General features: G+C 52.7%; 1 protein-coding gene across 1 annotated transcript; it reads right to left on the bottom strand.

Annotated features, from left to right (window-relative positions):
- Positions 1-21,329: 21,329 nt before the first annotated feature.
- Positions 21,330-52,431, bottom strand: CABP7 (calcium binding protein 7). Its single transcript, XM_027862036.1, has 5 exons — positions 52,323-52,431; positions 27,393-27,536; positions 22,457-22,569; positions 21,706-21,859; positions 21,330-21,457 (listed from the first exon to the last, which is right to left on the bottom strand). Exons 1-5 carry the CDS (start codon positions 52,429-52,431, stop codon positions 21,330-21,332), a joined length of 648 nt encoding a protein of 215 aa, XP_027717837.1.
- Positions 52,432-62,145: the final 9,714 nt, after the last annotated feature.

Below are 62,145 nucleotides of genomic sequence, written 5' to 3'. Positions count from 1 at the left end.
CCCCTACTCCTTCCCTCCAGCCTCCTAGGGGCCCCACTCCCTCCTGGGGCCCCCCCTTTTCCCCCTCCTGCCTCCTAGGGGACCCCTACTACCCCTCTTTAGCCTCCTGGAGACCCGTTCCCTCATTCCCTCCCCCTTCTCCAGCCTCCTGGGGGGCCCTACTCCCTCCATCCTTCCCTCCCTAAGGGGCCCGCCTGGTTCTCCTCATGTGCTGTAGGTCAGTGTGACTTTGATTCCAACTGTCGATTCTCGCACATGACATCGGGGGACCTGGAGCAGCTGGCGGCCCAAGTGCACGGTGAGTTTTCTGGGGAGGGAGGCCTGCTGTGTGTGAGCAGAACAGTCCTGCTTTAGGAGCACTTCAGGACTTAATGGGGGCTTCCCTCACCGTCACCCTGAGAAGGAAAGAGCAGCAGTGTTATCATGCCCATTTTATAGATGGGAAACTGAGGCTAAGGGTGGAGAAGTGATGTACACAGCCTCACCCAGGCTGTGAAGCTTGGGAGGCTGGACTTGAACCCAGGTCCGTGGCAGAGGGTGTGACACAGCCCATGGTCCCCAGGCCGCTTGGGTCCATGCTGCCTGTTGTCCTACCTAGCTAAGGGAAATGGGAGAAGGGAAGGGCTTCTTCCCTACTGGGAGTCAGCAGTGGCTCTGGGAGCAGTGACCAGGAGGGGAGAAACAGTGAAGGATCATAGCACACCGGCCCTGTGCCTCCAACCCCCAGGCAGGCTCCTGTCTGTCGCCCTTCTTCCCGTCCATCCCCTCTGCCCTGGGGAGTGACCAGGATTCTGAAACAAGCCTTCATGTTTACAAAGTGCTTCTGATACATTTGTTTCTCCTGCCAACCATGTAAGGTAGGAAATGTCAGTGGTATTATCCCTATTTTATGGATCAGGAAACTGAGGCACAGAGAACTTTATGTGCTCAGCCACATAGTAACAAATCTTGGCTACGTTGAATCGTGACTTTCCCACTGGCTCACAGCTCTAAGTAGCAAAGGGGGTGGGGGATGACTGTTCAGCCTGGGGGCCAGGAGGGCCACCCCCTAGAAGGGCAGGAGCCCTGGACCCAAGTGGATTCCCTATTCCTGCCCATCCCTGTGTCTTCCCTAGGGCTCTCTGGGGCTGGAGGCCAGCAGCCCTGGGGAGGTCAGTGTGACAGCTCCCCCTGCTGGCCAAAACTGGCCAGCTCTGGGCCTCACTTCTAGGGGATCCTGGGACTCGTCCGCTTGGATGGAGTCTGTGGAGGAGGGGATGTGACAGTGGGGAGGGAGACCCCAGGCGGCTGGAAGGAGGAAGACTCGAGTGCTTTGTATTTTGGGGCTGGGGGGCTGGGGCCCCCACGGGACCTCATCTCCGCTGGTCACCAGGGGCCCCCCAGCCCTGTTCTGCAGTGGCTGGCTGTAGGCTTCCCAAGCAAAAGATGGACAACCTCTGGGAGGGCCTGGTGCCCAGGGCCCTCTGGTTCAGGGGTGGGTGGGACCCGCTGGCCTTGGAGACAGATCCCTTCTCTGAAAGTCTGTGACTCCTATCTCCACCCCCCCATCACCCCAAAAGATCTGGGGGCAAGTAAACCATGCCTCCTATGAATATTCATGAGCCCTGTGGCAGAGACTCCCTCCCCCCCATAGCTAGTATGGGGGGGTCCACCCTTGGCTGGGGCCAGCTTTTGCAGGGCCCCTCGGCCTCCACCCTCCTGATCTAGAAAATGGGGCCATACTGGGCATATGGTGATCTCAGAGGCCCGCTGAAAGTGCCACCTTTCCAGGACTGTCTCTCCCTTTCGTAGCCAGATGGTGTTTAGCCCAGCAGTAGGGTAGGAGGCAGGGTGGTGCTTCTGGCTCCTTCCCCAGAGCTGCTCATGTGTGCCTGCCAGCCTCCTGTGGGAGCCGAGTCTGGAGGCACTCCCCTCCCCCTCCCCATCCTTCTCCTTCCCTTCCCCTTCCCTCTCCCTCTCCTCTGCCAGGCCCTGATGCCCCTGGCCCAGACCTCTGGTGCCCAGTACCACACAGACTACAGGCTTTCAGCAGCCATCCCCTCATGCCCTTCTCACCTCCCAAGTTTTCTCTTCTCCGGGATCTTGTCCCCTTCCTCTGGACATTCTCCAACCTGTAGCCCTCTTGTTCACCCAAAGTAATCGGACTGAACGCAGTCCTGGCCTGAGCTCTGATGACAGGGCCTCTCACCTTCCTGAGTCCACACCTTCTTTCCTGTAGCCCAAGATTAGCTCTTGTGGCAGCCCCAATGTGCAGGTGACTCATGGAGCTTATGGTCCACTCAGACCTCCGGATCTTTGTCAGACAAACTGCTGTCCAGCCCTGCCTCCTCTGCCCTGCACTTGTGGAGTTAGCTGATTTTCTGGCCTGCGGCAGCTCTTTGGATCCTGACTCTCTCCTCCCCTGTGCTGACTTTCCCACTCACCTTGGTGTCTTCTGCATGTGAGAGGAGCACGCCGTCTGTGCCTTTATCCAAATCATTGATCAGCCTGGTCAGTGTGGCAGGGCCAAGCACAGATCCCCAGGGCACTCCACCAGAGACCTGTTTCCAAACTGACATCAGACCTCTCGTGGCTCCTCTTCAGGTCAAACCATTCAGCCAGTTTCTGAGTCCAACCAACCACACTGTCCTTCAGCCTCTCCTCTTTCAGTCTTCTAGGGGAGAGAACTGGGGAGTGACTTACCCACCATCTCCTCTCTGGAGCCTTGTGTCAGCCTCTCAAGGGCCACAAAACAGGCTGGAGAGGTGGCTTGGGACGGGGAATAGGCTTACTGGACCCAGAGTCCGAAAGGGCTGGACGTCAGCCCCGCCACCGACGAGACCTAGCTGTGTGACCTTGGGCAAGTCACTGTACCACTGTCTGCCTCAGTTTCCTCTCCCATAAGATGAGGAGGCTCCAAGGTGCCTTCCAGCTCTCAGTCCAGGACTCTGGGCCTTCCTCAGATGACCTCTCCTTGTGGCTGGGCAGGGGGATTCTTTCCCACGAGTCATAAGGAGTGGGGGCGGGGGAGGCCGGCTGCCCATCTTAGTGCCCGAGCCAACCTCCTGGCAAGTGTCTGGCCTCCTTCCCCAGCAGTGCGGCTGATGTGCTGGCCCTTGTGCCAGGGCTGTGTTGCAGAGCTGACCGCACAGGTGGCTGGGAGTGAGCTGAAGAGCCCCCAAGGAGTTGTCACCGGCTCTCGGAGAAAGGCCAGGGACTTCATGGGGTGGAAAGATGACTGGGCCGGGCCAAGGACGGGCCTCTGCTCACCTCGTCTTCTCTCTTCCCCCCGGCCTAGAGGAAAGACTGTCCAGAGATCAGGAGACCGTGGAGGTGCCAGAGGGGGGCATCGAAGACTGGCTGGAGAAGTGGGCCAAGCGGCGGAGCTCTGCCCAGAGCAGCAGGTACCCATCCCGGGGCAGGGCGACTCTCCCCCCTCCCCAAGGGCAGAAGGGACCTACCCTGGGGCAAGGGGTCCCTCCTCACTCACCTTAAGGGCAGCTGGTACCCACCCTGGGGCAGAGGGACCCTCCCCTCCTCCCCTTAAGGGCAGCTGGTACCTACCCCGGGGCAGAGGGACCCTCCCTTCCTCCCCTTAAGGGCAGCTGGTACCTACCCCAGGGCAGAGGAACCCTCCCCTCCTCCCCTTAAGGGCAGCTGGTACCCATCTCGGGGCAGAGGGACCCTCCCCTCCTCCCCTTAAGGGCAGCTGGGACCCACCCTGGGGCAAGGGGACCCTCCTCACTCACCTTAAGGGCAGCTGGTACCCACCCTGGGGCAGAGGGACCCTCCCTCCTCCCCTTAAGAACATCCCCTGGCTCCCAGCTCAGCAGCTGTGGCTCAAGCAGGACTCGAGCCCCTGGTGCGGGCCGGCCTAGGCTGGCTTTGCCCTCTTGTATCAGCGGCCAGGCCTTTTTGGGTCAGGCTCACCTTGTATCCTGGGCTCGCCTTGCGTCCCGGGGCTTCCTGTGTGTACTTTTCAAACCAGCCCCAAGGAGACCTGAATTCTTTACGATGGGGCCCCCGCTGCAGATGGCTGTCTGTGCACAGGGCCGTGCCACATTGGGGGGGCTGATCAATGGAGGCTGAAGTGAATTATGGGCAGTGGGACGCAGAGCTGGGAAGCCAGGAGTGCTGGTCTCCAGCCCAGGAGCCCTGCCTGTCAGAAAGCCATGGGCAGCAGGTCTGTGCCCTTGGGTGGAGGCAGCCTCAGGGTTGCTCCCAGCCCTGGCTCTCACCTGGGTGAATCACAGTACCCACCCCTGCTGTGGATGATGCCTTCTCCTGGCCTCTGTCCCTGCCACTCGAGGCCTTGGGACCCTCACAAAAGAGTGAGGATCATGGGTTCAGATTTAATAGTTAGTATTGACCAAAGTGCTTTGGTCCTCATAACGACCCAGGGTGGGGGGTGTTATGAGTATCCCCATTTTACTGATGAAGAAACTGAGACAGACAGAAGTTAAGGGGATTGTCTTAGGGCCACACAGCTCCAAGGCTAGCACTCTGTCCCCTGGGACACCTAGATTTAGAGAGGGAAGTGACGAATGAATGAATGAATGAATGAATGAATGAATGAATGAATGAAGCATTTATTAAATGCTTACTGTGTACAAGGCACTGAACTGAGGGGTTGGGCATATACATAGGAAGGTGACAAGGCCCCTGGGTCCAGGAGCTCATGGGGGAGATAACCCATATGAAGGTCCCAGCCACGAGTCAGAGGGAAAGGTCCCATGGTCCTTGGGGGACCACTGACAAGGGGCCCAGGTCGTTTAGTCTAGCCTTCTGTTCTGCGGTGGGGGATGCAGACTCTAGGATAAAATGTACTAGGGTACTAAGTCATGGAGCTGAGATTAGAACCCGGACCCTCGGCCTCCAAATCCAGGATTCATTTCTGTGAGTGGGGCCCAGTCCAGGAGTGGATGATTCACTGTTCTTAAAGGGACAGGTGTGAGCCATGGGGAGGGGACGAGGCGATTCCCCTAGGCTGTGGCCTAGCTCTCCCATACGTAAAGGCCGGGCATTGAGAGCACCATGGAGGTGATTCTATAGGCCAGAGGAGCGGGAGGTTCCTGGCTGTTGAGAGCTCTTGACCTGAGGAGTGATTAGGAAAGGTCCCAAGTGCCTGGGGATCCGGGCTTCATCCGGGTCCCAGTACAAAGATCCTGACTGAATGGAGGGGCTGGCAGTCCAGATTTAAGACCTGCCTGTCTGGAGCAAGGCCAGGCCCCTACCCCGACAGTCCCCTTTATGTCGCCAGGCTCCGAGAATGCAGGGCTCCTCTGGTCCCCTCCCTGGGCAGCCCCCAGTCTTGGGGAGAGAGCACTGAGGATGGGTGTCCTAACGGGAGGGACTCCTACCCAGAAGTTACCAGGGACCCGGGCAGTCTTTTCATAGAGGCAGCCGCTTCTCTTGTCCTGAGCACCTGGGACTGGCCACGCGGCCTGTGACAGCCACTGGTGGTGCCCGGGGCTGAGCAGTGGAGGCCTTGGAGGGGACGGGACGTGGCATCACGGAATCGTAGACTCCTTGGGGCTGGAAGGGACCCTAAGGATGGTCCAGGCAGTGAGTTCCCTGCGTAACATCTAGAAGCGGGCTTCTGCTCAGACACCTGCGGTGACCCAAAGCTGCTTATTCAATTGCCGCGTCCTGTTTAGCTGGTCTGCCCTCCCGTAACCACTGGCCACTGGTCCTGAGACAGAATAAACAAATCCTCTCCCAGGATGTGGCCCTTCCCGTAGCTGAGGGAGGCCACTGTTTCTCCCTTGTTTTTTCCTTCCCAGGCTAAACATCTATAATTCCCTCAGCTCCTCATGCTACTTATTGAGGATCAATCCCTGGGCCTGTCAACTCCTGCTGAAATATGGCCTCAACAGGGAGGAAAGGAATCAGCTGAGTCAAAAGCCCTGGGTTCGAATCCTGACTTTGTCACTTCTAACTAGTATGACCTTGGGCAATGCCCTTCACCTCCGTGGCCTTGTACAATGTGGGCTTTGGGCTAGCTGACCTCTGAGGTCCCTTCCAACTCTAAGGTGTGTGATCTTACACAAGATGACCTCCGAGGTGTCTTTCAGCCTGTCAATCTGGAATCCGATGATCGGTCCCGTTTTTCTTTTCTCCAGGATGGCTTGCTGCTGAGAGCGGCCTCTGGGTGTGGAGAGTGCTTGGGTTTCTTGTCCAGCCCTTCAGGCCTCCTGACCTTGAGCGATCGGGGTATTTTTGCCCTGGGTGCCCCATTTTCTCAGCTGCCAGTGGCAGCCACCAGCACTTCCCTTGCCTGCTTCCCCAGGGGGCTGGAAGCCAGAATTAATTCCTGTTTTTAAAGGTCTGTTCCATCTTAGAAAACTGGACCACTGAGTGGGAAGCAATTACTTTGATGATGATAGCGATGGTGATGGGGAGGGTTGGCCCCTTGCCAGCCAGTGTTCTCCGGTGGGGGCTCATTCTCATGATAGATGCCATGTGTGTCTTTGGAGCCTTAGCCATTTTTGCTCCTCATTCTCTCCCAAACACAGCCCTGCCTGCAGTTTCATTAATGATGCAGGCTGTGTTTTCAGGGAGTGGCAAGGCTCCCTTGTCCCCAAGAAAGGGTTGTGTTAACTTGATCCAGAGAACTCTGGCCCTGCCTCCTGGTCCTAGCAGCAACTAACCACACTGACCTGCAGCTGCTTCTCATATGGGTTGGGCAGTCTTCTCCATCAGTGTGGTGATGGAGGTGGTGGGAGGGTTGGAGTGGTGTGTGTGTGTGTGTGTGTGTGTGTGTGTGTGTGTAAGTAACCCCAGAAGGTATATCTAGGTCCTTGACCTCAGAGCACTTAGCATAGGAAGAAGGCTCAGGGGCCCTGTCACTAACTAGCGGTGTGACTTTATACGAGTTACTTGACCTTTCTGAGCCTCACTTTCCTCTCCTCTAAAATGGGGAATGGGTCCCATCTGACCACCTCCCTGAGGTGTTGTACTGATGGCACAGTGCTGCACCTGCCCTGAGGGGAGGGTTGGCAGTGGTGCTCCAGATATGAGTGGCTCCAGCCCCAGCCTATCTTGGGGTATAGAGCACAGGTGAGTTTTAAGCCTGTTTGTCAGCACCAGAATGGGCGTAGAAGAGGAGGAGTTCACAAGCCTCGACTCAGCCCCAGGATGATTAAAGTTCAACACTGAGTCCTCTCCCTTGGCCTATCTCCCTGCTATCCCCTCTCCCCCAGCCCCTAAACACACACCAAATGGGAGCATGGTCAGTATTTTTCTTTCTTTTTTTTTGGCTAGGCAGTGGGGTTAAGTGTCTTACCTAGGGTCACACAGCTAGTGAGTGTTTATGTGTCTGAGGCTGGATTTGAACTCAGGTCCTCCCGATTCCAGGGCTGGTGTTCTATCCACTGTGCCGCTTAGCTGCCCCTGGTCAATATTTTTCTAACGAACACACAGGAGCACTGGCAGAGCTGACATGCCCTGTGACGTGGCCAAGCTCCCATTCACCCTGATGCAGTTGGTCCTTCAGATTTCTTCTTTATCCCTCCTAATCTCCCTCTTCTTTTCTGCCAAAGTTGACGTTCCCTTCTGTTGGCGTCACTTGGGCTGGATTTCCATCTGATCAGGGAGTGGTTCTCCCCTGACAATCTCTTGTTCTGTTTCTCCCCCATTTCTGCCCTCCTGGTCTCAGATCTGAAGGCTGGGGAGTTGGAGGTGGCCAGGGGAAAGGTGAAGGGGCATTTGGGAGGTTCAGAGAAGACAGTTCTGTGCAAGTTCAGAGTTCTAGGCCCAGGAGAGACTTTAGAACATGTGAGAGAATGATGCAGCTGGAGTAGACTTGAGAGGGAAGCTGTAGGCCAATCCCCCATTTCACAGGTGAGAAAACCAAGTCTCGTAGGGGGATGATGCCCACACTGGCAGAGCTGGGCTCCCCACTCCCCCAGCCTCCCGCTCCACTTCTGACTCCTGGACTGGCCACACTGGTCCTCTCTGACCCTCCTGACCTTGAAAATGACCCCGCTTCAGCCCTTCTTCCTCGGAAACCAGCACTCGTTGTCCATGTCTCACCCCTCCTTGCCCGAATGTTCCCTGCTCTCCCCCTGCCCCGCCTTATCCGGACATCTGGCTTTAGCGCCCACCTGCTCTTCCCTCCACCCCAGGCTTGATTAACAGCCCCAGCGCCACCATTAGCCAGAGAGCTGAATTCTGCTTTCCGCAGCGGTCTGCCTTGGATCTGATCCAAGCGGGGTTGAGGGACCGAATTACGGAGAAGCCTCACTCATTGTGAGGTGGCCTCCCCTAGATGGCGATTCCATCCCTGGCCCAGCAAGGAGCGTTTTGGAGGCATTTGGAATATGGGCAGAGGAGCTCGGAGGGGCTTGGGGGCTGTTTAAATGCCTGCTGGGTCTTGGCTGTGGGCACTGAGCCAGCACCTGGCTGGACGCTGCCAACTCCATCGCAAAGGAAGAGAAAGACAGATCGAACCCTTGCATTCTGCAGACGAGCCAGCTGTCTCCGGGGGTGGAGGAAGCTTCCCTTTCTCCCTTCCCCAGGCTCCCATCTCTTCGCATCTCAAGGTGTCTGGGGGCTCAGCAGACACCCTTCTTTCCCAGGCTGGGCAGCCAGCCCCATCTTCTGCGCTGTGGTCAGAGAGGCCCTGGGGAAGCTTCCTTCCTCAGGAGCCCCTGCTCCCCAGGCGCACAGCCTAGGAAGCCTCTTCAGTGGCGTAAATCATGTCCATAAACCACTTTACAGCCTAATGCTGGATTGGCAGAATCCCCGCATCGTTCAGCCTGAATTGCAGCAGTAAGAGCTTGGAGGGGAGGCGGGGAGAGGAGCAGGCATGAAGGGGGTGCAGCAGGGAGAAGCCAGGCCCTGGCAGAGCTGGACAGATATCCAGGGACTTGGAGGCCTTCAGAGATCAGGCAGTCCACCCGCCTCATTTACACATGGGGAAACTGAGGCAGGGGAGTGGAGGGAGAACTGGACTTGTAGTTAGATGCCCCAAATATAAATCTTCCCTCCTAGACTTATTAGCTGTGTGACCCTGGGGCAGGGGCCTCCCCTCTCTGAGCTCAGTTTCCTGGGTTGTAAAATAAGGAATAAGAGATTTTCACTCCCTGTGTATCTCCCAAGGTTGCCATAAAGAAAGTGCTCTGCAAACCTTAAGGCCCGGGGCAAAGGGGAGCTGCTAATATACTCATCTGTGAAATGGGAACAATGGTGCGTCGGTTCCCCACCTCCTGGGGCTGTGATGGTGTTGTAGCCTTAAAGTGCTGAGGACATGGGGACCATCCATGCTCTTTGCGGCCCAGCTTCCGACCTTTTACGACCTTTTACCTAGAGCCTCGCGGAGCTGAGCTGGGGGCCGCCCCCGTCCTCCAGCCTTCCCAGGGGAAAGAGCTTTCAGCAGATGGCTTAGGGGTCCCCACCCAAGCTCGTGCCTCAAGAAGCCAGAGCTAGCTGGGGCCAGCAAGTATCTCCGGCCTCCCCAGCCAGGCCAACCTTCCCCGGGGATCAGACCCAAAGAGGACACCAGCTGGACCTTCTGGGCACCCTCCTCCTCGCCTCTTATTTCGGTTACTTCAGCTGCAGAGGGGAGGAGAGCTGAGCAGACAAAGCGTTTGGGGGGTGGGGGAGACACAAAGGAAATCTGCAGGGCAGCCCCTGCCCTCAAGGGGCTTGCCCTCGAGTTGGGTGGATAAGAGGAGCCCAGCATGGTCTGATTGGGCATTTCAATGTGGGTGTGTAAAATGGGCAATGGAAGGCCATCGGACGGAGGGGCTGGTCTGTCTGACTCCGTCCAGGGGCCGGTGGAAGTGGGGAAGGCTGTGTGGGGGCGGGGGAAGGACTCCCAGGACGGGGACTCCGAGTAGCCTGGGTGTCTGCAGTGACGGAGGAAACGCAGGGTCCAAGTGTCCGGGCTGATTCTTCGCTCCTTTCTCCTAGCACGCTGTCATCCAAACCCGTGGTCTTCCAGTACCCACCCGGGTGGCCGCCCATCCAGGACCTGCCGCCATCCCTGCGGGCCCCGCCTCCTGGGGGGTGGCCCCAGCAGCCCAGCGCCCAGTGGGGCTGAGAAGAAGGCTCCCCCATCCCTGCCACGGAAGCTCTTCTAGACGTCTCATGGGGGACGGGGGTGGGGGGGGATCCACCCTGTTTCCTAGATTGCAATAAAAGATGCCAGCCTGGCAAGGAGATGTGTCAGGCCTCGGGTCGTGCTGTCATTCGCGGGCATCCGCAACAGTTAAATGACCCCTCTTTCGCCCTCCTGAGGCCTTCCTGAGCTTGGGTTCAGCGCCTACTCATCATTCAGAGCAGAAGGAACACTGGACGGGGAGTCAGGGGGTCTGCGTTCTAATCCCAGCCTGCTGTTCCCTTAGCCGGGGGCAGCTCGGGCAGGTGACCAAAAGGGGGGCTCTCAGGATCTCGGTTGGACCAGAAGGTCGCTGCTATGCCCCCTTTCAGCTCTGAGTCTATAATCACAAAAGCCTCTGTGGGCAAAGCACATCTGTTGGAGGACGTGTGTGTCCCACATGCCCTGGGCACCTCCCGGAGGAGGGGAAGATGCCATCTTTGCCCTTGAGAGTCAGTCACTGCTGAGGCAAGCTTCTCATACGTGAACCAGTTAAAGATGAAAGGCCAGTTGTGTTTGATCTGGTGCTCAAGTGAGTGGTACAGTCAGCAAGTGCTGTGGGCAGTCTGAGCAGGGAGAGACAGAGGGGACACCCCCCTGCTGCGAAGCCAGCTTTGAGCTAGGAAGCCCAAGGGGGCACCCTTTGGGGGCGGGGCCTTGTTCAGCTGTTGCCTGCCTCTGCCGCCGGTGGTCCCGGGTGAGGGGCAGGAGCAGTGTGTCCTGGGGCCAACGATAAAAGAAAGTGTGACTTACCTGCAGCCCAGCAGAACCTGAAAAGGAGTGGAGGTGAGAGAGGACCCCTCACTCTCCCCACCAACCCCCAGTTCAAGACTAAACAGTCTGGGGTCTCTTCAACTCAAAAGAAAACTCTGATTCTTTTCTGTCTCCTTGTCTCCTTTCACAATCCTGGGATAATGATCCTGGGACATTTCCCACGTACAGCAGTGGGGGCCCGATGGGAGCCTAGCTAACCTGGCAAGGATCTCATCCCTCCAGTGCTGGGGATAGAGGGCTTGTACACAATGAACTGGGCAAGAGTCAATCTCTGCAGTGCTGCAGCTGAGGGTCTCATTCTCATACATAGCAGAGATCCCCATACCTGCAGGGCTGGGGTTGAGGGCTCTCACTCATGCACAGCAGGGACCCCCAGCCCTTCAGGAGCAGGGCTGAGGGCTCTCACTTATACAGAGCAGGGACCCCCCGCCTTGCAGGGTTGGGGCTGAGGGCTCTCTCATATCCACAGCAGGGACTCTATCCCTGTGGTTCTGAAACCAAGGACACACACAAACACACAAACTAGGCCAGGTCCTCATCTCCCCTTTCTCCACTCTTCTCCCCAGAACCATCAGCTGGAACAACCTTAATCAAAGTTCTACTCATTCCTGGTTTCAGAGAAAAGAAATAAAATCCATTCACGTTCCGCTCCTGCTGTCCCCAGCTCTCACTAGCAAGGCCCAGCAGAGGGGACAGGAGGTGGGGGATGGGGGCTGCTGGGGCCCTGGGAAGGAAGAGAGGGAAGGCAAAGGATGGGATGGCCTCCAAAACCCTCTCTCCTCTGACAGCTTCAGTGCTCATGAGTCCTCATCTGCCTGGCATCCCTGCTGGTGGGCAATTGGGAACAGGGGGAAAAAAAAGACAGAAAAAAAAAGCCTTGAATCACATAGCTCCATACAGGTTAGACTGGCTCTCAGTCAGATTATGAAGGCTTCAGGGTTTGTCTTTGTCTTTCCATCAAAAGGGGTAACTAGCAATTTTTGTGCCTGTACTGGGGTGGGGCTCACCTAGAGCTGCACCCCTCCTTAGTGGGAGTGTAGGGCAGGAGAGAAAGCTCATCACAAATGGACTGATCTCTTAAGTTTTCTCCCCATGGTCCAAGAAAGAGAGGAAGTGAGGAGGGGGTAGCCCCCCAAAAGTTTGTGTCCTTGGACAAAACCCTCGTGGCCCCACCCTAGGTACTGCTCCATGCAGATCAACTTGCTCTTTGGACCTCTTTCAGCCCTCCCTCCTTAGGTGCTCAGGGCTCTCTCAGAGACAGTGGTACAGTGGATAGGACCTTCCTGGGTTCGAATCCTTGTGGCACTATTTCTGACTCACTAGGCACGTTATTTCCTCACCTCGGGATGGCTAAGGGCCCTTCCAGCTCTAACACTTGTGAACTCCCGTGACTCCCCCCTGAGGTTTTAAACTTGGCCTTACAGAAGCAACTGCAGGCGTCCTTGCTCCCAAGGGTGTTTGTGTTTGCAGAGAAGATCTGAGAGAGGGTAAGACTTCCCCAAGGGTTAGAATTTCAGCGATCATGTTTGGGGGATTTGCTAGCCTTTTCTGTCCAGCCCTAGGTGGGAAGATCCTGGGATTTCTATAGCTTTGCATGCAGGATCTCAGCCGGGCCTCATAACAGCCCAGTGAGGAGGGGGGAGCTCTTATTATCCCTATCCCTGTTTTACAGGGGAGGAAACTGAGGCTTAGTGTCGAAGGTAGAATTAGAACCCAAGTCCTCCACACTTCCTCCAAATCAAGCCTTCCATCCATTACGCCATTCTGAACAGAGCAGAGCACCAGCCAGGGCCTTCAGTGCAGGGGGATGATGGGCAGCAGGGCCCCCAACTCTCAGCCTCCTTCTGCCTCCTGAGCTGCCAGGGCATGCTGAGAGAACCAGCCATGCTTGTCTGCTGAGTGATTAGCGTTCAGACGACGTCTCCCTCTGCGCCCTGCAAGCGTCCCTACCGGGGAGCTTTGGGCTGTGGATCCTTTGGCCAGCTCTAGGAAGCATCTCTTCGGAGGGCCTGGGTATGGGAGGGGGCCAGAAAGGGGAAGCTAAAGACACATCCGTCATTCCTTGGGCCAAAGAATGCCTCGCTCTTCAGAAGAGGGGGGCTGCAGCAGGATTTCCTTCAAGAGTTTCTATCTTAACGGACTTGAGTCTTACGCTTCATGCTTGCTGAATTCTGCTGTCCTGGCCCGTTTCCTGCCTCAATTCACCTCCCTAGGATAGATGCTCTTTTTCTTAATGCGAGCTCTCGTAGGCAGGTAGGAGGTGCCACCGTGAATGGACCACTGGGCCTGGAGTCAGGAACACCTGAGTTCAAATCTAGCCCCCCACACTTGCCAGCTGTGTGGCAAGTCCCTTCACCTCTCTGCCTCAGTTTCCCTCATCTGTAAAATGGAGATAATAACAGCACCTACCTCCCGAGGTTGTTGAGCATCAAGTGAGTAATATTTGTAAAGTGCTTAGAAGACTAAAGAAACGCCAGCTCTTATCTTAATGCTGCCGGAGATTGGTTAGCTTGGGGTGGCTGCCCCAGATGACTCCCTGGGAGTCTAAGGACATGTTGAAGACATGGAAAACCCCAGATCCTTTTCAGACAAACTCCTAGGGAGTAGCCCTCTACCATGTTCTAATGATTTTTTGTTGTTAAGTTGTCACGACTCTTTATGACTCCATTTGGGGTTTGCTTGGAGTGTCTTGCCGTCTCCTTCTCCAGCTCATTTTGCAGATGAGGAAACTGAGGCACACAGGGTGAAGGGACTTGCCCAGGGTCAAACAGCTAGAGTCTGAAGCCGGATTTGAACTCATGAATATGAGTCCAGGCCCAGAGCTCTATCCTAGCTGCCCCTTCTAAGTGATTAGTGACTTTTTAAAAATCCAAGTATGAGAAAACGTTTATCTCTATTGGATTTCATCTCATTAGATGCGGCCCAATGTTCTGTTGAGTTCTTCTCCAGTACATTGGTGATCTGTCTCAGCTCCTCCACCTCAAATTTGTTCAGCATGCCATCAGCAGGTTACTGATTAAACAGCATATGGCCAAGGACAGATTCCTAGGGCCCTTCACCAGAGACCTTCAAAATCGACATCCTATGATTAATGCTATCCTCAGTGCCTAGCACAGTGCCTGGCGTAGTAGGTGCTTCATAAATGCTTGTCAACTGATTGATTTGGGTTCAGCCATTCAATGAATCCCAAAATCTATGTCACTCTACTGGCCCACATCCCTCCTTTTTGTCTGCAAGAATATTAGGAGAAATAGCGTCAAGTTCTTTGCTCAAATCAAGGCACACGGACTAGGGCTATAGCATTCTCCTGATCTCGTCTAGTCAGAAAAGGCAATGAGGTTGGCCTGGACGAAGCCCTGCTGACTCTTTGTGCTAACTGCTGCCTCTTTTCTGAATGTTCGCTAACCATCCCTTTACTATTGTGGTCGAAAGTGTTGGCAGAAATTGAAGTCAAGTTGTCTGGGCTATGTCGCTGTCAGACTCCACTCCATTCCCTTTTTTGAAAACCAGGACAGCATTGTCATCCTGTTAGCTCACATTTTGCCCAGACCTAAAGCCCTGCCTGGACTGGGAGACAGCCTGGCTTCAGGCCTCGTTTTACCTCTGCTTTGCTGGGTGAGGGGTCCTTTGTCCTTTCTGGGCCTCGTTCTCCCAGTTTGAGGGCTGAGATCAGTGTTGCCTTCCCCCGCCCTCAGGAAAGCCCGGTTGGTGTGGCAGGTGGGGAGGGCTGTTACAGGGAGGGAAGTCTCAGTTCCGGGGGGATGAGTGCTGACCGTTTGTGCCAGCTTGATGCAGCAGCTGAGTGAACTTGTTTGTCACTGCGGACATCCTGAGCTGGCACGCGTCGGCTCCTGCCCTGCTTTTCAAGGAGAGCTGGGCCTGGGGGCAGCTCCTTGGATGGTCCCCACTTCAAAATTCCAGAAGTGAGAACAGGAGCCTCTGGGTCAAGCCCCTTCCTGGCTCCCCGCTTTCCCCCACCAGCCTTCCTTTTTAGCTCCTCTCTCCTCTTCCTCCCTTTCTCTTTCCCCTCATTCTTGCTCCTTCTTTCCCACTCCTGCCCACCATTCCTCTTCTTCCCCACTCATCTCTCTCTGCCCCTTTCCCTCCCTCCTGCCCTCTTTCCTCTCCTTATCCCTTCTTCCTTCTCTCTCCCCTGCTCTGTCTTTCTCTCTCTTTGCCTTCTCTTTCTCCCTCTCCCACCCACCCTCCTTCCCTCCCTCTCTCCTGCCTTCTTCTCCTCTGCCCTCTCTCCCTTTTCCTTCCTTCCCCACCTCTGCAGGCTTTCCTTCTCTCTTTCTCTCCCCCCTCCCCCTCTTGCTCTCCAGCTCTCATCCTTGTCTCCAGTGACAGGGTTTGATTTACTCCATGCTTGTTCTTCCCTGGCACTGACAGAATGGGCCAGGTGCCAAGGGTTTCCATCTCTGCTTTCCTGGTGTCTGGGCTCCCACTGGCCCCAAAGGCTGGGGGAATCCTGGTCACAGGTCTCTACGGAAGAATGAGTGTGTGTGTGTGTGTGTGTGTGTGAGTGTGAGTGTGAGTGTGTGAGAGTGTGAGTGTGAGCATGTGTGTGAGTGTGAGTGTGTGTGAGTGAGTGTGTGTGTGTGTGTGAGTGAGAGTGTGTGTGAGTGTGTGTGAGTGTGTAAGTGTGAGTGAGTGTGTGTATGTGTGTGTGAGTGTGAGTGTGTGTGTGTGAGTGTGTGAGTGTGTGTGAGTGTGTGGGAGGATAGGTGGAACCGGCTCCCTCTCCAGCCTGAAGGGGAGCTCCTGGGCCCAAGAACTCTCTCCCTGCTCCCTCCCCAGGGGGTACCAGCCTACACAATTTTAACTGCCTCTCTTCCTTTCACCTGGGCGCATTCTCCTTATGAGACTCAGCCTAGGTGCCCCTCCCCCCTTTTGGCTCGCCTGAGAAGCCCTGCTCTGACTTCTGCATGCCTGAAACTCCCTCAGCCTCACCTGGCCTCTCCTGCTTCATGTGTGTGCTCTGGGCCCCAGCCAGAGTAGCAGCTCCCTGAGGGTCCAGGATCATCTCTTCCTCCTGCCTCAGGAAGCCCCCAAAGCCCCTCTCTCTGACTGCCAGATTCTGGGGAGAGGTAGTATTGGCATTCAATGCCCAGCAGAGCAGAATCCATGAGCAGGCTGGCTGCAGAGGGCCTTTGGTGACCATGGCACCTTCTCCCCTCCTAAGGTTGCCCTACCTTTCCCCAGTGCAAGTGACTACCCAGGCTTTAGGAGGAGCATCTCCTGGGCTTCCTGAAGATATTTCTGGGCGATTGTGAAGAGACCTTAGAAAGGGGCATTTGAGATACTATTTCACTTAAACACTTTCATTTTACAAAGAAGGAAACTGAGATTCAGAAAGGTGCACATTGATGTAGTGAGAAGGCAGATTTCTTAACTCTCCTTTTAGGACACCTTCCATTACACCGGGTCTCTTTCTGTCTACACTACTCGAGTGGCACAGCTATATTACCAAAGTTAATTGTTATTCTTTTGTGGATTTGATCCTTAGCCCCTTACTTGACTATGAGCGTCCTGAGAGCAGAGACCTGGCTCTCCTAGATTTCTCTTTCTCTCCCATAGGAAACCTCAGTAAATGCCCGTGGCAGGCCCTGACAGTGCATGGGTATGAGTTAGCTGGGAGGATGGCCCATTAGAACCAGCGTGCCTGGGTCTCACAAGCTGCTGGCACTGAGCAGGGCCAGCCAGGGCGGGCCATAGCAGAGGGTGGGGGTGGACTGAGGGGTCTCTGCTGGGAGCAGGTGCAGTGGCAAGTCTGACCACTTGGGTTTTAGGGTCACTTCAGTCCCTCACAGAATGGACGTCCAGTAGACATCTTAAACTCAGTATATCCAAAACAGAACTCATCAGCTTCCTCCCTAAATCCTCCCCCGCCCCGCTTCCTGTTACTGTTGAGGGCACCATCCTCCCAGTCCCTCAGTCTCCCAACTTAAGAGTCATCTTGGACTCCTCGCTGTCTCTCACCTCCCAGATCCAATATGGCGCCAAGGCCTGTTGATTTCACCCTCCCTTCTCTCTCCTGACACTGCCACCACTCCAGTCAGGCCCTCTTCACCTCATGCCTTAAGTCTTTTATTTATTTATTTGTTTGTTTGTTTGTTTGTTTGTTTGTTTTAGGCAATTGAGGTTAGGTGACTTGCCCAGGGTCACACAGCTAGTAAGTGGCAAGTGTTTGGTCTGAGGCCAGATTTGAACTCAGGTCCTCCTGACTTCAGGGCCGGTGCTCTATCTACTGCATCATGCCTTAACTCTTGCAATGGCCCCCTGGTGGGTTTGCCTGCCTCAAGTCTCTCCCCACTCCAATCCATCCTCCATTCGGACACTAACGTGATTTTTCTAAACCAAAGGTCTAATCGGGTCGCTGCTCAGTAAACTCCCGTGGCTCCCTATAACCTCCAGGAGCAAATACAGAATGCTCTGTTTGACATTCAAAGCCCTTTATAACTCAGCCCCCTCTTACCTGGCTGGTCTTCTCACAGCTCACTTCTCTATCAGGTACTCTTGGACCCAGCGACATTGACCTCCTGGCTGTTCCACCAGCAGGACCCTCCATCTCTCTGCTCCAACCGTCCCCGTGTGTCTGGAACTCTCTCCCTCCTGCTCTTAATCTCCTGTCTTTTCTGGCTTCCTTCAAGTCTCAGCTAAAATCTCATCTTCTACAGGAGCCTTTCCCAGTCTCCCTTAAGGCTGGTGCCTGCCCTCTGGTGATTATCTCTCAACCAGCCAACCATCCTGTCTACAACTTATTTGGACGTAGTCATTGGCCTGTTGTCTCCCCCATGACTGGGAGCTCCTCGAGGGCAGGGACTGTCTTTTGTCTTTCTTTGTATGCCTGGTGCTTAGCACAGTGCCTGGCACACAGTAGGTGTTTAATAAATGCTTACTGACTGCCTGCCTGGCAGTAAAGTCACTTCCCCAATACGGGGGCCGTGTTTACTCTTTTATAAAATGAAGTGATTGTGCTAAATCACAGCATCTTAGTGTGAGACCTAACAGTGCCCCATGACAACGTGCTGAACTTGTCCAGTTACATGACTAGTAAGTCTTTGAGGCAGGACTCGAATGCAGGACATCCTGACTCCAAGACTCACCCTCTGTCTATAAAGGCCACCGCACAGCCTAACTGATCTTTATGGGGTGTGATCTCAAGCTTCCTTACCGCCCTGGCTGTCTTTCTTTGAATCCTCTTCAATTTACCAATGTCCTTCCTGAAATATGGCACCCAGAACCAAATGGTGGCTGTTGTGCAGTTGTGTCTGACTTTCTATGACTCCATTTGGGGTTTTCTTGGCAGAAATCCTACTGTGGTTTGCCATTTCTTTCTCTAACTCATTTTACAGATGAGGGAACTGAGACAGAGTTAAGTGACTTGCCCAGGGTCACACAGTTAGGAAGTGTCTGAGGTTGGATTTGAATTCTGGCCTTCCTGACTCCAGGCCCAGGGCTCTATCCACTGTGGCGCCACCTAGCTGCCCCCAGAAATAAACAACACACCCTAGATATGGACTGACCAGAGAACAGCAGGTGTCTTACCTCCTTGGGTCTGGACTAGAGATAGAGGCCTCTCTTAACGTAGCCAACGATTGGATCAGGTTTCTTGGCATCATTATTATCACACCATTGAGCTTGTAGTCAACTAAACCCCCCAAATCTTCAAGGAAACTTCTTTCCAGCCATGCCTCTGCCATCTTGTAACTGGGAAGTTGTAAAAAATTCAACTATGAGATTCTTTACCTTTGTCCCTTTTAACTTTAATCTAATTAGGTTTGACCCAGTGTTTTACCCTATCAGAACCTTTTTGGATCTGGACTGAGCTGTCCAATGCATCCTTAATCTCTTCAAGTCTTATGCCATCTGTAAATGTGATATGTAGGCCATCTAAGGATTTATCCAAGGACCTGATAGAAAAATGTGTAACAGTATGTGATCAGGGACAGATCCCTGGGGAACTCCACTAGAGACCTCAAAGAACAAACAAGCAACTTTTGGCTGTCTAGCAAAGCCCCCGGAGTCTTCTCTTCTTAGAGTAATGTTTTTAAATACATAGGATTACAAAGGGAGCTAATTACCTTAAAATAGAATTATTGAAATATAAAAACAAAACAAGTTCACAGACCCCAAGTTAAGAACTGATGAGGAGATGCCATTTTGATTGTAAGACTTCAGCAAACATATTCTACCTAGTCTTGTTTAGTGCACTCTGTCCCTGGCCAAGGGCCCAGAAATGCAAGGCTTGTGCTCTGACGCTAGTATCCTAACCTGCTATCCGTTTGCCTGATCTGCCTTTCTCGTCCAAAGACCCTGCCTTTCATGGAGGGCAAGGAGGAATACACCACCCGTGGCCCTCTTGCTGGGGTCTGTAGTCCTTGGCAAAGCTTTCTAGGTTCTTTCTGGTGATGGGTGGTGGGCAGCATGTTTGAGTGATAACCCACAAGCCAGGGGACCTTCCTTGAGAATGCCAGGGAAACAGGTACCTGCTCTGGCAGTCATCAACCAACCAACCGGTCAATCAGTCCGCAAGCCTTAACTAAGTGGGACTGAGCTGTCTCTCTCTCCTTTGACTTCTCACCAAGGGACAGACCATCAAGGCAAATCTTCCCTCCTCCTCGGACAAATGACTATTTCCCTCCCCAGAGGTTGTGTCCTAGCATCGAGTAGTAGATGGAGCTCTTGAATGGGAGTCAGGAAGACCTGGGTTCTAATCTGCCCTCAGTCGCTTCCTAGCCGTATGACTCTGGCAAGTCCCTTCCTGTCTCCGGGACTCAGTTTCTTCTGAAAATGAGGGGCTTGGAACTGGTAGCCCCTGAGGTCCCTTCCGGGTCTTGACCTCTAGTCACCCATCTAGAGATGGGTGATTTCATACCTCCCGTGAGATGACTTTGGACTGTGTCTCTAACCTGAAGCCCCAGGGCTCCTTGGCCCAGTCCTGGCCCAGCTGGAAGGACTGGATTGTTTCCTAATCGCAGGGCAGGATTAGGGGGCCCATCCTGAAGGCCATAGAAATGCTGTGATTGCCATGGAGAAAGGAAGGGGACAGCAGAAGTCCTGCCTCCCCCAAGGCCTTTGGCTCAGCAGCTCCCCCCCATTAGACCACCCCCTATCTGTCCCCTGCCTCCTCCCTCTGAGGTGCTTCCTCCTGGGCAGTCTTCGCGCCCCTGGCGCAGCCTGGTGAGCTCCATGCAAGCTGCCTGGGAGGAGGGGAGAGGGTGGTATCGACTGTTCCAGGACCAGTAACACGATCGATTGACCCTCTGTGAGTTGAAGTGAAATGAAGACCAATATTTGCCCCCAAGCAAATAAATCCTGGTATCGACCTGGTGCTAAACCCAGGCTTGGTCAATGTGTCCGTGCCACTAGCAAGGAGAGAGGCTGAGCCTGCTGGGGCCATTCCTGGAGCTAATAGACCCAAGTCTGAGGCCCCAAGGCCCGGCGGAGATCTTGATGGATGTCTCTGATGGACGTCTCTGATGGACGTCTCTGACCTTCCAGGAGGCCGCAAAAATGGGGGTGGGGTGCTGCTGGGGAAACGGCTCAGGACGGCAGGCCCAGGAAGGCAGAAAGGATAATCATCTCCTTATCTCTGGGGCTACTGAACCCATATAGAAATTCCATCTTTATTGAGATTGAACACCCCCAAATGGACAGGAACAAGGTGATGCTACATACAGGCTAGAGAACCAGCAATCACATCAGGAAACAGACATACAGAAGGGGGCAGGGACCAGACAGGGGAAGGGGGGTGGGTGCAAGCATGGGGGTCCTCTCCCAGAATCCCCTCAGCCTCCAGGGCTTGCCCTCTCCCCTGGAGGTGGAATGGAGGAGGGGGCTGGCTTCAGGGCCCTCCTGGGTGGTCAGGCCTGACCCCGTTCAGCCTCTCCGGTACAGGGCCCAATGCCTCCCCCCACCACATCCATTTCCCAGGAGGGTCCAGCTGCCCAGATGCCTTCTCTGAGCCCTCCCCTAAGGAGGGCTTGGGAGGAGGGCCGGGGTCTCTGCTCCACAGGCCAGGGTGAAGATCTGCCTTGAGCCCTCATCCTTGGTCCATGCAAGGCCCACGGGTTAAAGGAGGGGAGGGGAAGGGGGCTTGTATTGCTTCACAGATGGTTTTGGTGTTTTCTTTTTATCATAAATAGATATATAGAGAGAGATTATATTTTATGGTAGAATATATCCTATCGCACACAGGATTGCATCACTCAGAGTTACACCGGGGAGGGCCCCCCCCCCATGCACTGACATGCGCTGGGCACCACAGCCATGCGTGGTGGGCTGGGCCGGGCTGGGCCCCCGGGGCCAGGGCCACATGCTCTGGCCAGCCGTGGCCCCCGGAACAGCCCCCAGCACCTTCCTGTTCCCGGGGCCTGGCAGGAGGCCCCAGCCACTGGGAGGCTGGCTCGGTGGGGGGGCGGGGGCGTGGCCGGGGTGGCCACACCACGCCCAGCCCCCCACCTGTCAGCTACTTCATGCCGCTCCGCAGGACCTGGTTGGCTGCGATCAACATGACGCTAATGATGAAGGCGATGGCGAAGGCGCAGATGAGACTCTTGCGAACACACGTCTGGCGGATCTGCTGGTTGGAGCAGGCTGGGGGCCGAGCCATGACAGGAGATGGTGAGGGAAGAAGAAGAGTGGACCGTTAGGGACATCAAATCAGACACGGGTGTCGGTCCCCCGGCCCATCCTCCGAGGACAGCATCCTTCTCCCTGCCCCCAGCAACGCCTTGGTCGCTCTGTGTCTTGGGGTGCCCGCCTCCCTCTGCTGGGACGTCCTTGAGGGCCACCCATTGTGAGTGGGCAGCCCCAGGGCCTGGCCCGGGCACGGGGACACTCACTCTCCACTTCCACCGGACACTCCTCGGGGGTGCCCAGGTGACTCTCCTCCTCCGTCATGATGATGTTTTCAATGTCCTTCATGGAAAGATGCTCACAGAAGGTGTCATACAGCAGCCGCTTGAGCTCGTCCACCGTCAGCTTCTGCATGTCACACTGAGGGACCAGGTCGCCGGTCAGCCCAGCGAGCCCACCCGCCGGCTGGCCAAAGCCCTTCTGGGCTGCCACGCTCTCCATGGATGTCCCCAGGAGGAGCGGGTCCGTCACACCAACCTATGTCCCCCAAGGATACTCGTCCTTTGTAGGAGTCTAGTGGCTGTCTCACACCTTTGGAGACGTGGAGCCTGTGAAGCTTTGTACAAGCTAGGCCCGCTTCCCTCAGCTGGGCGAGCACAGGGTTCGAGGCCTTAGGGCCTGGATCCGCTTGCCCCCACCCAAAAGGTCAATCAGGGGAGGGGAGCTGGAGGACGGTCCTTGGCCTCCTCTGTCCCCTGGCTCTGGACCACAAGGGCTGCCTGTGCCAGGCTCGACATCCCAGCTGAGCTCTGGGAGTTACTGTGTGAACAGCCCTATTTGACTATTGACGCTTCCCAAGGCAGCTCCCTGAGCCTCTCGGTTACCTCTGACTCCCAGCTCCTCAAGTCCGGCTCAGAGCCTGATCCAGACATCACTAAGCCTGCAGGGCACCTGACCCTTACTGGGGTGTCTCCTTCCCACAGGCCTGCAGGGCAGGGGAGGGTGGGGAGCTCCTACCTTCCAAAATACCGTGTCAAAGTCAGTCCCGTGAAACTTTTCAGGAATCCCCGAGGTGGACAGCTTGGGCCCCAGTAACGTCACGAACTCTTCAAAGTCCACTTGGCCATCACCTAACCGCACAGAGAGGGAGTGAGCCTGGGCCCGAGGGGGGAGTCATGAAGGGGAGGGGGGGTGCCGGGAGAGCTGGGCTCTGTTCTTGCCTGTCAGCCTTGGACAAGTGGCTTCCTTCTCTAGAGCCCAGTGTCTGCCATCTATAAAATGAGCATACGGAATACCACCAGATCGCTTCTGGCATCAAATGAGATAACAGATGTGATTAAAAACTTTGAAAAAGTCAGATTTGAATGTGTGGCCTCATACACAGTAGGGGCCCAATGTTTGTTGAATGGATGGATAGATGGATGGATGGGTGGGTAGGTGGGTGGGTGGATAGATGAATAAATGGATGGATAGATGGGTGAGTGAATAGATAGAGGGATGGAGGGAGGAAGAGAGGGATAGAGGGAGGTCTGGGGTCAGCCATGCTGACTTTAACACACCAGAGACGTTAGCTTGTCGGCCAAATGAAGCCCTATTCAGCAGGAGTCTACTTCCCTCCTAATTCCACTATTAGTTTATCTACTTTGCAGATTTTCAAGCTTTATATAAGTCAGTCGCCAAGCATTTATTAAGTGCTTACTGTGTGCCAGCCACTGCGCTAAGCTCTAGGGCTACAAATGCAAGCCAAAAGAAAGCTAGTTCCTGCCCTCAGGGAGTTTCCATTCTAATGGGGAAGACAATGGTAGAAAGGGAAAGGGGGGGAGGGGCTTGGTGGTAAATCCAGGAGAGTGAGAAGCCGAGCTAGAGCTGGCAGCCCTGGGGGGATATCACCAACGGGAGACGCACCCGAAGTCACCCAAAGGTGTCTGACTCTTATTATGGTCTCCTGACACAGTGCTCCCCGCACCTGGAATGCTCTCTCTCCTCAACCCAACCTCTTAAGGATCCCTAGTTCCCTTCAAAGCTCCGCTCAAGCCGCTTCCTCCCAGACATCTTCCCTGATTCTCACCTTCCCACCTAGGGTCTCCCTTCTACCAAGTATACACACTTTCAATATGTATTATTTGTGTACATATTGAAGACTTCTTTTATTTACTTTTAATGCTTATGTGTGTGTACATATTCCTAAAAAATAGAATGTAAACTCTTCGAGGGCAGGCATCATTGTCTTTCTGCTCTTGTATCTCAATCATCCTAGTATAATGCTTAGCACATGTTGAGGTTGAGTTATTTCAGCCATGCCCGACTCTTTGTGACCCCATTGGAGTCTTGGCAAAGATATTGGAGTGGTTTGCCGTTTCCTTCACCCCCTCATTTTTACAGATGAGGAAACTGAGGCAAACAGGGTGAAGTGACTTGCCCAGGATCACGCAGCTAATAAATGTCTGAGGTTAGATTTGAACTCGGGTCTTCCTGATCCTAGGCCTGGCTCTATCCACTGCGCCACCTCCCTGCACATAGTAGGTGCTTAATAAATGTTTGCTGATTGGTTAATTGATTGCTATAGTCACCATTTTAAAGAGCAAAACCAGAGTTTGCTCTGAGTTTCCGCTAAGGTCACAATTGGCTCTCCCATTTATTGTGAGACCTTGGGCCTCAGTTTCCCAATGGTGTGGGATCACATCATCTCTAAGGCCAGCTTTGAGTGCATAGTCCTCTGCCACCCTTGACACAGCTGACTGATGGCCGCTGGTTTGACCACCAAGGAGAGGGAGAGGAGACAGTTAGAACTGGCCCCAGCGGTGAGCCTGGGGGACATTGTGAGACATCAGAAGCATTTCCCAAGAGCCAGAAGCATGAGGCCGGGCTTTGTGTGGCCAAAGAGGCTGGGGCAGGGGTTGGCAAGTGGACAGGCTTCCCGGGGGGAGACGTCAAGGAGCCCCTGCTGGGGGCCGGTGTTGGGGAGCCCTTGGAGGTCCTACTACGAGGGAGGTGGGAAGACAGGGCCTGAACAGAACAAAAGTCGGTTTGTCTATGGTCAGCCCCGAGCTGGGGACCTTGGGGGTCCAGGGACTAAATGGGGCAGAAAGCCCTGAAAGAGTGAGAGGAAGAAGTGAGGAGAGAAGGGAGAGCTGGGTAGAATGGGAGCTCCCCAAGGGCAGGGCCCTCTTGTCCTGTTTCTTATCTGTGCCTCAGTAGGAGGAACCTCATAAATGCTTGTGGAATGACTAAATGAGGGATCCGAGATTTAGAGCTGGAGGGACCTGGGAGATCTTTGCATATTACAAAAGAGGAAACTGAGGCCCGGAAGAGGAAGAAATTAGCCAATGATCACACAGCCAGCAAGAGTCAAAACCCAGGTCCTCTGGCTCTCAATGCAGCATTTTGCCCAGAACACCCCTCAGGCAGCTCAGATGAGAAAACTAAGCCCGTGAGAAGGCGGGGAGATGGACCCCATGACTCCCAGGGACTCCTCCTGCCCCACTGTCCTGCTTCATTCCTGGTCTATTACTTCTGCTGCTCTTCAGCCATGTAGCAGCCTCAAGCTGCCCGGTCTGTCAGTCTGGCTCATCCTTCTTTCTTCCTTTTTCATTCCTCCCTTCACTCCTTCCTCCTTTCTTCTCTCCTTCCTTCTTTCTCTCCTTCCTCCTTGTTTTCCCCCTCCCCCTTTCCTCCTTCCTCTCTCCCTCCCTCCTTCCTCCTTTCCTTCCTCCCTTCCTCCCTCCCTCCCTCCCTTCCTTCCTCTCTTCCTCTCTCCCTCCCTCCTTCCCTTCCTTCCTCCCTTCCTTCTTCTCTCCCTCCCTCCTTCCCTCCCTCCCTCCCTCCCTCCATCCTCCCCCAGGACACCCCCCCCCCTCTGGCCCCCCAGGCCCCAGGGTGGCCAGCAGGGTGATCATCTCTGATCATCTTGTTACCAGGGCTGCCTGGGGCACAGTGTAACCTTCCCTGTGCCAGAGGGCTCCTCAGCAAACAGCAGGGAGGAGGCTGAGGTAATGAGGAGGCATATTAATGAGCCCTGGTGGGCCAGCCGGGGCCAGGACAGGCGCCCTACCACTTAATTACCATATGCTGCTTCCTCAGCTGGCCCGTGTGTGGGAGCTGCTCTGGGCAGCCTCAGAGGACAGGACAGAGAGAGCGGGGTGAATGGGAGGAGGAGAGAAGGAGACAAGAGGCATACAGGGAGGGAGCAGGTGAGGAAGCCACAGGGGAATGGCGGATGGAATTGCCAGACGGTCCAAAAATGGGCTCTGTGTCTGAGCAGAGTTCTGGGGCACGTCAGGTCGTCTGGGGTCAGTCATTGACTGCCCTCTGCCCGAGAGATGGGACAACAGCCAAAACCACCTGGTGAGAGAAAGTGTGTACAAGGAGCCTCAGTTTCCTCATCAGTAAAATGGAGATAAAAACACTCTCACTACCTCACACAGGGTCATGAGAATCAAATAAGATGAAATCCATAAAACACTTTGTGAGCCATAAATCAATATGCAAATGTGCATTATTATAATTAACCTCCCTGTGCCTCAGTTTCCTCACCTGCAAAAGGGGGATAATTATATTTGCATCCCTTCCCTCACAAGGCCCCTTGAAAAGAACAAAGGAGACAAGGCATATGTTGAGCTTTGTGTAACGGACCGCATCAAAGCCACTTGGCATTCTTTAACCTCTCCATGCCTCAGTTTCCTCACTTCAGTTTTCATTGCAATAAAGACCTGATGACCCAGGAGTTAGGAGACATGTTCTGCTCTCTAACTGACTTGCTGTTTGACCCTAGGCACACCCCTTCCCTTCCTTGGGCCTCAGTTTTCTCATCTGTAAAACAGGGATAATCATACTCACACATACCCCTCATATTACAGGGTAGTTGTCAGAAAAGGGCTTTGCAAGTGGAAGCCGTTGTCATTACTTACACCAGCTCAGCGGAAGTCAGCCTCACTGGCTAGCTGTTCTGCCCTGCTTCATTTCACATATAATATAAAGCAAGGCCCAGAGACTTGCCTGAGGTCACACAGCGAGTAAGCGTCAGAGCCAGGGCTCGAACCCAGGTGCTCCAGCACGCTTGGTGACCCTCAGAATGTCCCACTGAGGTGGGGAGGGTGAGGTTTTATCAGAGGAGTAGACCGAGGCCCAGGGAGCAGAAAGGATGTGCCCTTCCTAGATCCGGGTTAAGTGTCTGAGCTAGAATTCAGACCCGGGCGTCCTGATGTCACATCCAGGGTTCTCTGCCACACCCTGACATCTCTTCTAGGAGCATGGGAACGTAGGACTGAGAACAGGAAGGAGCCGTGGGAGTCATCTGCAACAGCTGCTTCATTTTACAAAGGAGGGAAATGACTTACCCAAGGCCACTCATTGTTAGGGGCACTGGGGTGTGGGCAGAGGGAAGCTCAAAGGTCCACCCTTGTTCATTGAAGACAAGAGGTGGGCCCAGGGAAATGGGGGAGGAGGAGAGAAATAAGTGGAGGCTCCTCAGAGACGCAGCCTGACACTGGCAGGTGGCGTATTCCCTGCCGGGAGCTCCCCTTAGCTGGGTCTGCCTAGAAGGAGGTCTGGAAGGGGCGGCATGGAGGCAGGGATGTCCAGGGCTGGGGCCAGGACAGTGACAAGGTGAGGATGGAGGGGAGAACACCGGAGGGGCAAGGGGCATAGCCCCGGATGGAGGAGGGGCCCTAAGAGGGATGAACAGAATGGAAAGGAGATAGAGGGAAAGGAAGAGGAGACATGAGAAAGTGAGCGGATTATAATGAGAAAAGCAGGAAGTGATCGGACCAGGGTCATGCGCGTAGTGAGATCAGAGTAAGGATGGGAGGCTTGGTCTCCTGGCCCACTGGCTGGCATTCTTTCTTCCAAGGAGCAGAGACAGAAAGAAAGGGGAGACTCAGGTGGATGGGAAGGCTTGGCTTCCCTGGGGGGAGTGGGGGCAGGCTGGGGCCCGAGGCGCCAGGGAGGGGGTTACCGTCCATGTCCAGCCGCTGAATGATGACCTCCAGTTCCACCTCGTTGGGCATGTAACCCAGGGAGCGCATGGCGGTGCCCAGTTCCTGCTTGGAGATGAACCCATTACCATCTCTGTCAAACACTTTGAAGGCCTCACGGATTTCTGTGGGGAGAAGGAGCCTGGCTCACCAAGGCCCAGAGACCCTTTCCTTGTCCCTTCCAGGCCTAGGCTCTGCTCTTGGGTCCCTGCCTCACAGCCCCCCATCCACTACATTGGGGTCTGTATCTGAGGGAGGTGCACTGACCTGCCAGACATGCTTGAGCCCTCGCCTTTTCCTGAATTACAAACCCAACCAAGCATTAAAAACAAAAAAAAACAACAGACGAACCCAAACTTCCTCAATATCTGAAGGTCCTGGAGCAGCTAGGTGGCACAGTGGATTGAGCACTGGCCCTGGAGTCACGAGGACCTGAGTTCAAATCTGGCCTCAGACCAGACTTGACACTTACTAGCTTTGTGACCCTGAGCAAGTCACTTAACCCCAATTGCCAAAAAAAACAAAACAAAAAAAACCAAAACAACACACAAAAAATATCTGAAGGTCCTGGGATATCAAAGATCAGAGATTTAAAAGCAGAAAGTCATCTAGAGGAGGTAACTGAGGCACAGAAAGGCAGTGACTCAGTCACACGGGTGGTAAGCATCAGAGCTAGGATTTGAACCCAGATCCTCTGATTCTCCTTCTAGCACTCTTGCTGTTGCCCACCATGATTCCATCCCCACTGATGGAGACCCCAACCCCTCTAGCCTGAGAGCTGCCAAGCTGTGGCTGGACTCATGACAAGCCTCTCTGTGCAGCTAGGCTGGTCTTCAGGCAATAGAATCACAGAATCTAATTGGAAGGGGCTTCAGGGGCCACAACCATATAACAATGGGCATTTATAGAGTGATTTAGGGTTTTTAAAGCCCTTTACTCATATCATCTCATTGGATCCTCATGACAAGCCTGTGAAGTTGGTGCTCACTCCCATTTTACAGATGAAAAACTGAGGCTGAGAAAGTGACATACCCAAGGTCATACATCAAGTATGTGTCTGAGGCTGGATTTGAACTCAAGTCTTCCTGACTCCAGGTCCAACACTCTTTCTACCTCGCTGCCTCATCTAGTCCAAATCACACATGAAGGAATTCTGTCTATGACTCATCTCCCAAGGAGTCATCCTGCCTCTACAGGGGAGCCCACCACCTCTCTACTTTGGGACATCTCTCATTGCTAGGAAGTGTTCTTCCTGACACCGAGCTTTCATTTGCCTTCACAGTAATTTCTATCCATTGTTCCTGGTTCTGCCCTCGGGGGCCAACAGGACAAAGCTAATTCCCCCTCCCTGTGGCAGCCCTTTACATCCTTGAAGACAGATCTCATGTCCTCCCAGCTAAATATGCCCACTTCCTTCAGTTGATTCTTGTACGTCATGAACTTAAAGCCCTTCGCCATCTTGGTCACTCTCCATGTCTGTGGTGTCCAGAGCCAAACCCAGGACTCCAGATGAGGGCATAGGAGGGCTGAACCCAGTGGGACCATCACCGCCCTAGCCCTGGAGGTTCTACCCTTCTGGATGCAGTCTAGATCACATTACTTTTTATGCCAGCAACATCATTCTGCTGACTTTGGGGGAGCTTGCCATCTACTAAGGCCCCCAGACTCTTTTCAGAACAACTGCTATTGATCTAGGCCTCTGCCATCTTCTATGGGTAGAAATCATTTTTTGAAACCAAGTGCAAGACTTTATATTTATTCCTACTGAACTTCATCTTACTAGACTCAGCCCAGTGATCTAACCTGGCAAGGTCCATTTGGCTCCCAAGTGTCACCCAGGGGTTAGCTTTCCCTCCTAACTTAGTGTCACCTGTACATTTGATGAACCTGCCATCTGTGCCTTTATCCACGTCATTGATTAAGATGCCGAATGTCAAGAGACCAAGCACAGGTACTCCACTGCAGAGCTCCTGTCACATTGACCCTGCACCATTAACAACTACACTGGCCATCCAGCCAGGTAAGAGTTCTGGGACTGCAGTCAGGAAGATCCGAGTTCAAATTAACCTCTGGCTATACGATCCTGGGCAAGTCATCTCACCACTGTCCACCTCAGTTTCCTCAAGTGTAAAATTGAGATAAGAACAGCACTTCCTCCCAGCACTGTTGTGAGAATAAAATGAGACAATATCTGTAAAGTGCTTTGTGAAACTTAAAGTGTGATATAAATGCTAATTATTATTATTGTTATTAATTATTATATTAGTGTCTAATCTGCATCCCTCCATCTTCCCTGAAAGAATGAAATAAGAGGCATGCAGTCAGTTACCAGACAGACTCAAAGTGTCTCTAGCTTGATGGGGTCTGTTAGAACCCAGGATCCACGGGCAGAGACTTTGATCAGGTCACCAGGGTCACCCCCACACTGCCAAGAGGCATTGAAGGAAGGCGTTGACCAAAAAACTCAAACACCTGACGAGCAGGTTCGAAGCGGAATTTTTGAAATCTGTTCAATTGCAATGACTCCATGTGCTTTCATGCTCACCTCCTGCTGCTCCTTACCGAAGCCCTCTGCTCCAGCCGGGCTGACCACCTCAGTGGCCCCCTAGATGCTCTGAGTCTTCCCACCTCCGCCCCTTTTCTCCTCGCTGTGTCCTCTCCCCTCCTCTCTTCCCTCCCTCTCTAAATCCCACTTCTCCTTTGGGACTCAGCACTTCTGATCTCTCCAGCTGGAAAGACTCTGAATCATGGATTCTGGAATTGGAAGAGGCCTCAAGGACATGGAGAAGAATCCAGACCAGACACAGACAAGACTCCACTTTAGAAAGGAAGACCTCCCGTGATGCCTCTTGAGATCAAATATGAGGCCTCTTGAGGCAGCGCCTTCCTCTGTTGGACAGCTCCCATGGCGAAGACGGTTTTCCTTCCACTGAGCCTAACCACCCTCCCAGCATGTTCTTCCTCCTCCAGCCTCGGGCCACATCCATTGACTGGCCTTTCTTTGGACACTTCATTAATGGGGTTGGATGGGATTGTCCAATGGTTTGACCAACACTGCCAATTTTAAAAACTGGACCTATGATTTCATTGGAACAGGGATCTCCCAGGTGAGGAAACTCCCTGTAGCAATGCAGATAACCCATCCTTTGCAATGGAAGGTTGTCTTGGAGATCTTCCTGAAGGCACTGAAGGGCATGTGACTTGCTCAGGGTCATACAGCCAGTATGTGTCATAGGCAGGACTTTTATCTAGATCTTCCTGACTCTGAAGTCAGCTTTATTTCCACTGTCATACTGCAGCTCCATGATCATGTCTGAATGCATTTTTGCAGAGAGACAGACTCAGAGACAGAGGCAGGAAGAGAAAGACCAAGAACCATAGAACTGGAACGTCAGAATACTCCTCAGATTAAGTCCAAACAGAACAAAAATGTCATCGTGTTTCCAAGATGATTTTTGTCTCCACCCCTTTTGTTAAATTTCTTTCCAGACTGAGAACTAGAGGGGACCTTAGAGATCATTTAATCCAACCCCCTCAATTTACAGATAAGGAAATTGAGGCAAACTGGGTGAAGTGACTTGCCCAGGGTCACACAGCTAGTAAGTATCTGAGGCCAGATTTGAACTCAAGAAGACGAGTCTTCCTGACTCCAGGCCTGGCGCTCCATGCAGTATGGATCATTTAATTCACTCTTCTCATTTTACAGAGGAGGACACTGAGGCACAGAGCAGAGAGGCTAGGTATCCAAGGTCAGACACGTGAGGAAGTGGTGGGTGCTGGAACCCAGGACCTCTACCCTCACCATACTGTATAGTTGAGATCATCAGTTCAGACCCTCTCATTTCATAGATGAGGAAACTGGATCCCAGAGCCCGCATATGAAATACTTAGCCAGTCATGCAAGGGGTTAGTGGCAGAGCTAGGATTCAAACCCAGGTCATGAGGAAAAGGAGACACGGTGTAGGGCCAAGGGACCTGGATTGAGGGAAGTCAGAGGACCCCAAAGTCCTGCTTTGCTTTATCCTACTTGAGTGACCTTGGGAAAGCCACTGGGCCTCAGTTTCCTCATCTGTAAAATTAGAGGTTCTACTTACTGACCTCCAAGCTCCCTCTCAGCTGACCCCCCACAATCATGTGATTTCAGGCCAGAGCTCCCTTCACACAAGCAAATGAGTCAAACCTTCCAGTCACGTGATGGTAGCTAGTGTTTGTCTGAACCACTTCTCCGGGAACATACTGTTTTCTCAGCAGAATTTCAGCTCCTGGAGGGCAGGGAATGTCTCACTTTTGTCTTTGAAATCCTTGCTCACAGCACAGTGCCTGGCACACAGTAGGCACTCAATAAATCTGATTGACTGACCTCAGAGATCATCCAGTCTATACTCCCCATTATACATGTGGGTAAACTGAGATCCAGAAGGAAGCATGGACCTCCACAACATTCTGGCCATGCCTCTCTTAATGGCACATTGCATCTGGCCCTGATCTAGATGGATTCACTCAAACTGATCTTCCCAGAACCCAGGTCTGGCCATTTAATTCCTCCACACAATAAACTCTAGTGAATCTTTATTGCTTCCAAGATCAAATATAAAATTCAGGGACACTGGCCTCTTTTCTGTGCTGTCACACAAAATATTCCAACTCCCTACTCCAGGCATTTACCCTGGCTGTGCACCCTGCCAGGACTGCTCTCCCTCCTCATTCCACCTCCAGGCTTCCCTGGCTTCCTTCCAATCTCAGCCCAAATCCTACCTTCTGTAAGATGCCTTTCTTGACCCTTCTCCACTGTTGGTGGCATCTCTCTGAGATTACCTTCTCTCTCCTCCCATAGAGAACTCATTCGAACATAGTTGTTTGCATCTTGTCTCCCCATTAAGACTGTGAACTTTTGGAGGGCCAGGATTGCCTTTTGCCATTCTTTGTATCCCCAGTGCACAGTGCCTGGCACATAGTAGGTGCTTTTTAAAAAATCTGACTAAGTGCATTCCTTACCTCCCTGAGATGGGTTCAAGAGACCACTAAGGGTTCTTATAATTCTAAAGATTCTGTGAACTCCTGGGACCAGGTCTTATCCATCTCTCTGTCCTCCAGAATGAGCAGTCCAGGGCCTTGCCCATAGCAAGGGCCCAATACATGCTGACTTACCCCACAGTAGGTTGGTCTAGGGCCGTGATTAGGACCCAGTGAGGCTTTTTTCCTAGGGCATTGACATGCAGGGGCACATTTTTTTTTTGGTAAGGCAATCGGAGTCAAGTGACTTGCCCAGGGTCACGCAGCTAGTAAGTATCAATTGTCTGAGGCTGGATTTGAACTTAGGTCGTCCTGACTCCAAGGCCAGAGCTCTATACACTGCACCACCTAGTTGCCCCAAGGGGGTACACTTTCAAGCTGAGGTCTCCTACTTCCCTCAAACAACCCAGCAACCTGACAGAGCTTGCTACCCTTGAGGGTCGTGTCACCAACATACCCTTCTCCCCCATGATCCCACTCCCCATCTCCTCCTAGAGATGGTCAGCAGTGCCATGGAAGCATAGGCCACACTACCTGGAGAGGAAATAGGCCCTTCCATCCTTTAGTGAGACTGCTCCCCCACAGGGTGGGAACACTGTTCATTGCTCACCTTGCCTCACCTTCAAATTAATTTGCCCTATGTACTAGAATTTGTAAGAAAGGCTCTGAGTCTGTGTTAGATGGAGGCCTGGAACCCAGGCCTCTTGCCTTCTCCTGAGAGATTCTGTTAGCTGTCCCATACTGCTTCTGTCTTCTCTCCAGTCCTTCCCTTCTGTCTTCCTCTCTGCATTTGCCCTTGGGTTTTAAGCACTTAGTGAATGCCTAATTGTTAGTGAGAGAGCTTTCTGCTCTAGAAACACGGAGCAGACTCAGGGGACTGATGTTCCCCATTAGTGAGGGCCCCTTCACCTTCTTTCATATTCCCTCCAGATTCTGAAGCCAGGAGCCCAAATGTGGCACCCTAGGGTGAGGGAGCAGAGTGTTGGGATGGTGGGTCTCAAAAGAAAGGTACAAGGCAGAGATGGAATTGTGAGCAGATCAGACGTGGAGAATCACCCCTGCCCAGCCATAGCAACGCCAAGAGATTTTTCATTAAGCTAGCAGGTAAGACTAGGCATTGCTCCAATTTCTAGAGTATTTTAAAGTTTACATTGAAAAAGCATTGATTTAGGCAGTGGCAGAAAGTGCCTAGAGGAGAGAGCCTAGAATGGATACATTGGAAGCTTTGATAGCATGAAGACAGAAGAGAAAGATGGATAATTATAGGAACTAAGAATTAGAGGATGAGGGTCCAGAGCAAGCAGAAAGGAAAGATGGGATAATGCAGAGTCAGACAAATCCTTTTTGGGAAGGGGTGCAAAAGAATGAAAATGTTAAACTGAGGAACAAGACTAGTTGAAGGGGAGGAGAGGATGGGGGATATCAAATGAGAAGAGGGGATAAGGGTGAGGGGAAGAGAGCTGGGGGAGCAGGGCCACCTTAAACAAAGACTGAAGTGAAGGAACTGAAGGAGCGTTAGACTGTGTCCACAGCAGAAGAGGGAACGTGAACCTGAAAAGCTTCTGCACAGACAACATCAATGCACTGAGCATAAGAAGGGAAGTGGGTGAATGGGAAAAAAAAAATCACTGTATCATATTTCTCTGATAAGGGTTTGGTATTTAAAATATGTAAACAATGTGTATGTATGTATATTTGTATGTACATATATGTGTGGGTGTGTATATAAATAAACTAATAGCTATAAAACCAGCAGAAAAATGGTCAAAGGACATGAATAAATAATTCTCAAGAGAACTGCAAAGTATTTACAACCACATGAAAAAAATGCTCCCAATCACTAATAATAAGAGAAATGCAAATCAGAACAACACTGAGGTTTCACGTCATACCTGGCAAATTGGCAAAGATGACCAAAAATGGCAATATTCAATGTTGGAGGGATTGTGGAAGGATAGGCACACTAATACATTGTTGGTGGAACTATGAAATGGGACAACCATTTTGAAAAGCAATTTGGAATTATTCAAATAAAGGGACTAAGGGGCAGTAATGGCCCTGGAGTCAGAAAGACATGAGTTCAAATCTAGCCTCAGACACTTGACACTTACTAGCTGTGTGAACCTGGACAAGTCACTTAACCCCATTGCCTAGCCAAAAATAAATAAATAAATGAATAAATGGACTAAAACATCCTTACTTTTTGAACCAGAAACTTCATCACTGAGCTTATACTCCAAGGGAGCCATTGAAAAAAAAAAAGTCCCCATATGCTCCAAAATATTTATAGCTGTACTTTTTGTGAAAGCTAAGAATTGGAAACAAAGTAGATGCTCACAGACTGGGGAATGGCTAAACAAATTGTGGTATGTGAATGTCAGGGAGTATGGCTGAGCTGTGAGAAATGAGATGTGTGATGAATTCGGAGAAACCCGGAACGAGCTGCATGAACTGACGCAGAGGGAAGTCGGCAGAGCCAAGGAACAACATACACAGTGAATGCAACAATGTAATTAGAAAAAACAAGAGCACACCAAAACATCAGAAGTGAATGTCACAAAATTATAAAGAGTGAATGGAAAACTAAAAATAAATAAATAAATTTTAAAAATAAAAATTGGGGGAAAAAAGAGTGAATGGGACTTGAATGAAAAGGGATGAAAAGACCTCACCCCCCCCAACCCACCCCTTTGTGGAGGTGGGAGGTCCACAGGTGTGACAAATGACACACGTTTTTGCACTTTTTCAATGTATCGATCTGTTGCACTGATTTATTCCTCTCCAAAAAATACTATTTGTCATATGGGATGGCTCTCTGGGAGGGAGAGATGAAGGATCCAGGGATACTACGGTGATGTAAGAAACAGAAAATTGCAATAAAAAAACTTTTTTTGAACAAAAAAATTCATTTATTTATGAAACACTTACTATGGCCAAGGTATTTTTCCCCTCACAAGAACTCTAGGAAGGAGAGAGGGGAAGAATCATTCTCCCCATTTCATTGATAAGGAACCTGAGCCTTTTCAATGGGAAATGATTTGTATAAGGTCATATGCCAAGGAAGAATTTGAGGTTGGAATCGAGGTCAGGTCTTACGACTCTGAGCTTGGTTGGCTCTCCCTTGTACCTCCTGTGTGCCTGGCCCTGCTGGGTGGGGCAAAAGAGATGGAGAGGCATTCGATGCCATACTCGTCTGTTCAGTCAGTCTAGCTGGGGATCCAGGGCTCACATGGGCAAATGACTTGGCATGTAGCAGGAGAGACAGGGACAGAGAGACAGAGATAGAGAGAGAAACAGAGACAGAGAGAGAGACAGAGAGACAGAGACAGAAACAGAGAGAGACAGAGAAAGACACAGAGAGAGAGACAAAGACAGAGACAGAGAGACAGAGACAGAGAGAAACAGAGAGAGACAAAGACACACAGAGAGAAACATAGACAGACAAATCGAGACAGAGACAGAGACAGAGCATGGTACATGTGCTCAAATGTTGCGTACTGACCTCAGGCTCAGAGAGACTTCTGGAGCAGGGTGGTGAGGGAAGGCTTCAAGGGGGCATTCAAGCTGGGAGGATTAGGGTCAAGTAGAGAAGAGGGAGGAGAAGTGCATTGGAGGAAGGGGAAAGAACCTAGGTTCTGAGGTGTTGGGCATGGCCTACATGGTCGTAAGGGGTGGGGGTGAAGGAATGACTGAGGACACTGGCCTGTTTGGACTAGGATCTCTTCAATAATCAAGTCACCAGGCTGGACTGGATGGATGGTAAAGAGAAAAGCCTACCAAGGGCAGAAGAGTTCATAGAAATCTTAGGTCTTTGAGCTAGAAGAGATCTCAAAAGTGAGCCTGGCCCCACCCAGAATGGGTCATGCCAGACTAAGCTTGTTTCCTTCTTTGACAGGGTTGCTAGGCTGGTCTGTCAGGAGAAGACTCTGCCCTTTCTCACATCCTCACGTGGGCAAACCCACTCACCACAGCCCCAGAAAAGGGATGGGGCATTACTTGGGCCCCATTAACACCCCCATTTTGCAGTTGAGATCACTGAGACCCAGAGAAGGGAAATAACTTGGCCCAGACTCACTGAGCACATTATTAGCAGAGACCTCAGGTTTCCAAACTCCCCAGCCAGGGTTCTGTCTGGCCCAAGATGCTGCCTCTCTGATGCTGGACAGGAGACATGGCTGCCCCTAAAGAAGGGACATGGGCAGTGTCCCTGTAGCCTTCTCCCCAGCCAGCCTCCTCCTCTTTCTCCTACCCCATCATTCAACAGGATGCAATCTCCTTAAGTGGCTCTCTGGGGGAAGGGGGGCAGCTGGCCCTGGAGAGATGGTCCCCCAGCCTGCCAGCTGTCCATAGATCATCTTTCTGAGCCAACTCTGGAGCTCCCAAGGACTGAGAATCCTTCCAAGAGAATGGCTTCAGGTCTGGCACAAGAAACACTGATGGCCTTCCTCCCCCTCCTCCCTTAGATATCCAGAGGACGGCTGAAACTCTTTTTCTACAGAGGAGGAAACTGAGGCCCACAGAGAGGAAGGAGCTTGCTCAAAGACCCCCAGGTGGCAACCTGCAGAATGGGGATGGGAACCCAGCTCCCCAATCCCGTGCCCTTCCCTCTTTTCTAGAAGTGACCATCGAGTCCAATCTCCTTCACCAAGGAGGAAACAGAAGCCCACCAAGGGGAAGAGATTTGTCCAAGGTCACGTGGCGAGCTCTGAGAGCAGTGGGGCTGAGCCTGGCAGGAATGGGGGTGGGGTGTTGGGGTTTCTTGGGCGAATGTTCTTTGCCCTTTCCCTCCCTGTCCCGTGCCTGCTCAGAGGATGCTGGGCTCCCTGTTAGCCAGCTTCTTTCCAAGGACATTGAGAGGTGGTGGGGCACAAGAGGAGAGGGACAGAGGAGCTGGTGCCAGACTTCAGGGCTTCACTCCCCCAGCCTAGAAGGACAGACCCAGAGCCGGCAAACAAAGGTTTGACTGGTCAGCCCTGGCCGTCATTCCCCAGGATTACCATTTCCATCACCCTAAATTTTGACAGTAAGAATGGGCCATGAGCTTTCTGGGGAGAGGCTCATCTTCCCAGGCTTACACAGCAAGGTCTTTCCTGTAACCCCCGTGGTTTTGGGGCCAGAGTGACAAGGGCCCCCATTCTTCACAATCACTCCATCATACCTCCTGAGCCCTTGGCTTTCAACACCCAGCCCCAGGGCAATTGCTAAGTGGAGGCCGGCTGCTCCCAGGGCAAGAAAGCCCCCTCAGGTGTCTGAAGGCTCCCCATGGCAGACAGGGTAAGACAGGATTCCCAAGCACTTGCCTTCTCCCACTCCCACCCTCAAAGGAGCCACCCTGAGACCTAGAGTGCTAGAGGGGGCCAGGGTGCCTGAGACATGAAGTCCGGTGCTCTGGGGCTCCTAGCTCCCCTCCTAGCCTCGGGGTCCTCATGCCTGGGATGGGGATAATCTCATGCTCCCGAGCCTTAAATTTAAAGCTGGGCAGGAATGGGAGCTGATGGGACTTGTCACCACAGCCTGGTCCAAAGCTCCTGGGAAGGACTCCCCCCACAAAACTGCTCTTCAGACACCAGACGCTCGACCACTGGACAGTCATTCATTTACGTTAGTATTATCTTCTCCCTAGACTCAGGAGTAGGGAACCTGTGGCCTCGAGGCCACACGTGGCCTTCTAGGTCCTTGGGTGCGGCCTTTTGGCTGAGAAACTTAGGCCCAGAGTGGGTAGGTCGCTGGACCTGGAGGCAGGAAGACCTGAGTTCAAATTCTACTTAGTCCCTATACAAATCTTGGACAAGTCACTTCACCTCTCTCTGCCTCAGTTTCCTTAACTGCAAAATGGGGATAATAATAGGACCTGATTCACAGAGTTCTTGCAAAGATTAAATGAGATAACACGTGGAAAGTGCTTTGCAAAAACTTTAAAACAACAACAACAACAACAACAGACGAACGAAAGAAGTCCCGACTCCTGCGTCGTGGTTCCTGCTTTGCCGCCATCTTGCTGTGTGACCTTGGGAGAGTCACTTAATGTCACTGGGCCTCAATTTCTCCACCCACAAAGGATTATAGGTTGATTTAGAGCTGGATGAGACCTTGAAAGTCATCTAGTCCAATCCCCTCATTTTACGAAGGAGGAAACTGAGGCCCAGCAAGATGAAGTGACATGCCTGGGGTCACACAGGTAGGCAGAGGCAGTAGTAGTATTTTCACTCAGATCCTCTGACCACAAACCCAGGGCTCTTTCTACTCCATCATAATTCCCTTCCTCCTCCCTATCTGGCAGTGACAATGGGTGAGGGAGGGCAGGTGGAGCTGGCCTCCTTCTTCTCTTAACACCTAAAAAGTATCCCCAACCAGGGGTTCTGAATTTCCACAAGGGATTCTATCTAGTCTGTCCAGCATAGACTGGATCCTGACTTTCCCCTGGGGCTGATTTCCACCCTTTTCACTTCTCATAGTGGACTCCGAGTACTTGCCTGGAAGACGAATGTCCCCTTTCACGTCACTGACAGCCTCATCAGCCCAGGCCTGATAAAGGAGGTCCATTTCCTTCAAGGATGGGAAAGATATATATATGTGGGGAGATATATACATGTGTGTGAGAGTGTGTGTGTGTATTTCAGTGGCTACTTATACTACCTGGGGGAGGAAAGCTCAGGAACTAAGGCTTGAGTGCTAGACTTGGAGTCAGGAAAATCTGGGTTTGAATCCTGCCTCTGATACCATGCGACCTTGGGCAAGTCTTTGCTGACTTCACTTGACTTTGCCTCAGTTTCCTCCTCTGTAAGATGGGGAGGGAAGGGTTGGATTCAATGGTCTCTGAGGTCCTTTCTAGCTCTATGTGTATTAGCCTATGACATCAGCTCCTACCCAGAGGAGACAGACAGACAGATGGATGGCCAAGCTCTCCCCCCGTGGTGTGGTAGAAGGAAGCCTGGATCTAGAATCAGAGGACCTGGGCTGGAATCCCAGACCTGCCACTTGCTACCCGTTTGATTTGGGTGTAACTTCATCACCCTGGCAAACTCAGTTTTCCTGCTGTTGAGTCACTTTTCAGTCATGTTTCACTCTTTGTGACCCCATTTGGGGTTTTCTTGGCAAAGATACTGGAATGGTTCACCATTTCCTTCTCCAGCCCATTTTACAGATGAGGAAACTGAGGCAGGCAGGGTTAAGTGACTTGCCTGGGGTCTGTCTGAGGCCAGGTTTGAACCCACAAGATGAGTCTTCCGGACCTGTGGCCCAGCGTTCAACCCACTGCGCCACCTAGCGGCCCCAGTTTGCCCTTCTGTACAATAAGAGGGTGAGGGAGATGGTTTCCGAGCTTCCTTCTAGCTATAAAATCCCATGCTCCTGACTCATTCTCAGCTGCTGGTGCCTCCTGTCTTGTGTCTCATCAAGAGTCCAGGTGGGAGGGAAATCAGAGTCTGCGGAAGGCCCTGAGAGGGAAGAGGAGCCAGCCTGGTGCTCGGAGAAACCTCTCAGGTCAGGACTGGAACCCCGGCTCCAGAATAATGGGATCAGAGCTGCAAGGGCCGTCAGAGGTCATCTGCTCCAACCTTTTCCTCCCTGAGAAGGCTTTGAAAGTTCCCAGCTATGCTTTGCTGGGCTGCCTGTAGTGTGGGAGGATTTCCCTACTATGTTCTGATTCTCCCAGCTACCCCGAAGGTCAAGGGAAACAGTTCACCTAGATGGTAAATGACAGGCCCAAGGTCACACAGCAATACCCAGGCCTCCCTATCGGTCCTCAGCGCAGGCTCCCGACGTAGTCCTGGGTCCTGTGTCTGAGTCCTGTCTCTCCCAGCCTCTAGGAAGCGGGACTGGATAATCAAGCAAGGCTATGATGGATGGGGCCTGGTTATCTCTTCTCCCCGTCCTTTGGTGCTAAGATGGATCAGCTGTCAGCCCGCTATGTGTGGGAAGGGGAGGACTGGATTATTTAGTGTTGGCAGAGACCCCCTCATTTCACAGATCACTGTCATAGGCTCGTAGATTAAAGCTTGGAGGGACCTTGGAGGGCAGAGTGTCCAAAGCGCTCATTTTACAGAGCTGGGATAGACTGGCTCGGGAACCAGGGCTTGAGTGCTAGACTTTGGAATAAGGATGACCCGGATTCAGGTCCTGACTCTGCCACTTATTAACTATGTAACTTTGGGCAAGTGCTCATTGACTTAACTCTGTCTCAATGGACCTCAGTTTTCTCCTCTGTAAAATGGGGAGGGAGGCTAGAAACAGAGGAGAAAACTAAAGCCCAAGGAGGGAAAGTGATTTGCTCAGGGTCACTCAGCAAAGGCGGGATCTGAACCCAGGTCCTTTGACCCTAGACACTATACTACAGAGTACTTCCCCATGAGGCCCTCCAGCTGAGGCCAAAGAAGGGAAGTGACTTGCCAGGGCCCCTGATTTCTTTCTTTTTTTGGAGGTAATTGGAGTTGAGTGACTTGCCCAGGGTCACACAGCTAGTAAGTGTCTGAGGTCGGCTTTGAACTCAGGTCCTCCTGACTCCAGGACCGTTACTCTATCCACAATACCACCTGGCTGCCCCAGGGCCCCTGATTTCAAATCCTGAACTCTTGCCCCACAGTCTCACTGCCATATTTGGGGTGGGGATTCCTGGGTCCCATCCTTATGGGCCAGGCTCCCAACTTTGTACTTCCTTCTTTAATTTCTCCAATAGAATGCAAGCATATTAAGGGCAAGTGCTATTACACTTGTGCTGTCTCTAACACCTAGAACACTTAGCTCTGGGTGTCTATGTGGGGGTGCATCACTTCCTCTCTCTCGACCTCAGTTTTCCTTATCTGTAAGAGGGGAACAATAGTCTCCTCCCCTCCAGGAGGGCGCTGGAGAGAGAAGGCTTGGTAAACTGCCAAACTTGGTCAATTGATAAGTATTTAATAATTAACTTGAAAAATTAGGAAGTTGGATTATTGTCGCATCCACTCACCAAGTCCTTGCCAAGCTGTGTGCCAGGCACTGTGCTATGTGCCGGTGATACAGAGCCAAAAAGGAAACTAGCCCCTGCCTTCAAGGAGCTTCCATTCTAGTGGGAGGAAAGACGGCGAGCAAACAATCTCCCGGGGCCCCACTTTACAGAGGGGGAAACTGAGGCTCAGAGAGATGAAATGGCTTGCTCAGGAAAGGACACGTACAAAGAAAATTAGCTTTGTCTCTCAACTATTTTTCTTTTTGGACAAGAGTAGGTTTTTGTTTTTGTTTTTTTTTTGCAATTGGGGTTAAGTGAAAAAAAAATTTTTTTTTAAGGTGAGGCAATTGGGGTTAAGTGATTTGCCCAGAGTCACACAGCTAGTGAGTTTATGTATCTGAGGCTGGATTTGAACTCAGGTCCTCGTGACTCCAGGGCAGGTCCTCTATCTACTCTGCCACCTAGCTTCCCCAGGACAAGAGTAGTTTTGAAGTAGAGGCTGGGCTTAGCAGAAGACCTGGGATGGAATCCTGCCTTAGACAATTTCTAGCTGTCACTTAACCTCTTAGGGACTCAGTTTCTTCAACTGTCAAATGAGGATGACAGTGCCATCTGCCCCTCCGGGGCTATCTGAAGCTGAAATGAGATAATATTTGTGGAGTGTTGTGTGACCATTAGCTGTTGTTACCTTGGAAAGAACAGTGGGTTTTTAAAAAAAATATATTTAGCTTCTTTATTTTCTTCAGGATATTTTAATATCGAAGCCCTAATTTTTACTTTAGGGAGAGAAATTTGTTGTTGTTGATATTAAGTCATTTCAGTGGTGTCTGACACTTCATGACCCCATTTGGTGTTTTCTTGGCAGAGATACTGGAGTGGTTTGCCATTTCCTTCTCCAGCCCATTTTACAGATTAGGAAACTGAGGCAAACAGGGTGCAGTCACACAGCTAGGAAGTATCAGATTTGAATGCATGAAGTTGAGTCTTCCTGACTCCAGGCCCAGCGCTCTGTGCATTATGGAGGGACAAGACTTGGGTTCAAATCCTGGTTTTGCCTTCACGTTCTGTGTGACTTTGGGCAAATTGCTGCCCCTCTCTGGGCCCCAGTTTTCTGGTCTATAAAACAAGGGTCTTGGACGAGATCCTCTTTAAGGGTCTGTCCGTGTCTAAGTTGCATGGTCCTTCCATCTAATACACGTTCTTCTCCCCTCTCTCCATATCATTGTTTGAGGCTCAGCTCAACTCCTCCGTTAACACTCCCCTGGTCACTCAGGTCTTCCCCCCACCCCTCCCCAATGCCTCCAGCATTTATGCTTGGGACCGCTCACTTGCCCTCTTCCCTGGTGTCTGGGTGCTTCTCTGGGAGCTCCAGGAGTGACCCTCTCCCCGGCCCCCAAGACTCAGAGCTCTTGGGAGAGATAGAGCTTAACTCCTGAAGCTCAGGTCTCTGTCACTCCCTCGTTCAAGAAGCTTCAGTGGTTCCCTAATGCAATAGGATAAAACAAAGACTGGCATTTGAAGCCCTTCCTCTCCACAAACTCTTCTGTTCTAGCCAAACTGCTCTATTTTCTCATACTTAGATGCACTATTCTGTTTCCCCTCTCCAGGTCTTTGCACAGGCTGTGCCCTATGCATGGAATATTTTCCCTTTTTATGTTCTTTGCTCAGAGAATCCTTTGCTTCTTTCAAAGCATACATGGTTCAGGTGCCCTCTCCTATGGGAAGGAGGCCAATCTTGAAGCCCCTTTCTTATTCCCCTCCACCCCCCAAGCCCACAAGTATCCCCCATTAGAGTGTAGGCACTTGGAGGACTGGATCCTTTCACCGGTCTTTGTATCTCTAGCATCACCTAGCCCAGAGCTGGGCACCTAGCAGTGGCTTAATTAGCACCTGTTGCATTGAACTGAATCCCGAAGCAGAAAGTAAGCTCCCTGAGGGCAGGGACTGCTTCCTTTCTATCTTTGCATCCCCAGAGTTTTCAAGCCATCTTCAAGCCTGGAATGCCTTCCTTCCTTGTCTCCACCCCCCAGCTTTTCCAGCTTCCTTCAAGGCTCAGCTATAGTCCAACCTTCTGCGAGAAGCCTTTCCCCATCCCCCCTAAATGCTGGTGCCTTCCCTCTGTGAATTATCACCAGTTTGCCCTGTTATTTATATTTTGTTTGTGCAGAGTTGTTTGCATATCGTCTCCCCCATTAGATAGGGAGCTCCTTGAGGGCAGGAACTGTCTTTGGTCTTTCTTTGTATCTCCAGCACTTAGCACAACGCCTGTGCACACAGTAGGTGCTTAATAGATGCTTACTGACTTATTGACTTTGTATCAATAGTGCCTGGCACACAGTAAGCACTTAATAAATGCTGATTGGATTGGATCTGATTTAATACCTCAGAGAAGACACTGGCTTCTAATTTTGTTTCTGTCCCACTCTGCTGCGTTACTCTGGGCAAATCAACCACAATGCCTCCCTGTCCTCCTGTGCACAGCGGGGCTGGCTTTGTCCCAGGGGTTGGGAGAGGGGGGTTGGAGTGCCCTTCCATGTGAGGGCCCATGCTCAGGGCTCAGACCCTCGCAGACAAAGACGGCAGAGGCAGAGATGGTGGGGGAGGAATCCCCCAGCCAATCCCAGCCATGTCCTCGAGACTGACTCCCCAGCCAGTCTTCCCTGGGTCTCCCCCGCTCACTGAAGGGTTTCCCTCAAGGAGAAGGTAGAATTTTGGACTCCCGTCAGCTGTTACAGAGCTTCTCTATCTCTGTCCCCAGAGATGGCCCAGTAAATGAGAATGCTCCCTGGATGTACTGAGATAAGAGTTATCTCTCTGGCCATGGGAGAGCCCCGGGAACACGTATGTGTGAGCGTGGATGTGAGTCTGGGGGACTCGGGGTGGGCAGGGTCATTTGGAGACGATGGCACAGCTGTCTCACACCCTTGAAATTGCTGCAACCTGGACCACTCCCTGAAATCACCAGGGAATTCCAAAGAGTTGTACAGGCTTAGACCATATCAATATATCCTGATGTCTGTCTCTCTCTGTCTCTGCTTCTCTTTCTTATGAGTTCATGCACTCTTAAGCTCGTGCACTCACACATCCCATAGCATGCTCATAACGGAAAAGAGCTCTGGAACAGGAATCAAGAATCCTGGGTTCAAGTCTCAGCTGGGTACTAGAGTCAATTTGTGACTTTGGGCAAGGCCCTTCCCCTCTCTGAGTCTCAGTCTCCTCATCTATCAAATGGGGCCACTGCGCCCCAGTCTAGAGCTCTGAGGGAAGGATGAGGCACTCCCACCCTTCTCCAGCCCAAGGTTTCCACGAAAGCCCAGCTTCCCCAGAAGTCCCTGGGGATGGAAGGCTGTTCACTGTCTTGGCATTCAGAGAAGGGCCTGGCCCTGAGCACCGAACTGGCAAGGCTGGCTCACTTACTAAAGACCAAAGGGCAGGCCTGCTCCTCTGCCCTCAGCCATCTGGAGCTCCTGGCTGCCCGGGTTGTTTGACATCACTGTGCCCTGACCCTTTCATTTTCACAGAAGAGGAAACAGACCTAAAGAGGGGCAGAGACCCGTCCAAGGTCACACTGGGAGATAGTGCCTGAGCTAAACTAGAACGCAGGTCTGCTAGACTACCAGCCTGAGAGCAGCCCGGCCCTCGGCAAGGCTTGGCAGGGATTTGTCCTCAGTCTGCATTTCTCTGCCTTCTCTTTGGGCTGAGCATCCAGCTGGTGGGTAGTAAAAGCTAGCCCTAGATGGATGGTTGCTGGCTTGAAAGGGGAAGGAAGGAAGGTGAAGAAGGAAGGACAGGGGAGACTGACAGACAGGCTGGGAGGAGCACCCCAACCTAGCCGCAGCCTCTCTGCTAGCGCCTCCGTTCACTCTCCTGCCCATCTCAACTGGGATTCGAGCTCGGTCCTAATTTGTAGACTTGGCCGATATTTTTCACCATCAATCGAGTGTCTCTACCCCACCCCTCCCCAGCCCCCCAGCAGTTAGCCCGGTTGCTCAAATTCCATTCTCTTAATTGTCTGTCATCCATCAAAGCTGCCCAACCCTTCCCCACGTTCCAGACACCAACGAGTTCTCTAAGGTTCCTCCTGGAGGGACCAGGAGGGGATGAGACCCAGTTCAGGTGCAGCTGATTCGCCCTGAAGCTCCTTCGCTCACTGTCTGGGTTGGGAGGCCCCTTAGGGCCTCTCTGTCTGTCTTTCTCCCGCTTCTGGGATTCTGGCTAAGGATAGGTCCAATCTCTGAACCTGGTTAAGGCCGGTGCTGGGGGCTGGGGGTGGAGATGACATCGTCTCCCCCGGCCCACCAGGAGCCATCTGGCCGGCCCCCTCACTGTCCTCAGCACCTCCAAAATCCCGAGTCCTACCGGGCCCCTTCTGCTCCTGCGTGGGGGCAGATCATGGGCTCTAAAGGGCACAAGCACTGAGAGGTCCCCCGCTTCTCTGTAAGCGTCAATTTCCCTCCGGTGGGGGTGGACGATGGGGCATAACACAAAGAGCTTTGAAGTGAGACCTTGAGGACGCAGGTCAGGTTTTCGATGGCTACTTTTGACTCATGCGACCTTGGAAAAGGGTCTCAGTTTCCATCTCTGCAAAGATGAGGGGGTTCTGTGGGATGGCCCCTTGAATGGAGGCAGGAAGGGGCAGGGCACTGGACGAGAATGAGGGCCTGAGCTGAATCCTGCTTCCAACACCCACTGCTTGAACCTGTTTCCTTAGTGTAAAATGAGTCAGACAACCTAACCTTTCTGCTCCCTTATAGTTCTACATAAGTGATCTTATCCTCCTCCATTCCAGTTTCTCTCTCACTCAGTTTCCTCAGCTTCTCCCCTACAGATTGAATGGGTTGAGGAGGGCTAGAGGTCCTGTGGGAGAGCTGGCATATTAGCCACGTTCTGTGCCCCAATCTTGCCCCAGACCTCTCGTCTGGACTTTGGAAACAGCTGACTGCGATCTGGCCCCAGCCCACTTCTGGAATCTGATCTCCCCTCAGACAGTTGGCTAAAGCCTTGCTCTGCTCAAACCAAGTCAGTATTCTGGCCCCCACCCCACCCCAGACGTGGGCTTCTTTCTCCCCCATGCTTTTTACCCACATCACAAGCCAATTTAGAATCCTACCCTCTCCTCTGACAAGATCTGAATCCTTCCATCCTTCAAGGCCCAGTGGGAATCTCTCCTCTCCATGAAGCCTCTGATGCCTGGGAATATTCCTCAGGGGCCAATTTTCCAAAGTACATGCTGTGCCACTCACTGACACTTCCTAGTTGGGTGACCTTAGGGAAGTCACTTTTACTTGTCCAAAATTGGTTTTTTCATTCTAAAATGGTGTTATTGAAGGAGCGAGAGAGTCATGCTATTGGCCCTACTGCCCATGGGCTGATTGAGAGAACATTTTCTAATCTTTAAAGGACAATAGAAATGAGAGACGGTAAACCGTCTTATAGAATCCCAGAATGTCTGAGCTGGGAGGGGCTTTAGGACAGGGGATGTCAGAGCTGGGAGGGCCTTAGAACAGGGAATGTCAAATCTGGGAGGGGCCTGAGAACAGGGGATGTCAGAGCTGGGAGGGCCTTAGAACAGGGAATGTCAAATCTGGGAGAGGCCTGAGAACAGGGGATGTCAGAGCTGGGAGAGGCGTGAGAACAGGGGATGTCAGAGCTGGGAGGGGCCTGAGAACAGGGGATGTCAGACCTGACTAGGAGGGATCTTAGAGAATACAACTATGTCAGATTTGAAAGGGGCTTTAGAAACCATCTAGTGAAGTCCAACCTTCACATTTTAAGATGAAGAAACTGAGGCCTACAGCAGATGGAGAAGCCCATTGGCTCAGGTCACCAAGCCAATCCCTAGCCCAGCCAGGATGCCAATGTCTTCCAGGGTGTCCCAGCATCCAGCTCACCTGCCCCTACCTGACTATCCACTTCTTTTTTTTTCGTTGTTGTTGTTAGGTAATGGTGTTAAGTGACTTGCCCAGGGTCACACAGCTAGAAAGTGTTATGTGTCTGAGGCCAGATTTGAACTCAGGTCCTTCTGAATCCCGGGCCGGTACTCTATCCACTGTGCCACCTAGCTGCCCCAGAAGGGTACAAACATTTTAGTCACCTTTTTTTTTTTTTTTTAGGCAATTGGGTTAAGTGACTTGCCCAGAGTCACACAGCTACTAAGTGTCAAGTGTTTGGTTTGAGGTCACATTCGAACTCAGGTCTTCCTGACTTCAAGGCCAGTGCTCTATCCACTGCACCACCACCAGCAGCAGCTGCCCCTGACTATCCACTTCTTAATGGTGGCAGCTGAGTTCCCTTCCTTTTATGGGCAGAAAGCTTAGGCTCCTCTGGTGGCTCCTGGATCTCTAGGGGAGTTATCGGATCCCTCAGAGAGGTGGGGACCCTAACCTTCCTGGTGAGTGTGCCTCTCCTAAGGTCAAGGCTGGAGGGGATCTGAGAGGGCAATGTATCACCCCTCTTGTTCCGCAGAAAAGGCACATGAGGCCCAGTGACTGGCCCCAGGACCCTTAGGTGAAAGGTTGCATGACCTCATTTCAGAATCAGCTCCTCTGAAAGGGTCAGCCCTCTCGACCACACCATGTTACTAAGGAAACCTTTATAAAGAGGAGTCTCATGCTCCCGGCGTGAACCAGCCAGTTGTGGCGGGAGGTGTGAGTGAGGGGGCAGGGGGAACCGGAATGAGCTCTGTCTTCTCTGAGCTGGGCCTGGCCTTCTTCTGATCCCCCCAACCCCCACCTTCCTTCCTAGTGTGGGAGAACCCCTACATACCCTATGACAACGTCCTTTCCGCCAAGTCAGGGTCTTTGGGGGTGGGAATAGCAACTGGGGGCTAAAAAGTGACCTCTTTTTGGGGGACTTGACTCAGGGAAGGCAGGAAGGGGACACGTAGGAAGGCATCTGATCCTGCCCAGACTCGGGGGCTTCAGGTCTCCTCCTCAGAGAGGACAGGGAGAGAGGGGTTACATGCTGCGTGGAGATCTGCAGTGCATAGAAGGAGCCCCCAAACCTCTGGAGCCCCACTGGACCATTCTGGAGATTCCACCTTCTCACCAAGGAATAACGAAGCCTCCCACTTGCTCTACCTGGCCTGGCCCTGCCCTTCAGATGCCCCAGACACCTTTGGTTTCACTTCTGAGTTGAGAAGAGGGAAGGGGGGGGGGCAAATGGAGCAAATAAATTTTGTTTGGCCGCTGACTAATACAGCTTTGGTCTCTCGCCAACAAGTCTACAGAGGGACAGAGCCCCTTTCTGCAGCTGCTGAGCCTGGGGAAGTGGGGTGCAGGCTCCCTGTTCCTTCCCAGGATCTCTAGCCCGAAGGCTCTGTGGGGACCTGCACCCCTTCCTTCACCCATCTGCAGAGCACTGTGGATCCAGCCCATCCCTGCTTCTCTTCTCCCTCTGTGAAGGTTGAGGACTGGAAAACTCCCACACCCCAAGCCAAACCTCCTGCCTTTGGAAGGCAAGAATGGGAAAGGAAGGAAGGAAAGAGCCTTCCCCCTCCCATCCTGGAAAGAGACAGGAGGAAGCCAGAGGAGGCCTGCCAAACTAGAGCTGAGGGGGGGCTGCATTTATATCATTCGATGGAAAAAACTGGGCTTTGGGGATCACCTGGTTCAGCTTCAGGAGGGAAGCAGAAAGCAGAAGTGTGGGAGTTCAGAAGGGAGGGAGAATGGGGAGGGGGCTCCTTCTTGGGACACAGGGCTACTGGATAGTGAAGCAAGGAGAGGCAGACAGGAAGGGTCCTTTCTGCTGCCAGTGGCAAAAATGTTGGCAGAGTTAGGGACTGCCAGGCTGGCAAAAACAGAAGGTGGGGGATTAGTAGCAGAAGGAATGTAGAGAGGAGAGGAGAGAGGAGAGAATAGGAGGGGAAAGGAGACAAGAGAATAGGACAGGAGGGTAGAGGAGAGGAGAGAAGGGAAGAGAGGAGAGGAAGATGGGTCATAGAAGTCTCAGGCAAGGAAAGGAAAGAGGACAGGAAGGGAGTCTCCATTTGCTTTCTTCCAGGGAGTCCCAGGTCTTTTTACGCTTTCTCCCTCTCCCTATCCAATCTCTCTTGTCCCTGCCTCATCCCTTTCTCCTCAATGCCTAAAATCAGCCCAGGCATACTCCCACCCCATCCAACCCGCTGCTTTCTCCACCTCCCTGTCACCCTGGCCAAGTGCTTCATCTACCCATTCTCTTGTTGCTGTCTCTCAAACCAGACGTGAAGCTGAGAAGGACTTTAGGTGCTGTTTGGTGTCTGGTAGGGCTCCATTCAGCCTTGGGCCAGGGGTGGGATCAGGAAAGAGACTAGAATGGACTAAGACAAGGGTTGAGGCTTCTGGAGGTTAGGGGCATAGTGGAGAGAACACTGCCTTTGAGGTTAGAGGTCCCGCGTCTGAATCTTACCTCTGATACTGCCATCCTTCCTTTCCCTGGCTCTCACTACATCCCCCCTTCCCACACACGAGTCCTCAAGCATCAAATGTCTCTATGCACCACTTAACCCCCCATCTGTCCTTTCCCCAGCCTCCCAAGGCATTGTCACAGGTGAGGGTACCCCAGAGGCAGCCAGAGCCATGGGAGGGACCCTCTGACTTGCCCCCACTAGTCCTGACTTCAGGTCTGCGAGCAGTCTAGGTCCGGAGATTCCCCAAAAGGCAAAGACAGAAGGCATATCTGTCCAGCCTCCTACTTTTCCCAGCTTCCCCTGCCCCCAAAGAGCCTGGATGGAGTTCTCATCATCACCAGCACCCCCAATCTCCCAGCTGTTAGAACATACGCAGATCTTAGCCCGGCCAGCTGCAGCTTGCACCCCCTCTGCAGCAGGGAGCTCCCCTCTCCTCTGCCACCCTCTGATGACATGGGACACTCACAGCTATGGGTCACTCCCCCCCCCACACACACAACCTGGACAACCACTGCATTCTTCTCGTGATCTCAAAGCACCTGACCAACCCATTCTAATGGCCCAGTGTTCGTCTTTCCAATTATCCGATAGAGAAGGGTCAGGGGACTTGTCTGGTACTCCTAGCTAGAGAGAGGGCAAACTGGTGAATCTGGCACTGGTGTCTCAGCCTCTGTCCAGGGCAGTTTTCCTTGACTTCTAACAGGACTCAGGTTTTAGGATGCCTTAAGGGGGAGCTGCTCCAGCCTGTCCTGTGGTCTCTTCTGCCTCCCCTGGCCTCTGGAAGCAGAAGGACCTTCTCCCCTGCAGCTTGGCACAGCCTGCCTGCCCACCCTGCCAGCTTTATCCACCTGTCCACTTCAGATTCCACAGGGCAGCCCGGGAAAGGGCATTGCAGAGGAGTTATGGGGGAGCAGGCCCGTTAGTCTGCAGGCACCCCGGTCCCCTTACTCTTCAGCCTCTCTGCCCATTCCCCCAAGCAACAGCTAGTATGCATAGAGGCCAGGCCATGCTAGTGGACAGCAACCCAGGAGGAGGAGGAGGAGGAAGTGGAAAAGGTGGGCCAGGCCCTGCCTTAGCACTGCAGTACTTGTGGGCACCTTCTCCTACTCAGACCAGACGCTGGACTCCGGGGCAAGCAGATCCCTGAGCACCCCAGTCCATAGCGCCATCCTAGAACAAGGGCCTCACCCTGCTCAGGGGTGGGTGGGTTCCCCTTGGCCTGAGAAGCCAAGGATGGCCGTGGTGGCCTGGGGAATGGGAGGAGGTCAAGTTGGGCTCAGCTGCCACCTGGTGCCCCTAGGAAGGGGGAGGACACTTGAAGGCTGAACAGAGAACAGACAGGCTGGTGTCCCGGAGGGACATGGTGTCTGGGGACTAGTGGCATGGGCAGCCTTAGGAATGCGGGGAGAGGGAGGGAGGAGAGGCTTCAAGGGGGTGGGGGGAAGGGGTGGCAGACACATCTCTGGATAGTGGGCTGCCCGTGAGCCTGGGAGGACCCTTAGGGGCTGGAGAGGAGGGGGGACCAGGCCAGGAGGAGAGAAGGGTCACTGGGCACTTGTCTGCCGCCACCCCCACCCCCACCCCATCCACTTGTTGTGTCCTCCCAGGGAGCGGCTCTGCCTTCACCGGGAGGGGTCGGGGGAGGGGGTTCTCTCTGCAGGAGCGTGTGTGGAGAGGTGGGGGGAGGGCACGGCGGCCATCTCTGTCCCCCTCTCCCCTCTTCTCCCAGCCCAAACAGATTGGATTTTTAAAGCGACACGTCTGGAATGTCAATTCCAATACAGAACCAGCTAGCTACGCTAGAAACCGCGAGGGTGATGGGGAGGGGGGTGGAGGAGGGGGGAGCCCACCCACCGCGCAGGTTCCTCGGCCCCGCATTCACTGGGGCCGGGGGCTCTCCCCCAACCCCGAGCCCCGCCCCCTGTCCGGGCCGCAGCCGTTCTCGCCCATTTCCGCACAGTCACCGTGGGAATGCTGACCCCCACGACCCTGTCCCCTCCCCGGGGGTGAGTGCCACCGCTACCGAGGGGGTGCGGGCGGCCAGGGGAGGAGGGCGCCCGGCCTAGTCTGGGGAGGGGGGAGGGGGTTAGCAAGTTTTCCGAGCTGGTGCCCGCAGCGTGTGGGGGGTCTCTTCTGCTACTTCTGCCTAACGCTTCGGGTCCTCACCCACCCATGGGACCTAGGGGAGGGGATTGGGGAAGTTTCCCCCCTCCCCCTGCCCATCTCCAATCATCTGAAACCCGCCTAGATTGAGCCGGGGCGGGGGGGAGGGGGGCCAGGGGAGCGATGGAAGAAGGCTGTGCTACCCCCACTTCTGGTGCTGGTACCCCTCCCCCCCCCCCCCCCCGCCCAGGTCCTGGGAACGGGTCTGTGCTCCGGGCTCGGGTTAGGAGCTCCCTCCCGCTCGCCCCGCAGGTCGAGCCCACCTGTCTCCTTGCACCTGCAGACCCTCCCCGCAGTGGTCAGTCGGGGAGGGGGAGACCAGGGTCCCCAGAGCCCCCCTAGCGAGCGGCGGCGGCGGCGGTTCCAACCCGGGCTGGTCAGAGCCGGGCAAACAGGTAGGGCTGCTCCGGGGCCCCCCGCACTCACCCTCCAGCTCGTCCTCCGGGATCTCCACGGGCCGCTGTTCGGACAGGATGTTGGGCACGGTGTAGATGCCCCGGTACATCAACGCCGCGGTCACCGGGTGGAACGGCATCTTGGGGACTCCTGCGCCGAGCGCAAACTTTAATCCCGAATCGCATGGACTGCGCGGGCCGGGCCACCCCCCGGAGGGCAGCGGCGGCAGCAGGGGCAGGGGCAGGGGCAGGGGCAGGGGCGGCGGGGGCGGGGGCAGCGGCAGGGGCAGCGGCGGCCGCTCTCGTTCACTTGGAGCCCGCCGGGCCCGGGGAGGAGCCGAGGCTGGGGGGCCGCGCGGGGAGGGTGTTCGAGCCCAGGGCAGCGGTCCGCCTGCCCGCCTAGCCGACTGCCCAGGGACAGGGACAGCTCGCTCAGCGGCGGCCGCGGCCGCGCCTCCGGCTCGGGCTCCTCGGGCTCTGGGCTCTAGGCTCCGCTTCCACCCCTCCCCTCCCCTCCCCTCCCCTCCCTTCCCCCCCCCTCCCCTCCCCTCCCCCCCCCTCTCCCCCCTCTCGGGGGCTGGGGGAGGGGGAGGGGGAGGGGGAGAAGGAGGGAGGGAGGGAGGGAGGGAGGGAGGGACGGCCGCGGCCGGCGGTAGCTGCTGGCTACTGCCCGCTTGAGCCCCGCGCCCCTGGGCGCCGGGCCATTCCCGCTCCCGCCCCCGCCCGCCTCCGCCTCCGCCTCCGCCTCCGCCTCCTGCGCGCCTCCGCCCGCTCTCTAGCCAGGGCACTCAGTCTCCTCCCCAGGGCCGCCACTGGCTGCTCAAAGGCGCCCGCTGCCCCCAGCCGGGGGTGCCCGGAGCCCCCGCCCCGAGGGTCGCATGGCGCCCGCCGGCGGCAGCTGGCCCCGGGCCGCAGCCACCGACCCCCTCCCGGCCCAAGTTTCCCCGGCCCGCTCTGCGCCCTCCGGGCCGGGGCGGTGCGGTACGGCGCGGCGTGGTGCGGTGCGCCCGGCTGGCTGGCTGGCTGGCGAGCCGGCTCCCTCTGGCCCAGCTCGGGCTCTCGGTGCCGTCCTCCCTCCCAGTGCCTCTGGCTTCTCTCCGCGTGTGTGTGCGTGTGTGTGCGTGTGCGTGTGTGTGTGCGTGTGTGTGTGTGTGTGTGTGCTCTCCCTGCGCTCTCCCCTCTCCCCTCTCTGCGCTCTCGCTCTCCCCTGTCTCCTCAATCCTCTCTGCGCTCTCTCACGTACAATACACACGCGCTCCCCCCAATGCCCAGCACATATATATCCCAAAGAGGGACGGATGAGAAACTGGAAAAGTACCCGGGAAAGGGGAGCCCCAAGGCTGAACCCGCGAGCGCAGAGAGAACCGGACGCGGGGATCTGGACCTTAGCCTGAGCCCGCGGCTCCGTGGAAGTCGGGCTGCCCACTCCCGCGTCCTGCCGGCCTCCCGCCCCAGCGCCCTCTGTCACTGGGGCATCTCTCCACGCCCACCCACTCCTGCACCAGTACGAGTAGCACCAGGCTGCTCTGTTCTCCAGGGCCCTCCAAGTGTTTTCCACCTGAGGTATGCACCCTAGGGGAAGGGAAGCAGGTAAGGAAATGGCGGTGCAGGCAGGTGGGCCCATGGGGCAGGACCTAGGTATCCTGGTTCCCCAGCACAGGGGCCGAAAGGGACGAAACCCCTTTTTTTCCGGCTCTTTTGGCCCCTGGTTTGGTCTCTGGGTCCTTCTGGAGAGTAGCTTAGCCCTTTGGGAGCCTGGGGAGGAGGGCACGGGGATAGGGGAGACCCCTGTGCGCCTGGTGTCTCAGTTCCTTTGGTTTTGGCTGGGATGGGGAGTCCATGAGCCAGGGGCCAGCCGCGACTCCCCTATTCTCCCTCCACCCCGACTCCTTTACTCCTCCCAGCACCACCCCCGCACACACACAGCTGGAGTTCTTACTGAAGACAAGAAAGAGGTGTAAGTAGAAAAGGGGAGCCCCGTGCCTTCCCTGGACTCAACCGCAAATAGACCCGCAGAGGTGGGGGGGGGGGGCAGAGAACCGACATTGCCGTCTCAGTGGGTTGCGCTGTCTCCACTGAATCTGCAAACGGGAGAACCTCGGTACTGTCGGAGGTCCCTCCCCCAGCTCCCCGCTCCTCAGGGTCTTACGATTTCCCCAATTCTTCAGTCCTTTACACGGGAAAACTCCTCTTTCCCCCATGGGCCAGAGACAAGCTCGAATTAACACAAAGCTTTCTAAGTCAGAAAAATGAAGGGGAAAAGTCACGAGGAGTAGAAGAAGGCAGCAGCCTGGAACAGGAGAAAGATTCTGGATTTGAAGTTAGAAAATCCCGATTCAAAATTCTGCTCTGCCTCTTCCTACTGTGTGATCTTGGACAAGTCATTTTCCCTCTGTGGGCCCAGTTCCCTCATCAATAAGGGGGAAAGGAATAAGCATTGAAATGTCTCCTAGTATATGCCAGGCACTGTGCTAAGCACTTTAACAAATGTTATCTTATTTGAACCCCCTCAACAGCACTGCTCAGACACAGCTAGCATCTGAGGCGGGGTTTGAACTCAGGCTTTATTGACTCCAGGCTCAGCACTCTATCCACCTTTCCACAAATTGAGAGGGTTGGACGGGATGGCCTCCAAGGTCCTTTCTAACTGTCCCATTCTATAAATGCCTGAGGGAGGATTTGAGCCCAGTTCTGCCTAACTCGAATTCTAGCACCCAAGTTCTGGATCCTGAACCTGGTCAAGATTCCACCTCTGACTTCGAATCTAGTCCTCTTTCCATCACACTTTGCACCTCACCTATGTATATCCATATTACTACTGACATTAATATATCACTTTAAGGCTTTCAAAGCACTTAACATACATGAGCTCACCTGTTTATTTTCTATATCTCTGAATCTGTACCTGGGAGTTAGTGTGGACACCACCCAAGGTGAAAACTCCACCCATTAATGCAGATTGACAACTGTTTGTCATTAAAAGCCTTGAGAGTTGCCCGGGGCATTGAGAGTTAAATGTCTTGCCCAGGGTCCAATAGCTGGTCTGTGTCAGTCAGAACTCAACACTGTTAGGTCTTCTGGACTCCCCTTGCTCACTACACCCGATGGCTCTGCCTCTCATATACATACGTGTATGTAAGCATAGAGCTAAACGTATGTGAGGGATGTCCCAAGGACATCCTCCGGCTCCCTCCCTCCCTGGCTCATAAATCCACTCCTGGGTTTAGGCTCCGCCCCCTCCAATCCCATCTCCCCCATTTCCAGCTTTTGGGTGAAATCAGCATCAAATAGCCCTCAGCAGGAAAAGGAGCTGATTAAAGTGATCTTAACTCCAAAGCGCTTTTTCAATTACTGCTCGTCCCTTCCCCTCGCTGATTACATTTTTCTTCTTATTTTCAGCCTTGTCACTGATTAATCACAGCTCCACCCGGGAACCACAGATTGGGAGGACTTGAGGGGAAAGATGAGGGGCCCCAGTCTGGGCTAAGGGGGAGGAGGACCTGTGGGGAAAACTGGCCTAGAGGAAGCTCCTGGCATTGCAGCCACCCTGGGGGTGTGGGCTGAGGAGGAGGAGGAGGAGGAGGAGGAGGAGGAAAAGAGAAGTAGGGGGAAGGGGAGGGGAAAGGGGGAGGAGGAGGAGGGGGGGAGGAGGAGGAGGAGGGGAAGAGGAGGAGGAGATGTTTTCCTCATGAATTGAAGGCAAGGCCAGGGCTTACCAGCAGCATGTCTGTGTCTGTATGTCAGTCAACAAGCGTTTATGGAGTGCCGGCACTGGGCTAAATGCTGGGGATACCAAGAAAGGCCATTTTAAAAAGGCCCTGATCTTGAGAAGTGTACTTTTTAATAGGGAAGACCACCTGGAAATAACTAGATACATACGAATGTATGTGTGTGGAGAGAGAGAGAGAGAGAGAGAGAGAGAGAGAGAGAGAGAAGATGATGGCAGGTCATCTCAGAGGGGAAAGTTACATTAGAGGAACTGTAAGCAGGCCAGTGTAGCTGTATTATAGGGTATATTGAGGAGAATAAGGTGTAAGACTAGAAATGCAGAAAGATAGAAAATTATGTCTAGTCTGGCCTGGAGCTGGTCCCTGTACTCTGCCTGAGTCTGTGTGTTTCCCCTAGCTGTTCCCCATGATGGACATGCGCACCTTCTAAGCTTGGCCTTTCCAAATCCTCTTCTTTCCTTTGAAGCTCTACCCAGCTCCCTCTTCTGGGAAGCCTTCCCTGATTAATCCAACTTTGAGTGTTCTTTTCCTCATTGGCATAGTGCTCCATCATATTCATTTGAGTGCATCCCCACCCCAACATTAAAATATCCATTGCCTGACGGAAGTGACAGTACCAATTTCAAGGTCAAAAGAGCCTAGATATGGAGCTAATAGGGACCTCAGAGGTCCTCTGGTCCAACTCCATCATTTTACAAATGAGGAAACTGAGGCCTCTCAAAATGAACTCCTTCAGTGCCGAAGGAATTTCTATCTGATCTGAGAGGTTCACACATTCCATCTCTGGTCTCTCTACTTCTGCCCAGTCTGTCCCCCATGCCTAGAACCCAACCCCTCTCACCTTGGCTTCCTTCCTCACCTCTTACCTATGCCCTTCTCTGATCCACTTTGTTGTTAGCTCTCGCTACCCACTGGAAGTCACTTGGGATATCACTTGGTTTGCTATTTTGTACACACTACTGCAATGTGTACAGTTATCCCTTCCACACTCTGGGGATTAGGGGCCTGGTGCCCCTGCGATCTGGAAAATCCAAGTAAAATTTTTTGGCCCTCCCTTCATACCAGAGAAGAAATCTGAATTTTTTCTTTTTCTTTTAAGGGGTGTTTTCAGTACCTTATTGTAAAATTTGGGTTGATATTATATAATACTATACATATATGGTATGCATTTCTGAGTTTCTAAACTTTTTCTTTGTGGTCTGCTGGCCTTCTTATGTTGTCTTTGGCTTCCTCAAAACTCCCCCAAAATTCCCATTTAATTTCCTATGCTGACTGGTGATATATTGAAACTCAGATGGAGAAAGTCACAAGGTAGAAGGGATAACTGTATATGTCAATTTCTCCCAGTAGAGTGGAAGCTCCTTGAGGGCAGGGGCTGATTCATTATTAGCTTTGTATCTTCAGGACTTAGCAGAGTGCTGTGCACATAGGAGACACTTCATATGTGCTTTCTGAATTAAATGATAAAATCCTGGAACTGAACCATATTGGGTAGGCTAGGGATGAGTGAGAAAGACTCATAGAGAGCACCAGAGCCCCAGGGCAGAATGACTCAAGTCCAAATGCTTTAGCCTGGTATTTAAGGCATTCTCCAACCGAACAACATCTTGGCTGATTTTTTTTTTCTGCTGTAAAATGAGAGCATCGGACAAGATCTCCAAGGTGCCTTCTAACCATGAAGTCCCGTGCCTGTGATTGACTGACTGCCTGTCTGGCCTCATCACATATGACCCCCTTTCTTTCTTGCCTTAATACTTTTGCTCTTCTATTCAATTAGATTCAGCAAACATGCATTAAAAATGTTTCCTGTGGCACAAGGCACAGCCCAAGGGATTAGCTTCATTCAGTGACTCTGGGGTCAAATACCACCTCTCAAGCTCACCATCTGTGTGACCCCATTGGACCAATCCCTTCATTTTGAGAGGCCTCAGTTTCCTCATTTGTAAAATGATGGAGTTGGACCAGAGGACCTCTGAGGTCCCTATTAGCTCCATATCTAGGCTCTTTTGACCTTGAAATTGGTGCCATCACTTCCGTCAGGCAATGGATATTTTAATGTTGGGGTGGGGATGCACTCAAATGAATATGATGGAGCACTACGCCAATGAGGAAAAGAACACTCAAAGTTGGATTAATCAGGGAAGGCTTCCCAGAGGAGGGAGCTGGGTAGAGCTTCAAAGGAAAGAAGAGGATTTGGAAAGGCCAAGCTTAGAAGGCGTGCATGTCCATCATGGGGGACAGCTAGGGGAAACACACAGACTCAGGCAGAGTAAAGGGACCAGCTCCAGGCCAGACTAGTAAAAGCTGGGTTGGAATGCAGCTAAAGAGGGCTTGAAATGCCAGACTGAGAATCTCTTTTGACCCCGTGCCAAATGCTGGAAGCCCTCTGAGAAAGGAGAACCCAGGGGCAGTTAGGTGACGCAGTGGATAGAGCACCAGCCCTGGAGTCAGGAGGACCTGAGTTCAAATTTGACCTCAGACACCTAACACTTATTAGCTGTGTGACCCTGGGCAAGTCACTTAACCCCCAATTGCCTCACAAAAAAGAAAGGAGAACCCTCCACCTCCTGGAGCGGCTCATCCCATCTGGAGACAACTCTCATGGTTAGGAAGTTTGGCTTGGAATCCAGTCTAGGCCCTTACAGCTTCCACCCATCACTTCCAGTTCTGTCCTCCAGGGCCAAGCAGACACAAGAGCCCTTCAAATACTTAACTGGAACTACTACACCACCCCCTGTCCCAGTCCTGAGGCTTCCTTGGGATAAACGCCGAGATCGTCTTCCCGTGGCGTGATCCAGAGGCCATCCTAATGGCCCTCACCATTTGGAGCATTCCCTGAGTATCCCCAAACCCCGACCAAACATCTCCCCCAGGACAGGCTTCAGTGATGCCTAAAATTTCACCTTTGGAAAGTCAGTCCTTTGACTTGAAAAGAACCCTGCTGGAATGTAGTGAGTATAGTAGAGCACGTGCTCTGGAACCTGCAAGGTGCTAGCTACATGTGAAATAGAATTAGGTGGCTGCTGAACAGGGAAAAGAAGGTTACATCTGATCAGTCAGGAAACCTGGGCTGGGTTGGAGTCCCAGCTCTGACACCAACTAACTGTCATGTCCCCTCTTCCCATAAGATCAGAGCCCCCTTATTTTACAGATGAGGAAGCACTCATGACAGACAAGATTCAAACAAGCATTTCTGACTCCAGAGCCAGTACTCTTGCCACTGTACTACATTGCCTGGTCTGGGCCTCAGTGTTCTCATCTGTAAAATGGGTACAATCAAATTTGTACTACTTGCCTCAAAGGGTAACTGTGAAGCTCAAATGAGATAAAGATCATAGAACCTTTTGCAAACGGCTATGTGGGGGGTGGGAGGCACAATGGAAAGAATGATGGGTTCTGCGTCAAAGGACTTGAATTCAAATCCTGCCTCTTTCTGCTTACTAGCTGTGTGAGCTTGGACTAGTTTAACTAGTCTTAATTTAACTTCTCTGGGCCTCAATTCCCTCCCCTATAAAATGAAGGCATTAGGCTAGATTAACTCTAAAGTTCCTTTTAGCTATGAATCTATACTCCTGCAATCTTAAATAGCAGTGATTATTACTGGTATCATTAGCAGCTTCTTGTGTTAATCAGGTTCTTTCCTGAAAGCACGTTTTTATAGGGGTCAAGAAGAAAGAAAGCTTAGGAAGGAGCGTGAAGGTTGGCATAGTCGTTAATGAGGTGTGGAAAGGGCTGAGGAAATCAACTTTGCAGAAGGGGAAGTGCTATGGCATAGCTTGGAATGAGGAGAGTTCGTATCCCTTCTCTGACATTTCCCTGCTGTGTGACTGGGGAAGTCCCAGGATCATGAGGCTCTTCAGTCTGGTTCCCTTACTTTACAGAGGAAGAAACTGAGACTTTGAGGCTAAGCTACTTGCTCAGAGTTATACAGGTAGTCAGGACAGGGGTAGGATTTGGACCAAATGCTTCTAAGTCCAACCCACCATAATTTCTGTGGGCCTCAAGCTCCTCATCTTTGAAGTGGGGTTAATGATCCTTGTATCACCCACCTTCCAAGGTCAAGCATTGAAGAAAGTTCTTTATAACCTGTAAATGCCAAATCAACGTGAATGTTTTACAACTATTTTGCTACTTGCTACCTGTGTGACCTTGGGCACATAACTTCTCCACTCTGAGACAGATTAGGCTAGACTGTTGTTCAGTTATTTTCAGTCATGTCTGACTCTTTGTGAGCCCATTTAGAGTTTTCTTGGCAAAAATGCTACAGTTGTTTGCCATTTCCTTCTCTAGGAAGGATGAGGAAACTGAGGCAAACAGGCTGAAGTCACACAGTTAGGAAGTGTCTGAGGCCAGATTTGTACGTATGAAGTTATGTACGAGAGGCTAAGTGATTTGTCTAGGGTCGCATGGGTAGTAAGTGTCAGGGCAGGGACCTTAGAACACAGAATGTCAGAGTTGGAAGGGATCCTAGAACATAAACCATGTATTGTTAGAACTAGACCCAGTTCTGATATTCTCTATTCTAAGGTCCCAAACAGCTCTGAAATCCTCTGTTCTAAGGTCCTTCCAGTTCTGATGTTCTAGTCTCTAAGGTTCCTTTTAGCTCTGATGTTCCGTGTCCGATGTTCCAAACTCCTGCCCCACCATCTCTAACATTCTATTCTAGGTTCTGAGGCACCTGCAAGGCCTAATAATGCATGTTTTGTGTTTTAAGAGCCCTTCCAATTCTGACATTCTATGTTCTCAGGTCCCAGCCCTTTCACTTACTAACTGTGCGACCTTAGACAAATCCCCTAGTGTCTCTAGGCCTCAGTTGTCTCATATCCAAGTGAAGGAGGCTATACTAGATGAGCTATAAGGGCCCTCCCAAATTTGCCCTTCTATGTTATAATGTCTTATCTCTGCCACCTGTGTGACCTTGGATCAGTTGTTTTCCCTCTCTGGGCCTCAGTTTCTTCATCTGTAAAATGACAATGAACTAGATGGTCTCTAAGGGCAGTTTCAGCTCATATATTCTGTGATCCTATTATACCCTTGAGATGCCAAGAAACAGCCTTTCTTTTTAGCCTTAGAACTGCGCACCTCAGGGGCCCAGCTCCATTTCAGCACCAAGAAGAGCTCCAGCACTGAGTACTGAGATTGGATGGTGAAATAGCTGGGAAGGATGGATGCTAAGGAAATGGGGGTTGGGACAGGCTGAACACTGGCAGCGGCCCTTCATTTCCCCAAATCATCACTTCTAGAAAGTCTTCTATGTGCAAGGCATTTTATACTTTGCAAAACGTCCTGTTATCCCAGGGTAGTAGTGGAAGGAACACTGCCCTTAGAATCAGTGGCTTCAGGAAAGCTGGCTTACTTCCAGGCTGGCTGTCTGCCTTTGAGCAAGTCACAACCTTAATGTGTCTCAGTTTCCTCACCTGTAAAATGAGGAGACTGGGCAAAGTGATCTTTAGGGGCAGCTCTGAGAGTCTGTGAACTGGCCAGGTTGGTGCTGTGATGGACCAGACACCCAAAGAAAAGAAGAGACTGCCCAAAGCACACGGCTAGTTCAATCTGACTCAATAGAGACTTAATAAGCACCTACTGTGTGCTACCATGACAAAAAGGAAACAAAACAACAGACACCACCCTGAATTTACAAAGTTAGGTTGAGCCAAACCTAGACTCCAAGGTCCTGACTCCCAGTTCAGAGTCCTCTGCATGGTATTGGATTAGATATGGGGACAAAAGTAGAGGCTGGCAGAAAAGAGGGAGGGCAAAATCTGTAGTGAGCTTGGAAGAGGGCAGAGAGGAGGGTCAGGGGGACGGGGAGATATGAAGGAAGAGAAGGGGAGGGGGGGCATGAGGTTCAAGAGTCAGTCAGCAAGCATTTATTAACCACTTACTATGTGCCAGACACTGGGCTAAGCTCTGGGGATTCAAAGAAAGGGAAAACCTGAGCTCTGCCCTTTAAAGAACTCACAATGGAATGAGGGAAACAGCATGAAAATGAGAGAGACAGAGAGAGAGAGGGAGAGAGAGGGAGAGAGAGGGAGAGAGAGAAAGAGAGAAGGAGAGAGGGAGGAAGGGAGGGAGGGGAAGAGACAGAAGGAGGGAAGGAGAGAGAGACAGAAGGAGGGAAGGAGA

Source organism: Vombatus ursinus, unplaced genomic scaffold (genome assembly GCF_900497805.2).
Source record: "Vombatus ursinus unplaced genomic scaffold, bare-nosed wombat genome assembly UNPS02001287.1, whole genome shotgun sequence".
NCBI lineage: Eukaryota > Metazoa > Chordata > Mammalia > Diprotodontia > Vombatidae > Vombatus > Vombatus ursinus.
The sequence above is the reverse complement of the archived record's forward strand: the minus strand, read 5'-3'. Positions and strand labels throughout refer to the sequence as shown.

Bases quoted from the DNA above. Each gene is read 5' to 3' on its own strand.
- CABP7 (XM_027862036.1), bottom strand. From the start codon at position 52,431: ATGCCGTTCCACCCGGTGACCGCGGCGTTGATGTACCGGGGCATCTAC. The intron at 21,860-22,456 runs GTAGGAGCTCCC...CTGGTCCCTCAG, and splicing joins TTGACACGGTATTTTGGAAG to TGTGACATGCAGAAGCTGAC. The intron at 21,458-21,705 runs GTGAGTGTCCCC...CTCGGCCCCCAG, and splicing joins GTGTCCGGTGGAAGTGGAGA to CCTGCTCCAACCAGCAGATC.